Here is a 53,273-nt window from a genome sequence, read left to right on the forward strand (position 1 = left end):
GTGTATGTGTGTGTGTGTGTGTGTGTGTGTGTGTGTGTGTGTGTGTGTACGCTAGCAAATGGATGTGCCTGCAAGTCTAGAAGTTGATGTAGATGTCTTCCTTGTTCATTCCCACCTTATGTTTTGAAGCAGGGTTTTTTCACTTAAAACCAGAGCTTGCCCATTCAAGGTAGTATAGCTAGCCAGCTTTGTTCTAAGGATATTGTTTCCACATCCTGTGATTACAGGTAGGCTACCACATTCACCTGCATTATGTGGGTCCTAGAGATCCAAACTCTGGTCCTCAGGCTTATGTTGCAAGTACTTTATTCACTGAGCCATCTCCTCAGTGCCTGAAATTCTTTAATATCACTCTGTAATGTTTATTTTTATTTTATAAACTTTACTGTTGAAAACCCTTGCAAATAAATTAAAGCATCACAGACCAAAATTAATCAGATTCAAAGTCTATACAGCCGGACGGTGGTGGTGCACGCCTTTAATCCCAGCACTCGGGAGGCAGAGGCAGGTGGATCTCTGTGAGTTCGAGGCCAGCCAGGTCTATAGATCAAGTTCCAGAATAGCCAGGGCTACACAGTGAAACCCTGTCTAGAAAAATTAAAAATAATAAGAAAATAAAATGCACTCAGAAGGGAATTTGTGGAGCTTCACATTAAATTTTATGACTTCAGTACTGGATCTATTTTATGCATTTATCTACACGGCCCAAGTGGATGATGACTAAAGTTTCATGAAGGGGGAAGGAAAGGCTCTGAGTTTGCACTGTAATATGTGCTTGCCGCCTGCCACTCTTGTCCCTTCCTCACAAACGTTGATGGTGGTGGCTTGCAAAAGGCATTTGAGTTCACAGGTTTGGCCGCTGTTCAGTAATAGGGGTGGTTCCTGTGGTTGCCTCCTGTGTTCTACTCTACTTAAGGCCTACTACATGACAGATTCTACTTAGCTGCTAGGATCCCAGTGATGGACAGGTGTATTATCCTGTATACTTCACTTAGCCAGCAAATAAAAAATAAAGACAAAATATTGTGAACCATGATAATATCATAGTATTTGCCTTGTTCTGTTCTTTAAGACAGGATCTCATTATGTATTCTGGACCTTTTGATCTTCCTACCTCAACTTCCTAAGTGCTATGATTACAAGTATGTGCTACGTGTGCATGTGTGTGCATGTGCGTGTGCATGTGCGTGTGCGTGTGCGTGTGCGTGTGCGTGTGCGTGCGCGTGTGTGTGTGTGTGTGTGTGTGTATATTTCTAGAGATTGAACCTAGGGCCTTGGGCAAGCACTCCTACATTGGGCTACTTCCCCACCCAATATCTAGCTTTTATTGAGCATATACCACCATGTGCCAGACAAAGATCTTAGCATTTATAGGAAACTTCCTAATCTCAAGATAGTCCATCTCATGAATAAGATACTTTTGCATTTTACAGAAAGGAAGTTGGGGAAATAAAAAGTTGCCATCTATTCTGTAAGGCTTCATTAAACATTAGTCATTTTATTTTCTTCTGCAGTAGTGACATCATCAAGATGGTACCAGGTCCTGCCAACAGCAAAGAGTTTGGAGTTGGGCCACTGCAAAAACAGCATTCCCAAAGAATAGACTAAGGAGTCCCGAGGACCCTGGTCCTGTCTCAGTCTTTGGCAAAGCACCCACTTCTACCCCAGATGCCTGTGGCTGGAGTAGAGTACAGGTAGTGAACACAGGCCCTATCTCCATTGCTCAAGAGTAGTCAACCCTATATACCCATCTGTGAGAAAGGGATAAGGTGCAGGAATGGCAAGTGGCAGGTAGGTATTATAATGCAGACTCTGAGCACCAGCCTTTCCTTTCTACTCAGTGTGAGATCTTGGTCATCATCCACTTGGGCCATCTGATATGTTCCCATCAGTGTCATCTATATAGAGACTGCATCCAAGCAGCAATCTGGACCCAACTAGTCTCTGTGCAGCAAGCCAATGGTGGACTCACTTACACATAGTTTTCTGCCCTTGTTTCCTGTAGCTAGAGACCAAAATTTATAACCTTTCTATTTTCCTGTATCCTGACCCAGTGCCCAAACCTTGCAGATGCTGAAGCCTTCAAAATCTACCAAGCAGAGAAAGGCTGGTATTCTCTGACCTCATTCTTTTTACTTGAATGGCATTCACTCTGCCTGTGATAATTCATAGGAGAAGCTGAATTGCAAGTCGGCTGCTGGCCAGATCAAGCAGCCAGTGAAAGGCCACACTTCAGGGATCCTAACCTTAGCTTTCCAACATGTGCCATGGACCAAGGACAGGTCAGCAGCTGGAGCTTGACAGTGATGTAGCCAGCCTCATTAGGCACCTCAGAGGAGATAAGAAAGGGCTAGGTGTCTACCCTGAGGTCATAGCAAGCTGTCTGCACAGAGGCAGGGGGCTATCTGAGGACCAAGTCCTATAGTTCCTTTCCCCACACTGACTAGCATGTGTAGAGGTCAGAAGACAATTTCATAGAGTCAGTTCTCTCCATCCACCTTTATATGGGTTCCAAGGACTTAACTCAGGTTGCTAAGTTTGCAAGACAAGTAGCTTTACCTGCTGAACCATCTCACCAGATTGTATTTTTCTATTTTAAAGAAAGGATATCCCATTTTCCCTTTGGCAGCACATATACTGAAATTGGCATGATATCGAGATTAACATGGCCCCTACACAAGGATGCCATGCAAATTCATGAAGCATTCCATATTTACAAGAAAAAATAAAGAATATTCTAAAGCTGACACAGTAGTACATGCCTGGGACCTCTGCACTTGGGAGGCTGAAGCAGGAGGATCACTTAAGCCAAAGGTCTGAAGCCATCAGCCTGGATAGCCGAGTGAGACCTCATCTTGGATAGGAAAGAAGGAAGGTAGGGAAGGAAGGGAAATGGAGGGAAAGGGTGATGGAAGGGTGATATGGACATATACACACACATAGAGACAGACAGATGAAAGAGACTCACTTCAGACTCTACTACAGATGCTGATAGGTGAGGCTGAGAATGAGGTGGGATGATTAGGCAGGCCCAGAGCACAGCCAAGGGTGGCCAGCGAGATACTGAAGGTCTTATTGCCCAGCGGAGGATAATCAGCAGATGGTCCCCACTGAAGGCCCCTGCCAGCCACATTCATCCAAGTGAGGCAGCTAGCTTGGCCCAGTGTGGGAAATTCTCATGGTCCCTTTTCTTTCCTTTCCCAGGTGCTGACCCACAGACTACACCTTGGACCACAAACTGTTACCAGGAGGGGCCTATAGGGGGCGCTCCTTACTAGTAGAAAGTGGGCATAGCACTTCTACTGTGTTAACCTGTCCAACCTCAGAAGTCTGCACCTCCAAACTGCCTAGCCCTGAGACATCCAGAAAGGCCCCAGGTGGGACATGACCTTAGTCCCACTGGGCAGATTCAGAGAAGCTGTACATTCCCAGGACAGGACAACATAGGCTGTGAGGCTCAGTGACCACAAGCTACACACATCCCCTGTTTTCTGTGGGAAGTAGTCAAGGCAGAACAGGAGGTGGGACCTGGCTCTAACCTCCTTAATGGACCAATGTACTACAATTCCTGCTAGTCTCAGAACTTTTGCATATGCTGTGCAGGTGCTGAGGTTGGTCTTACTCAACTTCCACTTCCTGGGTTGCCAAGGGCAACAGCTGCTTCCTTGGTGAATGCATTTCTGCATTCTGACCTCCCACTGTGTACAGCACACACCAGGACCTATTTGATGAATACATAGATAATCCAATCCTGGAAACAGGCTAGAGCCACTCTCAGTAGAAGCCCTGGCAGCCCTGCTCTCCCCTGACTGTCCTCTACCTCCACTCCACTCTGGGACAGCACTCTGTCTATTGCCTGGACCCCTAGAGGTGGCACACTCATATCTAACCCATCTGTGTCCCCACTGAGTAACCACCATGCCCTGAATCAGGGCAGATAAATGGACAGTGTGCGTCCCAATTCCTGACCTTATCTCAGGTCTTTGCAAGGTGTATGACGCCTTCTTCCAAAGCTCCTTTGCATTTGGGTCCTGACAGTCCCTTCCTTCAGCCTGGTCTCTCTAGCCGTGGCCTGAACCACACAGGTGTTGCATGGCTTTTCCTGGGGAACATGAACAAACATCTGTTCACCCCAGATAGGGCATCAATGACAGACCAAAGAGAAAATCCCAAGTCTAGCTTGTGAACCAGTGAGTTTATTAGAATTACTGACAAAAGCATGGGTGTGATGGTTAATCTTAACTGTTAACTTGATGGGATTTCCAATCACCATGGAAACAAACCTTTGAGCATGTCTGTGAGGGAGTTTCTAGATTGGAACTGAGATGGGAAGACATCTCCTAAATGTGGACGGTACTATTTATTCCATGGGCTGTGTCCTTGAATAAACAAAAAAGGGCGGGGTGGGGTGGGGTGGGTGAGCTGAGCATTTCTCGTTCTGTTTCCTAACTGCACCTAGTAACACCAAGCTGCCTGCCGTTCCTGCTGCCATGATGTCCCATGACTGCACACTTCAAGTCCCTTCTGTCACGTAGTTTGTCATAACAATAAGAAAATCAACTATTAAAATGGATGAAGGGTGACCTACAAAAGTATAGGTGACTCAGGCAGCTGCATCGCCAAAGGCTCACATCAGCCTGGGTGACAAGTCATGGAAGCTGCATGACGTGGGTTCCCTGCTTGTAGGCAACTCTATTTGCGGTGGTATTGTGTTCCTGGAAATATTGTGCATGCTAATAAACTTATCTAGGGTCAGAGGACAGGACAGTCACAATATTAAACATAGAGGATAGGCAATGGTAGCACACACCTTTAATTCTAGCATTCCAGAGGCAGACATCCCTCTGGATCTCTGTGAGTTCAAGGGCACATTGGAAACAGCCAGATGTGCTACATCTACTGAAGCATCCCCCTGTCTTCAGAAAATGTTTTCTCTTTATATAACCTGGAGGGAGTTGGTAAATGTCATGTGAGTTCCTGTAACAGTGCTCTTGTATTCTTTGTTTTTTTTTTTTTTAATTTATTTGTTTATTATGGATACAATGTGCTGTCTGCATGCCAGAAGAGGGCTCTTAACCTCTGAGCCATCTCTCCAGCCCTTGGTTTTGATTTTTCAAGACAGAGTTTCTTTCTGGCTGTCCTGGAACTAGCTCTGTAGACCAGGTTGGCTTAGAACTCACAGAGGTCCACCTGCCTCTGCCCCCTGAGTGCTGGGATTAAAGGCGTGTGCCACTGCCACCGCCGCCGCCACCACCACCCCACCCCCAGAAACGCTCTTGTTTTCTTGAGAGATTGCTTGCTTCCTTTCCAGAGAGAATGTTTCATTAGAAGAAACAGCTAATGAGCATTGGAGATGCCCACACACTTGGTCAGGGCAGTCAGTCCAGGGTAAATCACAGAGCCTGAAGCTGTGAAGCAAGCCTGGTATGGGCAGAAGTCTCATCTTCCTGGTGTCACCTGGACTGGCTAATCCGCCTTATACCCACTTTTGCTGCTGTCATGTCAACTGCCCCACCTCTCTTTCATTATGCCTTACCCCTCTCCCTTATTGCCACTAAACCAGCACCCTACTGGATCGCTTCTTTCTGGTTTCCCATGCCTGGCTCAATGTTTGCATAGAGTAGGTCTCAACAAATCCAAGCAAAGGGTCTCAGCCAAAGCCTCCTTGAGACCTCGGGGACTCGAGAGCACTCCTTGGGTCCTACTAGTCTAGGTTCTTCCTGAACCCCCATGAAAGCAAGTCTAGCATCTTTGGTTAGAGGAGAAGCATGCTGCACAAAGCCCAGTCCCCATGGGGTCTGGCAGAAAACTGCCTGCAAAAGGAAGGGAGGCCAAGGTATGCTGACCAGCCCTTGAGCTCCAAGCACTCGATTCCCCCAAACACAAGACTCTGACCAATAGTGCAATAGTGCAGGACTCTGCCTGATCTAGCTACTAGAGACTGCCTCTGTTCTCTGCTCTCCCCGCCCCCAGACAACCTTAGCTTCCATCACTCTTCTCCAGGCAACAGAACACAGGCTGGGTCTAATGAACAGTGAGAACCAGGCTACTCCCTGTAGGGCCGCTTGGGGGCTCCAGACACCATCCAGTGCGCCAGAGATTGCGATGCAGGGACGCGTGCGCGCGGGGGGGGGGGGGGGGGGGCAGCTGCCCTTTGTGCTTACTTGAGTTAGACAGACCCACTCAGCCAAGAGTCAGAGTGAGGCATTTGGAAAACAAAGCCTGCCGGGACCGGCGCAAGCAGCGAACAGCAAGTAAGGGGAAAAGAACACTAGAAAGGCTAGGCTACGTGAGGCCACGTCCGAGGGGGTGGCACAGACTGAGGGCACAGGAACCACTTTTATCTGGGGCCAGGTGCTCCCAGTCTGGACAAAGAGGAAAAAGCAGCAGAGCTAGACTTTGCCTAGAGGTGGATTGCTGACGTTTGATCTAGGCGGTTTGAGCCAAGGTGGAACCTTCAGAACCCAAACATTGCAGAACATGGAGCAGATCTTCGCTCGGCTCGGGGTGGAGTCTAAAAGAGAGAAGGGCGGGACCTCATCGTGCTAGGGCGGATCTAATAGGGGTCAGAAGGGCTCAAAGATCTCAAGGATGGGGCCGCCGTGATGGAGGCGGGGCCTCGACCCTCGCTCCGCCCCACCGTGATGTCTGTTGCCAGCACGAGCCAACGAGTAAGTATGCGCGTGCGCATCGCGCGAGGTTCGTGGAGTTGCGGTCTCCGGTGGGTTATCCCTGCAAATGGGTTCTGCAGCGTAGTGTCCCACGCATTACCACCCGTGATCGTGCGCCGAGGTCCGCGAGGAGGGGTTGCCGCCGAGGTGAGGGCGGCGGTAGTAATGGAGGTGGAGGCCTCCGGTGGGGGAGGCGCGCGCCTTCTAGGGGCAGGGTGCGTACAAAGCGGCTTTGTCTCACCACACAGCCGGCCTAGGCTGGTTGGAACCACCCGGAAGCCCGGCGGCTGACAGGGCCGGAGGACTCGGAGTCCACTCGAGTGTGCAGTAACCAGGCCTACATTTTGCTCAGGTCTCCACCGCGCGCGGGTCCTGAAGTATGGCAGCCATCCCTTCTAGCGGCTCGCTCGTGGCTACCCATGACTACTATCGGCGTAAGTAGACCCTCGCCGGCCCCGCCCAGAGCTGGGCCAGGGCCCTGTGGCTGACCCGCCTCCCCTCCCCAGGACGCCTGGGCTCCTCGTCCAGCAACAGCTCTTGCGGAAGTGCAGAGTACCCTGGGGACGCCGTGCCCCACCCCCCGGGTGAGTGCAGAACCATCTAGCATAAGGGCAAAGTTCACATCCTGAGGTGGGGGAAGCGTGGAGAGGGACAGCACCCCCTTGGCATGGCAACATCCTGACCCTCCTTTGCTCCTCTCAGGTCTCCCCAAGGCCGACCCTGCCCACTGGTGGGCCAGCTTCTTTTTCGGGAAGTCTACCCTCCCATTCATGGCCACAGTGTTGGAGTCTCCTGAGCGCTCGGCAGAATACCCCCAGGCCTCCCGAAGCCCTATCACCCGTGGCCCGGCTCCTGAAACCGTGAAGCAGCAGCCAGTTGTCCATTCTGGCCAGCCCAACACGAGGGCCCCGTCCTGACCTAGCAGAACCACAGCAAACTCACTTCAGTAGTGCTAGGCCAGAGCCACCCACCCATCCACCCACCCACCCCACCGTGTAAACTAGGAAGTCTGCAGCAAGCAACAGACACCAGCAGGAGCTGGAGAGAGCCCCCCTCTTGGTTCACAGCACTGAGCTTTTCTAACCTCATAACTGTGCCTTGCACTAAGCAGAAAATAAACCCTCAGCAGCGGTCCTCCCCATGGTGTATTTGAGATATTACTGAATCCAGCCTTTCTTCTTGCTGGGTGCTTCACTGCTCCCAGGTCTTTCTGCCAGCTCCTTTGAGACCCTTCCCAGTCATATCCCCAGATGACCTCTCAAGTGGGCCTGGCCCAAGAAGCTGGGATACCTCTATTTCTGGAGAGCCAAGGGTAGCAGTTAGCCACTGGGTAGACAGTACAGGGGAGGCTGGGCCTCTGTCTTAGTTTGGGAGCTCTCAGCTATAGGGACCCTGTATCTACTCAGGAACCTGGTAGATGGCCTTGCTGCATGAATGGTTCCCAAAGGTTGGGGATACTAGCACAGACTGAGAGAGGATTCTAGCCACAAGTAGTCTAGCCTCAAGGTAAGAGGGCTTAGGGACCATGGAGGGCTGCTTAAGCCAGCAAGCAAAGGAGTCTTAGGTGTGGCACAGCAGTCCTTCTGCCATAAACAAAGCACTCTCCCTAGGGAACTGAGGCCTGTGCTTCTGACAGCTGAGCCTTCCTCCTGCCTGCTCTCAGGGTATCCAGGTGGCTTGTGGGATGCTGCCCTTACTCCTGAACAAGTTGTAGGAGGAGGAGGCTCTTCCCAGCTTTGATGGACTCAGAACAGGGAATGTGTCCTACTCAGGCTGAAATGTCCAGATAATGCCCACAGAGCTGCTGATTGTATCTGCTCGTTGTCAGAGCTGGAAGCCGGGGACAGCCAACAGCTCTGGACGGCATGTAGCATTGTTCTATCTTCCCATCTACTCTTCCCATAGTTCCCTCCCCATAGGCTTTTGGTCTTTGGACTGAAGTCACAAGGGTTTCCTATCTGTGAGGTTTGGTTTCTCAGAAGTCTTGCCATGTTATGCAGGTGCAGATGGCAGAGCTAAGAAAGGGCTTACTGACTTAAGAAGGGTTAGAAAACAGGTGGGGATACTGGATAAAAAGTGATTCTAAGAGAATAAAGGAAAGAATTTGGGATCCACTCTAGATCTTGGGTACTAAACCTCAGAACAGATAGGCCTGGTGCTGGGTACACTGTAGCTTCTGAAAAAAAACCTACAATTTCAGACAAAGTAGGGCAGATCTGTTTACCAGTGGTCTGTTGGTTTACACCATGCTGTAAAACAGAAAAACATTTGGAAACAGGGCAAATTAAAACTGTTTTTATGTGTTCTCCCTATCTAGTGACAGTTATATCCCTGAGAACTATATTTAAAAAAAAAATAGCTTGGCTTTACAGGAAGCAGTACAGAGAGTGTCATCTCTTGGACACAGAGAGGACATTTCCTCAAGGGAGGTTGGGGCATGTTCACCCATCTTGAGAGGTTGAGAGGTCAGTTTGAAAACTGGTGGTAGATATGTGCTGAGAGGGTTAAGCCCACTTCCAGTAAGGCAGCCTCCAGTAGATACTTTGGAGGTACTCTCACCCCATCAGAACTGGGGCCCTAATGTCCAAGTATATAAGGAGCTGACAGAGAGAGCAGGACTTCAGGGAGTCAAGCATGGGTTCAAGAACCCTGGAGACACATGGGGAAAGCAGCCTTGGACCAGAGCCATCTGGGAAGATTCAGGTCCCAACAGGAAGGGGAGAATGGAGGATGAGGCAGAGTGTGAGGTCAGTACTTTTCTAGAGTTCTGTCTCAGGAGCTTAGGACAGAAACAGCTGTCTCTGAAGGGAAAGGACCTGAAGATCCAAAACCTGTTCTGTGGCATAAGAGCCTGTAGAATTAAGGTGCCAAGGTTGTGTGTGTGTGTGTGTGTGTGTGTGTGTGTGTGTGTACAATTGAGAAGAGGAGTGACCAAGGACAGGTATGCTCTGAAAGTGATATGCTGTTAAGAATTCCACAGGCCTGTTGCTTAGACTCTTGGCTTCTCTGTCATATGAAGTCTTCACAGGAGAAGGGAAGAAGAAGCCAGGATGGCTGCCTGGATTTTGTGGAGTGCCTCCTGGAAGAGGGTAGATGGGAAGGTGGTATGGCACTCTCTTCACTCTTCTGGACAGCATGCAGTATCTGAGGTATGTTTGACATTTTTCCTATCCCCTCATCTCAGTACGCTGAAGTATGGTGCACACCTTCAATGAATGTCCAGGATAATCATGAAGCCTTTCTTCTGTGGGTCCTGGCCATGTCCAAGGAGCTCAGACCAGGTTCTCATACCTGGTGATGCCTGAGAGTTTGTCACACAGTTCTTTGAAGCAAGGTCTCTGCTTGGGATCCTGGCTCCAACAGCTGAGCATCAGCTTGTACATGTTGGGTGGGCATTCCAGGGGGCATGGCATGCGGTAGCCGGCATCTACCCTCAGGAAGGCCTCATGATTGGACATGCCTGTGGCCCATGGGAGAAGAGAAATGAGAGCTAAGAGGCTAATGTCCACCCTCCAATCCCTGTAAGCTGCCTTTGGTCCCTCCCTGGATGTTGTCTCCAACAAGAATGACCACCACCATGCTGTGGATATTTTCTAGCACACTGTCTATGGCTGTGTGTCAGACACTTCCCTGAGGACAGTGTCTCCAGGAAGTGATCTCAGCAGCGTGCTCCTGGATGCTCAAGGAGTGGAACAGGGATGGGGTCTGTTTGAGGCTCTGGAAAGTACCTCCTGTCATCTCTATCAGCCATCTAAAACCTGCCCCCACTCCACCTCACTGCCAATCCATAGTTGGGGACATTCTTGGGCCATGTACCTGGGTAGGGCATCTGCCCCCTGCTGAAAATTTCATGGAGGAGAACCCCAAAAGACCAGACGTCAGATTTGATGGAGTAATGCCCTCGGGAGAGTGCCTCGGGTGCTGTCCATTTGTAGGGGATGTTGTGGTCGTGGGAAAGGTAGATGTCCTCCTGTGATAAGATGGCTTAGGATGGGGCCCTGGCACTAGAGGGAGCTGCCCCTGTACCCTTCCTGTGTAGCATGGACAGGCTTAGATGCCAAAGTCCTAGTAGGCATGTGTAAACACACTGCCTTATTATCTGACCCACTGACACCACCCCACTGCTACCAGAGGTAACTGCCACCAATGTTACTATAATCATGGTTAGGCCCTGTGTATCAAAAGTGCCAATTCACCAGGATTCTGGCAGGGAGGAGGCATGACAAGGGGAGAGCTCCAATGTGTGAGGACAGGAAAAGCTCACTGTACGTGGCTGTGTACAAGGTACCCAGAGCTGCCCCAACGTGGTGTAAACAAGGCTGTGGCTGTATGAATGAAGCCATTCCTTGCCTGATAACACCACCCTATCAAGAGCTCATCTTGCCCATGGCTGGGTTCAGCTCAAGGCTTGGGAGATAAAACCCCATATCCTGCTTTTGGCTTCTACCTCCAAGGGTCCTACCTTGACGAGCCTGGCCAGCCCAAAGTCCCCCACTTTGCAGAGATTGTTCTCTGCAACGAGAACATTTCTAGCAGCCAGGTCACGGTGGATGTAATTCTGAGATTCCAGGTAGCACATGCCCTCAGCAACCTGTGATGCAAAGTCCACCAGCTCCGAAATAGGCAGGGCTTTCTCATCAGAGTCTGCAGGGTGATCAGAGGCCAGAGTCAGTTGGCCAGAGCTCAATCCTCATTTACTGGGACTGTGAAGGCTCCAGCAAAGGGCAGCTGGTCTGACTTATTTGGAAAGTGGACAGTCTTAGAGCTTCTGCAGTACCTAGAGACAAAGAGCACACATACTCTTTGCCCCACACCCCTTCTGGGAATTATAAAGCAATCTAAGGGCAGGGGTGTTGCTGCAAGATATTCTTGGTATAGTGAACTCTCTAGAGGTTGTACATCCAACAAGTGCTCCACCTACAGGGGGTGTGCATTTCGTCTCTGAAGCCTACTTCCTGCAGAAACTGCTTATGAAGCATGTAGACTATACAACTTTACTCTTCCAAATGCTGGTCATATGTTAATATGTATACCCCCAGGCATGACTGTCCTACACTGCCACATTCCCTTCCCTGTTGTATGAAGTTGGTGGCATCTTTGCACAGTTCTCAGCTGGTGGAGATGGTCTGGTTCTGTGTTGAAGAAAACAGACAGTGGTGTCCTCTTGTGGGTGAGATGAGTTGTGCCTACATATGTGAGGGTATGTCTATGCCATGTGTGAATGTCTGTATTTGTGTATGTCAGTGTTTTACATGTGTTTGGATATAAGTATGTATAGGTATGACTCAACATCAGGTCTCAGGAAGAGAGAGAAGCTGGTAGGCTGAAGCAGGTCACTAGCAGGCTACATAGAACCTATAGTGACCTCAGTTAACTATGGGTGTAGAAATTGTAGATGGGTGCTCTTCTCTGTACTTATCTGTACCTTTTCAAATTTTATCATCAGCAATTGGTAATTTGTCATATTTTAAGTCATTTGCTTTTTTCTTTGCTGTGTATGTATAATGCTTGTGTGTACATGTCCGTGGAGGTCAGAGGACAACCTTGGATGTTAGTCTTCACCATTGACATGTCAAGGAGGGTTTTTGTTGTTTGCTGCAGAGCCAGATAAAGGTTTTCCATTTCCTCCCATCTCACTGTTGGAGCCTTAGGATAACAGATGCATGCTTCTATGATTAGCTTTACATTAGTTATTTTGCCTGCATATATGCACCACATGCATGCCTGGTGCCTACAGAGGCCAGAAGAGAATGTCAGATCCCCTTAATTAGAGTTATGGATGGTTGTGAGCCACCATGTGGGTGCTGGGAACTGAACACTGGTCTTTTACAAGAACAATAAGTGACCTTAACTGTTGAGCCATCTCTCCAGCTCCCACCCCACCAACCACCACTTAAAAAAAAAAAAGAAAGTAACTTCTTAAACAAGAAAGCAACAAGCTCATCTGGGAACTCCTGGCTGTTTTGTGTGGGTCAGGCATGGACAACTAGGCTCTGCATATCTGTTGGCTCTTTTGTGTGTCTCCTGCTGCCTCCAACACTTCCACCTCAGGGAAAGGAGTATGGAGCTTGCCACTTACCCCGTAATAGCTGCAGCAGGCTCCCCTTGGGCATGAGCTCTGTGATGATGTAGACTGGGTCCCCTGCAGATGCCACAGCATACAGTGCCAGGATGCGTTTGTGCCGCAGCCTCTTCATGGCCTGGATCTCAGACTGGAAGGTGTGCTGGTGCAGGAGGTTATCTGAGAGACACCAGTGAATACAGCCCTTGACCTGTGCCCCAGGTAGGAGGCCCAGGCCTCCTGTAGCAGCTCAGGAAATATGGTCAGCCTAGGAAGACAAAGGCTAGCCCCCAACCTACAACACTAAAACCTCCACAAGCAAGCCTCAGTGCCCCAAGCCTGATGTGTCCATCTGCCCTCCTATGCCCTCCTGGGTCACAACTGCCAAAGTCAACATTTGCCAGCTAGATGTTTTCAAGGTCTTGGCTTACCTGATCCTTGAGGTATCAGGTATAAACCTGAGGGTGAGGCTGGGATTCTAGGTAAACTCAAATTTCCCGTGATTTGTTTCAATAAAAATGGGTACAAGTGAAAGAAATTACTCCCACCATAATGTTGTAGGTGCCCAGTAATATGTTGGGATACCACCAGTGGGAAGAGACCAGAAGTGTCCACTGGCAGGACTAATGGGAAATAGCATGTGACCAAGTTGAGTTGGGCCTGGGCCTGGGCCTGCTCACCTCTAGAGATTACCTTCACAGCCACACGGACCTGGCCTTTCCAGAGCCCTTCGAAGACCTCCCCAAAGTAGCCGGCCCCCAGCTTCTTACAGAGTGTGAACTCCTCCCTTGGCCTCTCCCAGTCATCCCAGTGGGGCAAGGGCTCAGTTTTGTGCTGGGGAGACAGAAAGGGCGATGGTGGTGGTAGCAGTTGGGTCACTAAGCTGATCTTCAGGAAGGGTTTGCTCTGAACCTGACAGGACGAGCCCTACTTAGCTTTAAATTTAGAGCTACATCCAGCATAGTAGTATCAGAGTGTCCTGCATAAAAATGCAGCTGTCTTCATCCACCAAGGTCAATAAGCCCCCTCAGGCAATTGGCCAGTGACCCTTGTCACCAGGCCTACCATGTGTCAGGACTTAGCAGGAGAACAACTAAGTTCTGGTGAGCCAGTGTAATAAGAGTGATAGCCAAGAGGAAAACCATCTTCTGAGCCCCTCCTGCCCCGACACTGTACTCCACCTGTCTGACCCCGAGCAACTTTGTCACAGAGGATCCAGTGGCCTACCTTCCAGCAGGGCATAGTCAGTTGCAGGCCATGGGACAGGCTCTGGATCTTGTGGTAGTTCACAAGCTCAGTAAGGCTGGGGAAGGACACTGCCTCATTCAGATGTAGCCGGCCCACATCGTCCATCCAGATCCTGTAATGTCGCACGGCCTGAGTGTCCCGCACTGAGGTGGGTGGCCGGCAGAAGGAGGCGTAAGCAGGCATCCCACCTTGCATGTCTCCCGCTGCCTGCCCCTGCTTCCATCATGGACACAGCTTGCACATGGCTACCTGGCACTCCTGTCATAAGCCATGACTGTTCTGTTTCCTAGGTTATTGGGGTGAATGCTGGAGATCAGAGAAGCAGAACAAGCCACAGCTTGCTCACCTCGCAATTCCTCAGCTGATCCTGTTTCCTCAGACTGTAAGCCTCTGTGTCCTCATCCAAATGGATCTCAGCTGAACTGCTGCTAAAAGCCTAAAAGTTTAACCAGCTCTAGTTTCTGGCCCTCACGCTTTATATACCTTTCTGCTTTCTGCCATCACTTCCTGGGATTAAAGGTGTGAGTCACCATGCCTGGCTGTTTCCAGTGTGGCTGTGAACTCACAGAGATCCAGATGGATCTCTGCCTCTGGAATGCTAGGATTAAAGGCGTGTGCTACCACTGCCTAACCTCTATGTTTAATATTATGGCTGTTCTGTTCTCTCACCCCAGATAAGTTTATTGGGGTGTACAATATATCAACTGCAGGTTATTGGGCCATGTGTACAGGGGGACACCTGTGGAATCTTGGCTTCCATGACACACATAGGACATGCCAGAAAGCACAGGGAAACAACCCAACCTGAAGAGTGCCTGGCTTTCTGCCTCTAAGGCTGAAAGTGGGTAGCTGGACCACAGGGAGGGGTCAGGGCTTCCAGGGGAAAAGGAGGATGTCCCAGACTTCACAATTGGAAGAAAGGCAGATCACCATGTGGTCAGGAAAGCCACAGAGCTAGCATAGGTTAGGGCAGGTCTGAGAAGAAGTACCAGAGAGAACATAGTCTGCTCCTGCCTTGTGGCTGACTCTGACCAGGAAGGCACCCTTTGAGTTGTCCTCAGCCTGCAGCCTGTGTGTGGCCTCTAAGCGGGAGATGTCACCAAAGAACCACCTGCAGGGGAGAAAGTCAGCCTCAGTATATTATCCCAGCCCCACATCCAACTTGTCTCTCAACTATCTAACCCTTCCCTTTTTATTTGGAGTCCTAACTACCCCTGACTCCTATCTCACACTCCCAACCCCAACCAAGCTGCCTCTCATGCCGCTTCCAACCCTGCAGAGGCCTCTCAGCCTATCATGGACCCTGAAAGTCCTAAATGGCTGGCTTTGGACACCAGGAAAAGTCCTAGTGGCCCAGAAGTGGGATGAGCAAGCACTGCCTACCATCCAGTGAATGATGACCACCTGTGGATCAGCCCTCCCCCACACCCCGCAAAGGCCTGCAGTTCCATCATGTGGATGTCTCAGCAGGTTATGGGACCAGAGCTATAGACATCAGCCTTCCCACCAGAAGTAGTGGGAGAGGGATCTCTACAGCAGCGTCCCAGTGCTTCTTCCTGGCTTATACTTTCATACACATGTTCACATAATCACATAGCCATTTGCACATGTGCACAGACACACATACCCATCCATGCACTCACATTTGCATACTTACACAAGTATGCACATATACTGATGAGCACACCCTTATGTACTTGCACAGACACAGTGGCACACATTCAAAAGCATTTGTACCTACTGGCTTCCAATAGGAGGGATGGACACTCCTGAACTGAACTACAGGTGAAAGTTCATGGAATTACATAGGTGATCTCTGCCCATGGAGTCTCCAACTCCCTCAAGAGCAGTTGGAACATGGGCTCCACATAGGAGCCTAACATTCAGCTCAAGCCCTTAAAGCCTACCTCCTCAAACCTGTAAAGCTAAAGAATCTCTCCCTCTAACCCCTGACTACTTCTCCTCTGACTTCATCTGTGTTAGATTTTCAGGGCCTTTGCTCTTGTTATATTGGCCACATGATCCCCACCCTTCCTACCTCTCTTTGTCTTACTCTCTATCTCTGTCTCTCTGTCTCTGTCTATCTCTGACAGGACCTGTCTATGTAGACCAGGCTGCTCTTGAATTTAGAGATCCATCTGACCTTACCTCCTAAGTGCTAAAAACATGCCACTACCTGACTCTTCTCAGTCTTTTATGTACACTACCCATGCCTACCTTGTTCCCATTATGAACCCCTATCTCTGGAACTGTCCTAGGTATCATTTATTACTCTTGTTTCTTGTCTCCTTGTGTGCTCATGGTCTTCCATTGAGCACAATTGCAGGGGGATGTTTTTTTGTACGCTGTGAATATATGTTGTTCCCATTGCTTAATAAATAAGCTGCTTTGGCCTGTGGCAAGGCAGCTTAGAGGCAGGTGGGAAATCCAAGAAGACAGACAGGAAAGAAAAAGCAGAGGTGGGAGAGACACCAGCTGCCACCAGGAGAAGCAAGATGTGAAAGTACCGGTAAGCCATGGCCCGTGGCAACTTTAGATAAATAGAAATGGGTTAAGTTGTAAGAGCTAACTAGCAAGAGGCCATACAGTTTGTAATTAATATTAAGCCTCTGAATGATTATTTTATAAGCAGCTGAGGGACTACTGGGCCAGGCGGGATGGAGAACCCTTCTGGCTACATACAATAGGTGCTCATTGTGAGACCGGTAGGGAGAGGGTCTGAGGAGCAAAACAAGAAATTCCTCCTGCTGGGTAAGAAATCTCTTCCCAGCCTTAGCCCAGAGCAACCTATATAGCTTGGGTCCTTGGGTGGTTGTGGACATGCCCACACCAAGCACTATTGTAGTTCCTCAAAGCCTCTAAGGGCTCAGGTATGTGGGTGACCAGGACAGTGGGTTAGGGTGCTTGAGGGGGCATGAAAATACATACCACTGTGTTTGCACCATGTACCCCCAACAGGTGATATAGATAGGTGTGCCCCAGCAGCCTTCTGTCTCCCTTAACTAGGTCGCACATCTGGTTCTGTCTGTTTGGAAAGTGAACAAACTTCACACCCCCAACAGCTCTTGAATTCCCACACAGATCTTGTCTGTCACACCATCCTAAAAATCCACAGTGGGCCCTTCTGTCCTGTCCTATCTGGGTCCTAGCAAAACAGTACTTATGACTGGGAAGTGGTCATGGGTGGGTTCCAAAGGAGAGGCCCCATTCCCCAGTGTCACACAGAGGCATGGCCTCATCAGCAACCCTTCATACCAGGATGTTAAGGATCAGAGTATGACCAACTGAATGTCTAGCTAGGATCTTACACCCTCTGGCTGCCCCAGTCCAGCCCAAGGCCCATCCCTTCCCCTGTGCCAGCTCTCCAGGGCCACTCACGGCTCAGACTCCACAGTTTCCTTCTTAGCCAGGTAATTGTAGGGCACATAGCCCTCAGCCAAGGCTTCGCCTGCCGAATCCAGCAAGGTGGCCCACCACCATTGTTCCTCCTTCCTGGTAACATGCAGGAGGTCTCCTGCCTGAAAGCTCAGCTCCTCATCTGTTCGTGCCTTGAAGTCCCAGAGGCCCATGTACTTAGGGCCCAGGTGGACCTTGTCCCACGACGACGACATGGCAGGCTCAATGGCAAAGCCAACTGTGAGCTGTGTATGGACACTTGCTGCTGGGAGGGGTAGGCAGGGCTTTTCCCAGTAAGCTACTCATACCTACTTCCTCCTGACAGTCAGGAGAGCAGCCACACCCAGCACCCATTGCACTATCCTGTCTCCACCCTTCTGTCCTCAGAATCAAACCATGGGAATGTTCACACTCATTTTCAGTGGAAGTCTGACATCTAAACCACCCTTTGACAAGACCCAGTCACAGTTACATGGAATATCCCACTAAATGGTGAGCATACAGGTATCAGCTGAACCCCCAGCCACTGCAGTGTGAGTCTTGGAGCCCAAGGATAGAGAGGGGAGCAGTGGAGGGAAGTTTCAAGGATGGTGGGCAGGTTGCTAGAACACACAAGGAACAGAGTAGAGAGCCAAGTGCTGCTTTTTCTACATAAAACTCTCCTAGAATGGCCAGTGCCTTCCGCCAGTGGAGGCTTCCCTCCTGCACACACTAACAAATACTGAGAATTATGCAGGACTTGACAGTCCTGACAGCCACCTCCCTGGGCAGGTGTCCACCTACCAGACACGGACAGAACTAGATCTAGGGATGGCATCAAGAGAATTAGGCAGGACCTGCATTGGAGACAAGAGTAGGAGGGGCCTGGGTGAGACCTGTGAACCAAGAGAGGGCATTCCCCAGCCTGAGCTTCTGCCACAAAACTCTGGTTCCTTGATGTGAGGACAGTATCTATCCTGCAGAAACCACCCAGGACAGCATGCTAGACCACAACCTGACAGCTGAAGAGACGGTGAGAGCCACAGGATATGAAAGCATAAAGACCCATGTGGGTTATGGGGCTGGTTTGGAGGGCTTCCTGGTATCTTCTGACATGCCTGCAGTTCTTCATAGACCTCAGCTCAAGAAGCAGGCACTGCCCTGTCTTCCCAGATAAGGACACAAGAGGGCAGCCACAAAAGGTAATAACTAGGAAGTGTCCACACCACCAGGGCCTCCGCAGCCCCACCGCCCTCCTTCCCAGGCTTCTCTTCTGCTCTGTGCTCCCCCCCCCCCACCCCAGGGCCCCTTTCAACTCACCTCCCATGCTACCCCAATTTCCTGCAGCTTGTGACTGTTCCAGACTTCCTGCCTGCCCCTCCTACCATTAAACCTTGAAAACTCCAAAGATTCCTCTCTCCAGAGCGGCCCAACCACCTCCTTATTCTGGCTGATCAGTTGTGTCCACTATGGGGTGCTCCTACACAGGGGTCTGGAGGACAGCCACAAAGAGGGGTGGGGAGGGCAGCCGATCAGTCTGTAAGGATGAGTGGCCTAGGAAATAACACTGTATGAGAATATTTTGCTTTTTTTCTTTTCTTTCGCTTTTTGTTTGTTTGGGTGTTTGTTTGTTTTTATATTTTCAAGACAGGGTTCCTCTGTGTAGCTTTGGAGCCTGTCCTGGAACTTGCTCTGTAGACCAGGCTGACCTCGAACTCACAGAAATCCACCCACCTCTGCCTCTCAAGAGCCACCACCGCCCTGCTATTTCTTTTCTTTTCTTTCTTTCTTTCTTTTTTCTTTTCTTTTCTTTTTTTCTTTTTCTTTTTTTTTTTTTTTTAAGGCAGGGGAGTGTGGTGCTGCTGCTGCTGCTTCATGCTGAGTATCAAATCCTGGTCCACATGCATGCAAGTAAATGTTCTACCAGTGAGAACTGTGCCAGGCCTTGAATTTTCTTTCATTGAAGAGATATAGCACTACTCACCTGCTTCCTATTAGGATTAAGAACAGCAACATGCATTATTTAGTAGCTTTACATCTACCCAGCCCAACTCAGTTCCCAACAAGGTGTGGGAAAAGGGCATCACAGGAAGAGGAAAGGAATAAGGATGGCAGAATTCAGCCTCAAGAACTCCATGGTGGCCTCCCATCTGCTCCAGAGCCCTCGAGTCTTGAGCCTCTGGGTCCAAGCTGTGTCCTGGACAGCCACATGTCCCTAGATGAGACCTGTGGGCAGCTCTATGGAAGATACATCAGGTAGCTCAAAAGTCCCTGGCCTCTCCCAGGAGGGCCAAACCTACTCATCTTTGGCTGAGTAATCACACAGGAATGTGCCACAACCCAGCCAAACCTGCTTCCATGGCTTGGCCACAGTCCCAGCACCATCTTTCTCCCTAGGCTGTGCCATCTATCTCCAGTGTCTCATCGTTTGGCTCATGGTAGCCCCTTAACATCAGAATGCTACTATCTTGTGCCACGTAAGCCCTTGCTCATACTGCTGTTCTGTGTGCTGGCAAAGCAGGGAGCCCACAGCAGTGAACTGTCAGGTCCAGATTCTTCTCCTCAAGAGGTCAAAGCTGCAGGCTGAGGCAGATGCAGGGCCATGGCTCAATCCAATCCCACTGCCCCTTCCATAGACAGAGACCAATGTTAGCATACTCTGTTGGCTTGGCCTCCACAGCTTCTAGAACCATTCTGTTCTGAACTGTAACCAGGTTAATTGGGTCCCGTAGTGATAAAGCCGCACTGCCTCCATCTTTGGTACAATCCATCCCCTCACTCCCCCTCATCAAGCCTCCCCATAAGAAAGCCCATGACTGGCTAAGCCCCAAACTCTTTGCTGTACCTAAGGGGTCACTTCATACATGAGGTCCAGATCCCAGCTCCCTCTTTTGTGTTTCCACCTGTTTTTCTTTTAATTGAATTTGCAATAAAGAAGGTAGTGAGGGGTGGAAAGGAGACATTTAGAGTCAGAACTCATATTAGACAGTGGGGAGAGAAAAATTAAATCAACAAGTGGAGAATTTGGAGAGAGCCCACCTTTAAAGATCAAATAAAGAAATCTGGGGGAAGCAAAGGAGAACTGGGCACCTGTCTTTAGTCCTCCAGGGTGGGGAATGACTGGACCAGCAGGCACCCCATCCTACGCAGACTGGTCACTCTTCCCATGGCCTCCTGAAGGAGGCCTTAGCCAACAGAGATAGGCAATGGACGTGACCCAGCTCCCTCTTTAGCCAACCCACAGATGAGATGTGGTTGGTGATCATGAGCAAATTGGCCTTGGTGGGTGCAGAGCTGGCCCCAAATTCCATCCCATTTAGGGTATTGCCAGCCTTTCTGCCTTACAGCCTTCTGGATACGGGAGAGTGAAATGGTCTTGGACCCCTGAGCAAAGGTCCCCTAGCCCCAGTATACTGCTCCTAGTGCCCTAAAGTGTTGAATGATCCAGGGCCCAACTTCTCAAGGTGTCACACTCAAACACAAAAGTGACCCACAGGGGCTTTGCCCCAGAAAGTAGGTTGTCTGGTTGTCAGCATCCTACCTATATCTGACTAATCCTGCCAACCAGAAAATTCTGCCTCCTAACCACTGCCCTTCCAAAGAAACTGTGTTGAAACTCCACCCTTCTGCATCTGGAAAAGGCTTGGGAGTGCTGACCACCAAACAACCAGCCCACCCTTTCTGAAACTGAAGAATTTTCTGGCTTCAACCCCAGGCCAGGGAGCTGGAAAGGGCTGTTCACTTGGCTCCAGCAGTCTCCACCATTAATGTCATGGGGGTCCACATTGTAATGCAACTCTGGCTCTGGGGTTATGTTTCAGCTCTTCCTCCCATCTTTCAGAGCCTCCAGCATTCCATTCTGGGAACTGATATGTGAATCCATTGGAGCATGTTTATTGAATCTGATTCTTTGTGCCTAGAGTTTGCCAGTACCTGTGGGGGCAATGGGTGTGGGCAGGGGATGCTACCGTCCCCTGTGAGTATACAGCATGTACTGGTGAGATATGCTTGGGAGCCCTAGCACTGGATACTTAACCAAATCCACAGTAAGACTTGAGAGAAATTGGGCTTCTTATTCTTGATCCTAGGAGGGAGCTGAGGAAGCCCAGAGTGAGGTGAGGGCAGAGAGGAAATTGTTGGCTCTGCTGGTACACTTCCTTACAGCTCCTCTTTTATCCTTTATCAACACTTTGGAGACACCAGGGATTCAAACTGTGCCAGGAGGAGGACACAGCCTTCACTTCTAAGTAATGCTCATGACCAGACCCAGTCTGCACGTGTCCATCTGGTGTTGTGCACATGTAAGTACCAGCCTATGTCAGTGGAGGAGCCCTCAGTGTGGGGTTCTCTGAGGCTGTTGGCATTCCCAGTTGTGCAGCATCTCCAATGTGTGTTGGCGACAGGTGTTTCCTTGGGAGACACCCTTCGGAAGCAGTTGCCATAACTGCTGCCTGTGGGGCTGGAGACCTGGTCACGTGAGGCTCAGATGGAGCCGCCTGTGTATGGCATTCATCTTCTCCCTCAGTGTGGCAAAGGTGGGACGCTCCTCAGGGCTGCCCTTCCAGCACTCCACCATAAGCACATAGACCTCTGCTGGGCAGGCAGCTGGGCGGGGCAGCCGGTACCCACGACTGATCTGCTGTAGTGTCTCATGGTTGGTCATTCCTGGTAAGAGGCCAGCAAGAGGGGCCAGGCAGCAGCTGCCTTGATTCTGCCTGGGTGTCACCAAGGAGATTCCCCCAACCCAGGCCTCTGCATGACCAGTCTGTGCTGGTACTCCAGCCCTATCCTGGTCCCTTTGGGGGTCAGTGACTTGCAGGGCAGTGTATATCTCTTCCCTGAGGGTGGACCCCAGGCTACCTCCCTCAGACTAAACTTTCTCTGATGAGTATGGTTTCCTCTCAGATGGCTCACCTTCATAGGGACATTGGCCATAAGTGAAGACCTCATATAGCAGGATGCCAAAGGACCAGACATCTGACTTTTGGGAGAAGACACGGTAATTAGCTGCCTCAGGTGCCGTCCACTTGACAGGGATCTTGGAACCACTGCTTGGGGAGTAGACATCATCCTGGGGATGAGGGTAATGGTGGGGAATTCAGAGTAATGCCTTTGCATTACTCTGCAGGGGTTAGGAGCCTAGAGCCCCACTGACCTTGAGCAGCCTGGCCAGGCCGAAATCAGCTACTTTGCAGGTGAGGTCATCACCCACCAGCACGTTCCTAGCAGCCAAGTCCCGGTGGACAACACGCCGTTCCTCCAGGTAGCTCATGCCCTCAGCTACTTGGCAGGCAAACCCCAGTAGATGAGGCAGGCTCAGGGCCTTTCCCTCAGGGCCTGCAGAGAGAGAGGCAGTACTCCTGAGGGCACAGGGTGATGACTAGCAAGGCAAGTGCATGTGCTTTCTCTGAGCCCTGGTTCCCCGTCTCTGAGGGAGTGAGAGCAGCAGGCCTACTAGACAATGAATGAAATGAAAAAGGAAGTCTTGCACTCACCACAGGCCTCAGTGCAAGCTGCTTCTTGGTACCTGCCTGGACCCCCAAGGAAGAGAGGACCCAACCTGGACTGGGTCCAAGGCAATATATCAGAGGTTAGTGACACAAACTTCAGCCCCAGCCTCAGAACCACCAGGTTTTGACTATCCTTCAGCTAAATCTAGGCCTGGCCCAGACCCTTGGCCTCAATACCTCTCCTGATCAGAGGCCCAGTAGGACCAGGTGTCTGCAACCTAGGCCACATGTATCCCTTCCAAAGGCCTAAGGATTCTTCTTTGTGGACCCAGAGCATGAATGTTATCATGAGGGTTGGCAGATATGGCTGCTACAGGGTGATGTCAGTGAGGGTATTCACTGCCCAAGTGGAGAGTACTCACTGCCCAGGTAGACCTGCAAATTGCCCTTGCCCATGAGTTCAGTAACGATGTACACAGGTTCACCCAGGGAGCATATGGCGTGCAGCCGAATCAGTCGCTCATGCCTCAAGTTCTTCAGTGCCTCAATCTCCTTGGTGAGGTCTGCCAGTTTCATGTCAGCTGTGGAGAGAATGCTGCTCTAGGGCCGTGCATGACCACCACTGCCCCAGGCACCAGGGTCAGAAGGCAGTGCTGCCCAAGCCTGGGTGCAAGGCCTCACCTGATTTGATAACCTTCACCGCCACAGGCATAGAGCCCAGCCACAGGCCTTCCCACACCTCCCCGAAGAAGCCTTCACCCAGCTTTCTCCGAAGGACAAATTCTGAGCGTGGCCGTTCCCACTCGTCCTGAGCCAGGGGCATCTGTGGGAAGGGACACTCAATGTGTTGCCTGAGACTCCCCTAGCAGAGTGGGCAGGAAGGCTGAGCTACTATTTGAACCTAGCCTCCCTGTGAGTCTCAGGAAGAGCCCCAAAATCAGGCCTCAGCCTCTCTCTCTGCAGCACACCCTTACTCCAGGCCCAGGCAAGGACAGAGGGGAGACCATAGATGACCTCCAGGAGGCCAAGCCCAGGGCTAGGAAGCTAATTGCTTTGGGGACTTATGTGGCCTCTTTACCAGAGCCGGACATCCGTCTACAAATACTCATTACAACCCCTGGCTAGGCTGTCATTACAGAACCAGAGGAACCAGATTGTTGCCCTGGACCCAGTAATACCAGATACTGGGGGAAACAATATCTCCTCTCTCAGCTTCTGCCCTCAGGACTTGGAGCACCCTTCCCACGCTAGCCTTGACTCCTCCTGGTGCCCTCCCTACAGAATTAAGAATCCTATATTCCTTAGGGGTCTCCAGTCTTCCAACAGCCTCAGAGGAGATAAAACTGGTAAAGTGGCCAACTCCATTAGAATAAAGAAGCCATTGGATACTGGATATTCCCTGACCAGGTTCTAGGGCAGGGCTTGCCAAGGCAAGGGTCCTTGGTGGTCCCCAGATACGGGGAATATCTCAGGTCCACCTGGGGTATGCAGGGCTGCAACAGAGGGTTCTGTATCAGCTTCCAGTTGGTCTTGTAGTAATCGAGCAATGCATCCAGGCTGGGGAAGAACCGGCCCTCCTGCAGGTAGAGGCTGCCACCAGGTGCCATGCAGATGCGGTAGTGGCAGACTTTGGTTTGGGCCCGAACTGGAGATAGAGATGGAAAACAGTGCCTTGGCTACACCTGCCTCAGACACCCATACCCCAGTGTCCCAAGTGGCTTCACTCAGATTGGCCGTGGGGTCATTGAGGTGGACAATACTCTGTACAAGAGGGGACATGAGCAGCTACAGGCCACAGGACAGCCTGGGAACCCTGGGGACAAAGAGTGTTAAATAGGTACTTGTTGAATGAAATATTAAGTCCACTAGGTGGTGAATGGAGGAAGTAGGGAGAAAGAGAAAAGGAAGGAAGGAAGGAAGGAAGGAAGGAAGGAAGGAAGGAAGGAAGGAGAGAGAGGGAGGGAACTTGATGACTAGCATGTCTGTATGAAGGGCTACCTGTATAGGGATCAACCACTCTAAGGTCAAGAAGGGTAGAGCTGAGCAAGATACCCCACCCAGATAGGAAGTCTTGAGGGGTTGTCTGAGTACCTGACAGAGAATATCCCCCGACGCTGCTTTCGCTGGGACGGATGAGGAAGGCCCCTGGTGCATTGGCGGGAGACAAGAGCAACTGCTGGGCCTGAGTCCTGCTGATCCCACTGAAGTACCAACTGTAAATCCAGGACACAATAGTCATCTTTCAGACCTAGCCATGTGACCCTGGCAAGGTATGAGGCCTCAACTGTCCTGCTGTCTCTCAGGGAGAAATGTACCCAGTGCCTGAAGCTGGGGTCCCAGGTCATCACCATCAGGTAACTAGAATCTCCTTCCACACTGGTATGACTGTCCACTAACCTGGGCTACTGGTTCTGTTACTCTAATATAACGCTCATGCTCTGCTCAGAATATGATCACCAGGCCTCACCAAGAACTAACAGCCCTGGACAAAAAACAAAATCCCAAACTTGAAAATTTGTTGAGTCCCTGTGGGGGTCCACTGGGAACGCAGGTACCCAGGGGGCTGCCCCAGAAACACCCACAGAACTGCTAGTATGACCAGAGAAAGAACCAGCGGTGTTATCTGTCTGAGAGATTGGCTCCATGGGATCTGGGGGTCCCAGAAGAAGCAGACTAAGGCAGGGTGAGCAGGATGTTAGCAGAAGCAGACAGTAGAAGTTTGGTGGGGGGGCTTACTCTGAAGAGCCATGCCTAGGTGGGCCAGCCTCTGACAGCTAAGTTAAATCAAGTATGGCTCCATTCACTTCTTTCTTTTCTTTTTTTTAAAGACAGGATCTCATTGTGTAGTCTTGGTTGGTTTGGAACTCACTATGTAGACAAGGCTGGCCTCAAAGATCCACCTGCCTCAGCCTCCAAGTGCTGGGATTAAAAACATATACCACCATGCCTAGCCACTCTCTTCCTTCTTAGAATCCAGAAACAACCTCAGAAAGATAAAGTCAATCCCAGATCTACTCCATTGCAGGCACCTCTGATCCCCAAGTCCCAGACAAGGTTCCATAGCTGGCTCAACTTCCCATCCAAGCTTTTCCATTTCTGAGAACTTCCAGAAACCCAGTGGGTTGAAGACCACAGCAATGCAAGTGAGCTTAGTCCTTCTGTTCCTTCAGATGGAGGCAAGGTCGTAGGGGACAATAGGTGTGACTCAAGTTAGTCCGCAAAAGAGCAGACAGGCCAGTCCCTCTCCTAGGAATATGTGGGAGAAGAACTGGTGTGGCCAGGGTGTGGGCCTGGGCTGGAGCAGTAGGGGTGAGCACAACTGTGACAGAAAGATATTAGCAAATAAGGAGACAGAGGCCAGGCCTGAGAAGCAGGAGTTTGTATTGGCAGGCTGAATGGATGTGAGGGACTGTCAAGGATACAGATGGAGCCTGGGCTGGGCAGCATGCTCAAGAAAGTCCACAAACTCATTTCAGAAGCTGGAAGTCTAGACCCTTGAGGCTTCCTGTGTCTCTACTAAGAGCCAGAACCCTTACTTATAGGATCTGTGGGCAGGAAACTGAGATCTTCTGGCAGGTGAAGAGCCCCTGGGGTGAGGTCCCTTCTCAGGACAACAGGCAACAAGACTGGAAGACCAGAAGTGTGAGTTTCTCCAACATAGCCCCAGCCTTTCCTTGAAGCCATGACAGGGTACAAACCACTACAGGATATAGCTGGGCTTCTGCGACAGCCTGAAGTGTGGAGGATATGCCTCAAGGGTCTCTCCCTGGATTATAGGGCCAGATGTCTGGGACTAATGACACTGTAAATGTGGTCAGCTCTTTGATCTCCAGGTCCAGGCAGTCATTAGCTCTCCTACTAGAAGCCCTGCCTCCAGGAACCCAGCCCTGCCTGTCATGCCAGCAGCCTACAGGATCTGTTCACAAGTTCTGTCTCCCACACCTGGGTGTCTGAGGGACCCCTCCACCAAAACAGCTACTTGACCTAGTCTATGCTCTACTGAGGGCCAGCAAGCAGGCATGGGGCAAGTGCCTGGATCCCTTTCTATGGCTCAATTTCACCTACCACACAAAACCTGCTAGGAGGCTGTGACTGCTGAAGGGTCCTCAGGAGGCTCGAGATGGATTTGAGCACTTCTAATGCCTGAGGTTGGTATGTGGATGACTCAGGCCAAGACCAGTTGAGTGCAAGACCAGAGACAGTTTCCTAGACAAGCTCTTGAGCTTTCAATGGATTCCTGCCATGACCCTGCTGCATCCTTGCTGGTATGCAAGAGTTGGACACCAAAACCAGCCAGTGACTGCCCAGCCTTGTGGGCAAAGAGTAGGCTGTCCCCCACACCCACTCACTGAAACAAATCAGGGCTATATCTGTCTCATATTTAGACTCCGTTTGTGGTGGTTGGTGAATATGAATAAATAAGATTAGCCCTGGCCTGGTTTGCAGTGCCTGGAAGTACTGGGGACCCTGCAGAGCCATCTGGAGGCTCAGATGTGGCCCCCACATTTCCAAGCAGTACAACACTATATCGCCTAGAAAGGCATCTCAGACCCAGTTCCTAGCCTGGAAGCAGCAACCACTCACTGCATTCTATTACAACCTCTATATGGAGGCAGGGTCCTGAAGTGAATATGCTGAGTACTTGGTCTATCCAGCAATTGGTTCCCTGGACTTGCTCACCACTGGGTTCCCCCTCAACAGTGCAGCTCTTCCTGTTTGTACTGCTATGCCACACTTGATTGCTCAGCCCAGTGCCAGCAGGCACTCAATAAGTCCTCACTGACTGTAAGCAGGTATTTCCTACTCTCAAAACCCTGACATACTCCACTGGGCATGGCAGCCTTTTAGCCCTATATCCCAAGCCCAGATACTTACGGTTGGTCTGAGGGCGTCTCAGGGGTGGCCTTGGCAAGGTAGGTGACTGGAACCAGTCCCATACTGGGTGGCCCAGAGAGCCTTTGGGCAAAGATGTAGTCGCCCTCCTCCTTGAGGGCGTAGAGTCTGTCTCCACGGCTGACGCTCAGTTCCTCTGCACACCGAGCAGTGAAGTCGTAGAGCGCGCGGAAGAGTCGCGAGCGTGGGGCGGGAAAGCTGCAAGGCTCAACGGCAGCGGGCAGCTCCAGCACTGGGTTGTCGTCAAGTCCCTGGATCCGGGGGATGTCTTCGTCCGACTCACCCGCTGGCCAGATCTTATCCCAGAAAAAGGACAAGAAAGTGAGCCGCTTCCGGAAGAAGGGCTCCATGCCTAGGGGGCCTGGTTGTGGACGAAGGCGCATGGAGCCCACTTGGGTCAGTACTCTTTCTCAGTGTGCCGCTAAGAAGGCTGAGCACTACAGCCATGCACCAAGGAGCCCACGTACGAGGGAGAAACCGGAAAGGCTGGTGGGACAGCCAAGCTACCCCGTACTTCCTGCCCACATCCCTATTTGCACGGGACAGGGAAGCGACAGGTGACACAGACCCTAACCCTAACCCCGGAGGTCATTACAGAGGGCTCCTCAGTCAGGCACACGGCACGTGTCGGGGTGACATCCGGCCCAGGGCCACTCAGACTGCTCCTCCTATCCTTCCACAGATGTATGGTCTGCTGAGTAGGATCTCGGCTAGGGTTCAAAGCAGCAGGGCTTGAGATTGTGCCCTCAGTAGGTTCCTAGGCTAGACGGAGTTGGGCGGAGCTTGTGGGAAGGGGCGGAGAGAGGAGGGCCTACTGAGACAAGCCGCCTTCTAACTCCCCACTCCCAGGTACACAGGGGCCTGCCTGCACTGCTCTGCTAGCCTGGCATGTGCAACCAGCAGCTGCCCTAGGGAGTGGGGTCTAAAGAAGGAGCAGCTCATCACCAGTGGCCATATGTCTTTGAAATACTATTTGGCTTTTTAAATGTTAGCTAATTCTTTAACATAACTGTCCCACCGCCCCATTCAGGGCCAGACAGCAATAGGTATGGGCAGCCTGTCCAACTTAGCAGTGGCCTCTGGAGCAAATGCTCAACACACAGTAAGCTCTTGGCATCCTGATTCCTGTATTTAAAAATGCTGGTAGCAATCGTAGGGGGATCAGTGAGGGGCCAGGTACATAGGAGGTGTGGATGGAGTATGATTTCTGAGCCACTTCATGGCCAGGAGATGCTTAATACCACTGCAGAGAGGAGGAGACTTAGATATCTAGGACTTTGGCTTGGGGATATGGTCGGCATGTAAGGAAAGGGCAGTGGATAAGCCTCAGACAGGCTCTCATCTAATCCTGAATTCTCTTTCTGAAGAATGAAGCAAGCTGCCTGCCACCCAATTTTTCACCAAGTCAGGAAGTGGGGACCAAGCCCCAGAAAGCTTAGTTCTTGAACATGTGCTTTTTTTAGTCTGAGGAGGGGGTCTCACCTGCAGGCTCTTTGCCCCTTTGCTGGCTTCTCTCTCCCAAGCACAGCACTTTTAGGACCTGAGTAGTTACCATTAAGCTTCCATATGTAATCGCTGCAGATCCTTCTCCCACTGTTTATACTTCCAACGTATCGAACAGGTTCCTTCTCCATCTACTCTAGAGAAGCAGAGACTTTCTTTCTGAAGTACCTCGGGCAATTTGTAAGTTCTGATGTACTAGAGATACCTATGAGCTCACTGGCTTTGGCCTTCCAGCATCCCAGATAGCAGAATCCCAATCCCCAGCTTGAGCAGCCAGGAAGGGACAGGAACCCTATGGCACAAGCTCCATGTCATAGAGATTCAGCCTGGTGGGTGTCCAGAAAAGGTAATTACAAATATAAAATTCAGGGAGTGCCAGAGGACCCTTGATGCTCATACCTGACTGCAAGGTATAAATGGAGATTTTCACACCCTAATCCTCAACATGAATGATGTACCTTCCTGGTAAGAAATTAAGCTTCCTATCTTCAGGCTGTGAAGCTACAGGGAGTTCCCCTCTGCATTGATCATGGTGAGGTCAGGCTCAGGGCACCTAGTGTAGATTCCTCCTGAACACTCCCTTGCCCCTAAAGTCACTGGGTCCTGGTCTCAGGGACTCAGCACATTCTATGTGTAGCTGGAGCCCAAAGACAGACTGATGGCAAGAATAGAAGACTCTGCTCTGTCCAATGACCTGTTCTCCGGTCCTGGTCCCCAGACCTTTTATCAACTCAAGGAAATGCCAAACGACAGGAGACTGAGAACTGTTGTTGGAAAAGCTTCAAGGTAGAGGAGTCTTCTTCCTCTTCCTATAGATGAGGAGAGTTCAGTGCCTCCCTAAGATCAGAGCAGGGAGAGAATTTGTAGGATCCAGCTCGAAAAGAAAGAGAGAGAGAGAGAGAGAGAGAGAGAGAGAGAGAGAGAGAGAGAAGAAGAAAGAAGAAGAAGAAGAAGGAAGGAAGGAAGGAAGAAAGGAAGGAAGGAAGGAAGAATTCCATCCATTTCCAGGAGCTAGAACAGACAAAATTGTATATTCTGTGCCATTGTATGTTGCATGTAATTTGCTTTTTGATTTTAATTTAATAGGGGCTTACAATTAAGAGACTGCCTTGAGTCCTTTGACTGATGTTTTGTTTTTCTGTTGTGTTTTTGTTTTTGTTTTTCATAGCTGAGGACCGAACCCAGGGCCTTGCACTTGCTAGGCAAATGCTTTACCACTGAGCTAAATCCCCAACCTTTGACTGACTTTTAAACTGTGTTAGACTCTAAAAAGACTATGAGGACTTTTGAAGCTGTACTAAATGCATTTTGCATTATATATGACCACAAGCCTATGGTGGTCAGGAAGTGGAATATGGTGGTTCAAATGAGAATGGCCCCCATAGGCTCACATATTTGACAGTTGGCCCTAGTTAGTTGGATTATTTGAGAAGGATTTGGTTTGCCTTGTGGAGGAGGTGTGCCATGGGGAGGTGGATGGGCTCTGAGGTTTCAAAAGCCCATATCATCCCGAGTTAGCTTTCTCTGCCTCTATCTTGCAGGTAAGAATGCAAGCTTTCAGCTATTGATCCAGTACCATGCCTGTCTGCTGCCTGCTGCCATGCTCCCTACCATAATGATCACGGATTCACCCTCTGAAATTGTAAGTCCCAATAAACTCTTCTATAAGTTGCCTTGGTCATGGTATCTTGTCACAGTAATAACAAGTAAGACAAGGGATGACTTGGAGACGGGCTGGCCCTGCTGGACTCCATGGGGTATCTCTGTAGCCACAGACCTACCCTGTGTCCTGGTATGAGCTGGTGCTTCAACTTTTCAAGAATTTGTGTCTGGGAAAATGGATGAAGGATAAGTGGGATTGTAGAATCATCATTCTTTACAACTTCTGTGAGCCAGGTGTGATGGTGCAAGCCTTTAACCCCAGAGTTTGGGAGAAAGAAGAAGGTGGATCTCTATGAATTTGAGCCCCTCCTGGTCTACAGAGTTTCAGGCCAGTGAGGGCTAATGTAGTGACACCCCATAAAAAGCAAACAAACAAAACACTGCAAAGCATGCATGTGACTCTGCACACCTCAAAATGAATTTTTAATTAAAAATAAGAGAGGCTGAAGAGATGGCTCAGAAGTTAAGAGAACTTGTTACTATCGCAGACTACCTGGGTTCAGTTACCAGCATCTACATGGTGGATTAAAAAAATCATCCCTAACTCCAGTTCTATGAAAACTAATGCCATCTTCTAACCTCTGTGTGGGCACCAGGCATGCACATGGTGCACATACATACATGCAGATAAAATGTTATATATATATATATAAAATAAATCTAAAAAATTAGGAGTGAGGTTGGGGATTTAGCTCAGTGGTAGAGCGCTCACCTAGCAAGTGCAAGGCCCTGGGTTCAATCCTCAGCTAAAAAATAAAAAAAATAAAAATAAAAAAATTAGGAGTGAAAACAAGAGATATAGTGGGACTGAGGAGCTTTCATAAGCCCAGAACAAGCCCAACCCCCAAGAAGAACAGGACAGTGAGCCTTACCCACCTCCTTCCTGAGGAAGAGCTGGGAGCTGGTATTCTTCCTGTGGTTTTTCATTCTCTTACCTCCCAGGGACCGGTTTCCCTTCTGGACCTTCAGATGGCATCCCTTTCACCAAAAAAATCTAGTTCTTGTCCCTGGGACTCCCAAAATGAGTCACCATGACTAGCCTAGATGAGCACAGAACCAGCACCAATCGCTTCACCCTCCTACAGGACCTCCAAGGCCTGTGGCCAATGCAGATTGACAGGTAGGAAAGCTATTCCCTGGCTTGTCAGATGCCACCAGGAGGGCTGGGAGTTCTGTGGAATGGCAGCCATTGTATGGAAATGAATCAGCCCCTTTCAAGTGTCTGAGCCCGAGACCCTTGCTAGGAGTAACCAGGGCTGGCTCTTAAAGAGGAAGGAAGTGGGTAGTAAGTCCAGGGGCCCAGAGCCCAGTTTGGAGTATGAGAGTGACTTATACTTGGGTATTCCTTTGAGGATCCCTGGAGCTATGGAAACCCCATTTATCTAGACTAGAGGGGACAGAACATGAGCTTCCAAAGGTCTGGGAAAGCCAGCACCCTTCACCAGAAGGCTACAGCTTGGTTTGGAATGTCAAGCAGGCGCCCCTTCCCTGCACTCCATTGGCACTTGCGGGCTTCTTGGGCCCCAGAAGCAAAAGCTGTCCCTGCTCAAAGACACCAGGAAACCCCACTTCAAGCCAGGCTGTCAACCCAGCCACCATAGTGACTCCTGAATGGCTGGGAGGCACGAAGCTGCTGAACAGTTCCACTAGCCCGTGGAATGGGCTAAGGTCGAGCTTGTTTCCAGTCCGTGGAGCCCTATACATAAATCGCTGCTACCGCATATCTGAGCTCAGCCCTTAAATCAAAGTTCCCTGCACCTGGGCCGGTGCACAGCGTCACAAGGGCCAGTGGTTCCCATGGCAACAAGTGGGCCTGAGACAGGGGCTGACCAGACAGTGCACCCTGCGGCTCCCGCTGGGCAGAGGAGGCGGGCGCCAGGCACTTGCAGAGGGGGCTGGGGGCTCACTGAGGTGATCCGGAAGAGAAGTGGTAGGTAGACGGTTTTGAGAAGTGTGCCCAGGGGATCGGGGTGAGTAGTCTTCACAGGGGAAATGTGAAGAACTTAAATGAGAAAAGTAGTTTTGGAGAGTTCCACAGAACTTTCTAGCTGCAAGAAACTGTGTTGGTTCAGAGTCTTGGGGTCCTGGTCTCAGCTTGCATTCAGCCAGGAACCATTCACTGTTGTCCCTGATGCCTGTTTTAGCCCTCCTGACCTACACAAGTCACTTTGAATCGGTCTTTGGGAAGTGTTTTTGTTTTTGTTTTTTTGTTTTTCTGTTTTTCAAGACAGGGTTTCCCTGTGTAGCTTTGCGCCTTTCCTGGAACTTGCTTTGTAGACCAAGCTGGCCTCAAACTCACAGAGATCCGCCTGGCTCTGCCTCCCGAGTACTGGGATTAAAGGCGTGCACCACCACCACCCGGGTCTTTGGGAAGTGAAGCCCACTTGAATCAACCGTACTAGTAGAGATCTGTATGGATGACCTTGAGCTAGTCATCCAGTCTCTTAGTTCTGTTTCTCATTCATCCAACCTCAGTTTCCACAACCTGAAATCTCCAAGTGAAACCACTGGCCCAGTGCCAAGGACAGCTGGCAGGACGTTGGTGCCTTTTCCAGGGAGCTCTGGCTGCTGGGCTTTGTGGCACATCAGCCTCTCCACAGACAGCCAGATTTGAGGACCAGGTATGGGGGACAAGGAAAGGAGGGCAGGCTCTGGGGGTTAATGATTCCAACTTTGGGATGAACTGGATACAATAATACACACTCCTGAAGTCTCAAGAGGGTATGATGAGAAGATGACTTGAGCATAGGAGTTGGATGGCAGTCTGGGCAACACAGTGAGATGCTATGTCAAAATCAAAAGCAACCATGGAGGAAGACCAACCTACCAAGCTTTAGTCTCAGACTCCCTGTCTGTGGGAAGGTAGGATGGGTCTGCTCTGTTCTTGGGTAAACAAAGCCCCTCTTCATGTGAGGATGATGTAGAGTCCTGTCTTTGGTTAGCCTTGTCCCCAAGCACTGTAGCAGTGCTGAGGTGTACCAGCTCTCTGGAGAGTATTGGGATGCATGGGCAATTCATCAGTGCCCCAAGGGTTACCCCAGGCCCCTCCACAGCCCCATAGGCACCATCTATTATCCATGGTATATGAGGAACCTGAGGTTTATGACCTGTTTCACAACTGGTTGATATTCCAGAGCTTCTTTCCAGGCCACTCTGACACTATCACCCACTCTCTCACCCTCGTTAGCCCATCACCACAAAAGACTATGGCCCCTTGATAGAACTTTCCAGGCCATCATCTACTTTTGTCTACTACCCAGACTACTATTCTGCCCCTCCAGGGGTCTCTGCTCAGAAGGCTGTGGTCCAGGAGAGAGCAAAGGCCATTATGGGGCAGAGGCTGATGTGAGGCAGAAGGCCTAGGTTGGGGGCAAAGCTAGTCTGATTATCACAGCTGATACCTAGTCCTTACCCTCAGCTCCTAGACAATGAACTTCCAGGTGACAGGACTGGCCCTGGACAAAATGAAGCTGGACAGTCCACATTCCTTCCTGGACTCAGAGGAGGTGGAAGAAGCAGAGGACCAGCAGCTGCTGGAGCCAGAGGCTTGGAGGACCTATATGGAGCGACGCAATGTGCTGCGTGAGTTTCTGACCGCAGACCTGAGTCCCCAGTTGCTCAAGCGCCATCATGCCCGCATGCAGCTGCTCAAAAAGTGTTCCTACTACATTGAGATCCTCCCTAAGCACCTGGCCCTGGGTGACCAGAACCCACTGGTGCTGCCTAACACCATGTTCCAGCTCATTGACCCCTGGAAGTTTCAACGCATGAAGAAGGTGGGCACAGCACAGACCAAGATCCAGCTCCTGCTGCTTGGGGACCTGCTGGAGCAGCTGGACCATGGCCGAGCAGCACTGGATGCCCTGCTTGAGGCCCCTGACCCACGGCCCTTCCTGGCTGGCTGGGGGCTTGTGGAGCAACAATTGGCAGACCTGTCAGTTGTCATGGATAACTTCCTGGCCATGATGGTACCAGGGCACCTGCATGTCAAGCACCGCCTGGTATCTGACATTGGAGCCACCAAAATCCCACACATTCGGCTTATGCTAAGTACGAAGATGCCAGTTATGTTCGACCGGAAGGAGTCAGTGGCCCATCAGGACTGGGTCAGCCTGCGCTGGTTTGTTACCATCCAATCAGCAGCACCAGAGCAGTATGAGCTGCGCTTCAAGCTGCTGGAGCCTCGGACACAACAGGAGTGTACACAGTGTGGCATAGTCCCTGTGGCTGCCTGCACCTTTGATGTCCACAACCTGTTGCCCAACCGTACCTACAAGTTCACTATCAAGAGGGCAGAAAGCTACACCCTGGTGTATGAGCCCTGGCGGGACAGCCTCACCTTGCAGACCACTCCAGGACCCCCTGAAGGGCCTGTCCCCAGTCGGCTGGGCAAGCCCAGCCTGCCCTTGACCACACCTTCTGAGAGATGATTTTCTAATATTTATCCACTAATAAAGAGGAATATACACACACCAAATTAAAGACACAACCCTACTTAGGCCTTAAGATAACACCAACCACATAGTGTTTCCCTGATGGCCCAGCATCCCACGAACCCCAGAACCCCTGCCTTCTGTCTTTTCCAGGAGAGCCCCAGGCTGGACATTTCAGGACCACTGTCCACTGGAGCAGGAAGTGCTGGCTGCTAGTACCTGGCTGCTACCTCCAATAATAAGAGCTGTCCCAAGAGAACTCAACTCTCTCAGCCTCAGCACCTTATATGCCCCTTACCCTCATAGCCATAACCAGATTTCTTTACCAGCCTCCTAGTTTGAGATCCCTGAGGAAGATGATGTTTTGGTCCTGTCTAGACACCACTGATGGCCGTCATAGCCTTGGTGTGAGCATCCCAGATGCCTTGGAACAGGGATGCCCAGGACCAAATGATGTCTTACTTTTAAAATAAAGGTCTTACATTCTTTCCAAGTAAGCTGAAGTTCATGGGCACCCCAAGTGTGTGAGGGTCCCAGGAAGGAAGCCTGGCTGGGAACTTTTCTAAGACATTCAATAGTGCCTAGTTTCTAAAGTGTGACCACCCTGCAGTACTTATTCTCCTTGCTAGTTAGTTGATGGTATTCAGCCCATATAGGTGACCACATTCCTCACTGCTGTCCAGGACACCTTGACATTAATGTCTTCCATCCAGATCAACATGTGTGCACACGTGCTCACATGTGCTCACACGTGCACACACACACACACACACACAGAGGTTGATGCAGGCTTGGTCACCTTTGGGTCCAGAATGACAACACTTTGTACCCTGGGCAAAGCAGCAGAGCTGATAAAAGGAATAAGAGCTGACACAGCACACTCTGATCCCAGCTTCCTCTCCACCACACATACCACGAGTGACAGTCATTCTGAGACTACCAGGCCTGGCAGGAACAGGTGGTCAAAGACAGGGAATCCTCCCCCCAGTGGCAAAGGGGTCGTATTCTGAGTGGGATTGGGGTGGGGAGTAATAATGATCCCCATTTCTCCCACTGGGGAAGTGCTCTGCCTATTGAGGCTCAGCCAGGGTAGCAAGCCAGGTATCTCCATTCACTGATGGATGATTCAGAATAGTCATTTTTTTGTGGCATCTTGTGGTCAAAGTGTCAATTGCTTATAGGTGTCTCACAGGATAGGGTCATCCTAGAGATCTAGGATGGACACACAGTGGTCTGTGTGTTATGGGTGAAGACTGTGTATTGGTTATGGCAATTCTACCAGAGAGGGGAGGCCTAGAATGAAGGCTGGCTATGAGAAGCATATGTAGGTCTAGTAGCCTGGCATGCTGACTAACAAGGACCAGAAGACTCCTGTCCCCAACTATGGCCCAGCCTTGTGCCCCATTAGTCCCAGAGAGATGTGGAGCTACTACAGGCACTAGGTGCTGGGGAGCTGGTTCACATAGCTCATTCCCCAGCCTGTGCACTGCCTGCTAGTGTCGATGCCTTCCCAAGGCTCATTGCTTCACTTCCACCATACTTTGCATCTTTATTCCTGATGGGATCTGGGTTTTCTTCTCTTCTTGAGCTCCAAAAACCTACTTAAAACCATTCCTCACTACTTCCCACAAAGTTCAAGGCCTCTTTAGGAAGCCCTCCCTGACTCATGGTGGGGGAGATCCTTCTGCATCTAGGAATGTCTTGCTTATTTTAGTACATATCCATCCCTGAACTCCACTATTTATTTATGGCTGCTCTTGAACTACTCTTTGAGCTCGAGGTAGCCCAACCTCTTGCTCATCTTCAACTATAACACTGCTAGCACTCCATCCCAAGCTGCCCCCAGGATCCCAGCCAGGACATTACATCCCTGCCAAACTCAACTGCAGACCTAAGTGGATGAGGGGCAGGTGGAGCTGGTGCCCTCTGCTGTTCCTCCCTAACTCTAGCAACAGACAGGCTGTGGGAACCTCTTTTCCTTACAGTGTCTCTAGAAATTCCCACCATCTTTTCCTGGCCCTATCATTCTTGTATCAGCTGTGCTAGGATAAGCTTGTTTGGCTACAAGCCAAAGGCAAAATGAATGCACGTCACAAGCTGACTTGGAGGGAGTGGTGGGGCCCAAAGTACTAGAGGACAACTTCAGACTGGATAAGTGGTCATTGAGGTCACAGTCATAAGGACTTTGGACCTGCTTCAGCCTGGGGACTATGAACAGTCAGCTAAACCTACAGCAGCAGACTTAGCTCTCCAGTTTCAGCCCATCTCTGCTAAATTACCCACTAGCTTCCTATGACTGTGCAGTTTTCTCAGTCACAAGATAGATGCCACTACCTTCTCTCCCCATTCTCCCAAGTTCTGTACTCATCTCTGACCACTTCAACGGCTGCAAGATGAAGGCCAGTCCTGTTTACTTTTGCCCATACAACAAAACACCCATGAGAACTTTCAGAGCAAATTTTATAATAAAATTATCCAGTTATATAAAAGTATACAGTTTTATATATATATATGAGAAAAGATTAAAAGATGGAATGTAGAAATTTAATTTGTAGAAGACACCAGATGTTATTCTCATAGGAGGTTCTGCAGCCAGGTCTTAGGAGCCTCACTTCTGGTGTACAGCTCACTTGTAGCATCTCTTCCCTCTGAGAGGGAAGTCACACTGAGAGGGAGCTGGCTCCAGCCTTGGAACTTCCAGGAGATGGGAGTATAAGAGGGAGACACAAAGGGAGAGATTTCACCTGTTCAGTCCTGCAGAAAAAGATTTAGATTTAGGTTGTCTTAAAGCCCTAATATAGGCATGAAAGCTTGGTGAAGAAGCATAGTCCCAGTGGTACTGGGGTACCTCATTCTCAGCTGCCTAACCACATCCCAGGATGCTACTTCACATCCCAGGAGGCAGGGTTGTGATCATCTAGCTTGGCTCTGCCCTCTGCTCCTATCCTAGCAGTCAGCCCTTCAGGATGTAAGGCAATAAGTAGTAAAAGATACAAGAAAAAGTTTCTTCCAGGAAGGCTTCCTTGCCCACTCTGAGTGGCCCAGTAAGGAGTGCTTACTTTAGGTCATTAAGACTAGAAAATATGACAAATGAACACATGGTGCCCAGTGCAATCATAGATGGATCTCAGTGTCAAAGTACAGCCTCAGAGGAGTCTCATTCCTGTTTAGGCTCTCTTGGGGTCCTTTGTGGCTACTAAGAAGTGTTCTAGCACCAAATGCACCAGGAAAAGCAACACAGTCAGGAGCAAGGGGCCCACCTCCAGCTCTTTCCCCTGCACTCAAGTCCAGGCACAAACAGGAAGGCCATCATTATTAAGCCTGCTTCCGGCCCAGGAAGAGGCCACTGCCCATAAGACTATCACTGCTACAAGACTGCAGCCAATACCAGGGCTTTTCCCAAGAAGATAGCAGAGGTGGTTGACTAATGTTCAGCTGGGACTGTGAGCTATGGCAATCCACTGCATACCCAGGGCCTTGGCAGAGAAAAATGAGGGACATACCCTCAGCTGCTGGCACATCAAAGGCTGGGGAGGTGAGAGCTCTTCAGGAAGAGAAAGCAGACTTTCTCTGGACCCGCACCTTCTCAGCAGGCACAAGGCTGTGCTGGGCCTCACAGAAGTCTAGGAGACGGTGCCAGAGTGGGCAGCAGCGCAGCAGTACGTGGTCCCCTGCAGGAGAGTCAAGGTGGCTCTTAGTTCTGCCCTGAGCAAGCTTGACACTGCCTTACCCTAGCCTTCCCCAGAAATGCAACCCCTCACCAATGAGACACAGCCCCTCCTGGGCCCGGGTGATGGCCACGTTTATTTGGTGGGGGTCCACAACAAAGCCCAGAAACTTCTTGAGCCAGCTCTTGGTTGGCCGCTGATCCACATCACTCCTAGGGCATGTTCTGACTGTGCTCACTAGCACATAGCGCCACTCACTCCCTGAGAGGCGGGGAGGGAATGGTAGATGAATTCACAGCTCTATGCCCACCAAACCCCCTTCTGACCCCCACACAAATATGGCCTCCTTAGAGCCAGGCTCACCCTGGCTCTTGGTTATAGAAGTCACAGTCACTCCAGTGACCCCTCTTTGCCTCAGGCCCTTGCTGATTGCTGCAGCCTGTGCATTGTAGGGTGTAAGGACAGCAATGTCCTTGGGATCCACCGTCCGGTCCAGAGTCAGCTGCTTGGTGATGCGGACCTAAATAGAGGAGAGGGCAGATGGGGCTGGATACCCAGGCCTTCTGTCCTGAGCACAGGGACCTCACTTGATCCCAGCCTTCCTGACCACTGAAGCTTTCCCTGACCCACCCAGGCACCAAGGAGAGTTGCTCTGACACTTACCACCTCTGTTACTTCCTCTGGATTGGCCCTGGAGTTCTCATTGCCATCCTCAGTGGACACCAGCAGCCTCTGCTCACTGCCCTGCACATAGCCAAAGATGACAGAGCAGCTCTCCTTGCCAGCATGGCCCAGGATGCTGGGTGGACGCTTCAGGTCAGACCAGGTCTTCAGCTTTCTCCCATAGAACTCCATGGAGGGAAAGGAGCAGATATCCTTATGCATACGGTACTGTGTGTCTAGCATGATGGCATCCCTGTGGTACCTCTCAAAGAGAGACCGGTCCATCCCCAGATTTCGAAGCTGTTCATTCTTGACCACAGGCTGCAACTGCTTGTGGTCTCCAAGCAGAACCACCTAGAAGCACAGCTAGATATGATCTTGACATCCTTGTAGCCAGAGGCATCCCAGCTTCTTGGCCATCTTCAACCAATAGCAAAGCTCACCTATCACACCCTTAGCACCCCAGCATAAGCTGCCCCCAGGAACCCAGGCAGTAGTTAACCCTTCCAACCTCACCTTCTCAATCTGTGAGAAGCGCACCAAGGGAATAAGGGTTTCTGGTTCAGTGGCCATGCCTGCCTCGTCGATAAGGATCTGTCGGACCTTCAGAGTTTTCAGGCTCCTTGATGCTGCACAGGAGCATGTGCACAGGATGACCGAGTGCCGGTCAAGCTCATATTTGCGTGCCTTCCCCAAGACTCTCTTGTACCTGTGTGAGGTAACACCTGTCATCCAGTGAGCTTGCCAATGGGCAGCTCCACCTCTGAGCCCACCACTTACATCATAAGATCTTCCCTTGAGAATATTTTTCCTTCCCGAAGTTGGGCATCAAATTTTCTAATCTCTGTTGCATGTGGATTGGGGGCCTGGCGGATCCTGTGGTGAAGGGTAATGCTCCTAGAAGGCAGAACCTTGGTGAAACCCTGCCCAGTGGAGGTCCCCTTGCCTCAGTCCCAGCACAGACCAATGTGTTGTACCTGAGGCTCTGATTTGGCCTCCCTTCCTGAGAGGTATTGCTGAATAGACTCCTGCTACTCACTCCTGGAACCGGGAACTCAGTGGCCTCTGCCTGCTCCCCATACACACGCAGGGGTCTCAACTCTGTCTTCCTACTCAGGAGCAGTCCTAGGGCAAGGGAAGGTGTGAGAGACTGTACCTCAATGCCCAGCACCCTCTGGCAGTCCCACACTTTATCTGTAACACACCTCCCAGGACATCTACAGACTTGTTAGAGGGGCCACAATATAAGACACATGGGCCCCTCAGCTGTTCCTCTCCATCAATGCTGCTGCCAGTTGGCACCTGCTCCTGGTTTGACCTATGAAACCAGTATACAATGTGGAGGCCCACAATGGTCTTCCCGGTGCCTGTGGACAGAGAACAATGTGAGTCCCTACGGCCACACCTGCCTGCCCAGGGCAGCCCCTGGCCCCTGCAAATGAACCCCACCTGGCGGGCCCTGAATGACTGTGAATTGCTTCTCCAGAGCACTCCTGATGGCTCTGTTCTGGCTAGGGTTCAGCTTATGACGTCCACCAGGGATGTTGTAGTTCTGCCGCTCCAAGAACCGGCTCGTGTGCTGCCACTTCAAGAACCGGCTGGTAGGTGCTGGGGTGGGAGTGGAGCAGAAGGCAAGGATCACTTGAGTACCATGCACTGGGAAGAGGTGGAAAGCTAAAGAGCAGACCTACCCCTGCAAAAAGAGTGTTGGTGAAGCCGGTGACGGGGCTCAGGGATGGGCCGGCCCAAGGCAATGTTGATGACCAGTGGGGATGCGTTTTTCAGTCCACGCACAGCTTCTTCCTTGCGGCTGGGATAAGGGATACCAGAAAGTGAACAGGATTCTCCTAGGGAGGGAGCCATGTCCTCCCAGGAGAGGGAAGCCCAAGGAGGTCCTGGTGCTGGACCTCAGCCCAGGGACCTTCTCCCTGGCCTCAGGTGATAGAAACCACTCACAGATCAGGAAGCTGCTTAGGTATCACTTCCACAGTGAACTGAGCACTGGGTTTCAGCACCTCTTCTGGAACTTTCTCCATGGCCATGTGGTGGATGAAGAAATGTACCTGCCTGGGAACATCCTGTCGATCCTCCACACTCTCCTGGTCCCAGTCACCAGCCAGCCCATGCTCCCAGTCACCAGCCAGCCCATGGGCCACCCAGGTATATGTGTCAGGGTCAATGCTCAGGAAGGGGCCAATGCAGCTGGGCCCAGGGAGTGGGCTGGCTGGTGGGAGAGGGAGCCCCTCAAGCCGAATACAGAGGTAGCAGCAGTCATAATGGATACTGATACATTTCTCCTGGAGAAAAGCAGCTTCCAGCTGGAAGGTGCCCTGCAGTTGTCCCTGTGATGTCCTATCTGTGTCCCAAGAAATGTGCACATTCTGTAGCACAATAGAGTCATTTTCTGTAACAGCACTGGTAAGTGACTCCAGGGCACAGAGTGGTTCCCACACACGTGAGTACTCGCTTACTTTTTGGTAGTGGTCCTGCAGAGCCTGGTGCACGTGGCCTGAAAAGCAGTCACCTGGCCGTTCCATGTGCTCCAGACAGAGGCTGAAGCCAGGTACCACAGTCCACAGCTGCAAGGTTGGTGCCAGAAAGCCCCGCTGCAAGCTGGCACCAAGCTGTACTTGGAGAGTATCTCCTCTGCCCAGCTCACAAGCCACCTCTACAAAGTGTCCACAGCGACTCTGTGTTATCTGTACCTGCTCCCTTCCATGAGGGAGCTTCTTATCTTGCTCCTTGATGAGGGCAGCTACCTCAGGCCAACGCTGCTTCTTCACCAGCACCAGTAGTTGAGTCCACAGAGCTGCATCTATAGTCTGGGTGTGTGGATCAAAACATGTGCCTAGCAGTGGTAAAGGTGGCGTGGACACCTGCACTGAGTAGATACGGCGGCGCCATACAAGCCGCAGGCCTGTCTGGCTCACTAGCTCCTGGGGGTGCTCAGCCAACTGCAGGGAGTGGTAGTGGACAGGGCAGGGGTCAGGCAGAGTTTCTCGATTGACAGGGAAAAGCAACTTGAAGCAGCGGGCACCCATCTCGACATCCACCACAAAGCCCAGCTTGTCTCGAGGCTGGGCCTTGAGCTGGATGGCCAGGTGCAGGCTGTAAGCCCGCCGTTGGTAGCTCTGAGCACATGCATACTGACGACTAAAGTCCTGGCAGAGCCCATCAATGTCCCTGGTAGAATAGGTAAAGTCCCTGTGGCCCAGCGCCATCAGGATCAGCCGCTGAAGCACCACATCTAGATACCTACGGATGGGTGAGGTGGCCCATGTGTACCAATTCACTTGCAGTGAGTAGTGGCCAGCAGGTTGCTGCTCACCCTGGCTGGAGCGACCAAAAACAGAGCGGCCTAGAGCCTTTCGGAAGTCCAGGCATGCAGGAGCCAGTGAAGGGTGCATGTCATCGGCAGCAATAAGGTCCACCATCTGGCTGTAGTCCTGAGTACCAGCTGCAAGCTGCACCTGTTTCCAGAGTGAAGTCAGGACATACAGCTGCTTGCTGGGGGTGTAGTCGGTGTTCAAATGGTGGCACAGGTGCAGCGACAGGGACACCAGTCCTCTGTGCTTCTTAAAAACACTGTCAAGCTGGTGCCCACTGGGTGTGGGCTGCCACCTTAGTGGTGTCAGTGTTTGTGTATGCTTATTGCCCACAAGAAATTCAGCGACATGACTGTTAAACTGGATCATGTACTCTTGGACCATGATGTGGGCTGTGCGAAAGCCCAGCACACTGTCCTCATCTGGTGGTTCATAGTAGCAGGCGGCCGGCAGGCGCTGACGGCGCAGCACCCAAGAGAAGTAGCAGGCAGCCACAACACAGGCTTCCACAGAGTCCAGGTGGGCTGGCAGCTCCAGGCCAGCCCCAGGGTGCCCCTTGATCAGCTCTTCAGCTTCCTCATACGACAGCTGGCAGTCAGAGCAGACTATGGAGGGTGCAAATCGCAGACTCTTGATCTGGCCACTGCCCTTCTCCATGATGAGGAAGAGAGAGATGGTAAGGCGATCCTGGCCTGGCAGAAGGCTGAGTGCATCCTGGCACAAGCTGGCTGGCAGCATGAGTACTGGCTCCCGGCTCGGGGCATAGAACACAGAGCCCTGCTGGCGGGCTTCCACATCCAGTGCTCCATCCTTGGGCACCAAGCTGGCCACATCAGCAATGTGCACAGCCACCTCATACACTGGGCCTAGGTCCCGGACACTGAGAGCATCATCAAGATTGCAGGCACCCTGGGGATCCACAGTGAAGGTCAAGAAGTGGCGGCAGTCCTCTCGGGGACCAGTGGCCATGTTTAGCTCTGAGTGGTATCTCTGCAAAGCCTTGGAAACAGAGGCTGGGTCCGGTGTGTGGGCCTTTAGGCCATACTCTAGGGAAAGAATATGAAGGCCCTGCTCCCAGGTGATGGCCTTGGGCAGCACTTCCAGGACAATGCCTAGTGGGTAATAGAAACGTTCCCGCCAAAGGACAATACGGACCCAGAAAAGCCGGGTGCTCCGGTCCTCAGGCATGAGACTCTCATGCCCTACACGCTGCACTTGGCCTTGAACAAGGCGGTGGATGGGAACTTGCTGTGGGTCCTTCATCTCTGCCACAAAAATCTTGGTCACAGAACCATTGATGGGGATCATGATTCGGGGGTCCCACTCATCCATTCGACATACAAAGGCCAGTTCACGTCTCCTTCTCTTCAGCACACCCATCACACGACCCTGCAGGCTTCCTGAAATGCCCCTGTCATCAGCTGCTGGGTTCAGAACCTGTACTAGCACCTCATCCCCTGTGAAGGCCATCCCACAGTTCAGGCGACCCCTGACCTGGATAGGGCTAGAGGCCATGTCATCCAGTGGTGTGGCCAATGCTCTCTCAAAGGTCTCCTGTAGGAAGCTACAGCGGCGGTATTGTTTGGGGTTGGAGCGCAGGAACTTACGCAGCATAGCTGAGGGTAGGTTTGTATACTGTCGGGCTTGCTGTGGGGATGCAGGCCAAACCATGGTGTCCAGAAGCCCATCCTCCCGAACAGTCACAGTCACTTGCCGGCTTTCATCGAGGAGTTCCTTCAGGATGGCATCATCGGCGTTGAGCTCCCAGTCAGAGGGCCAGAAGTCAGACTCAGAATCCTCAGGTTCTTCAGACATCCCACCCTCCAGGGTGGACACTCCTGCCACTGCATCTCTAGAGGCTGAGTCTCCTTTTGTAGCGTCCCCTGCTGCTGCTGCCTCTGTCTGTGCTGTGGCCACTGTCCTGGCTCCAGTCTCTGTCTTCACTGTGACTCTGGTCCCTTCAGCTATGGGCCTTTGCAGGTCCTGTGCCAGAGCTGTGTGATTTTCATCCGGGCACCCAGCTCTGAGCATCAAAGCAGCCCAGTGCTGTCTCTGGGCCACACCCTGCTCGATCTGCCCCAGAGACAGGTCCTCAGGGAAGACGCTATGATGTTCTATGCACTCACGGATGAAGCTTTTCCAGAGCTTTCTGCAGGCTCCAGAGGAACAGAGAGCCACGGCATCTCCCACAGCCACCAGCTGTGACTGGGCACGGGTCATGACTGTGTTCAGCACACGAGGCTCAGTGAAGAATTCTGAAGTTGGTGCTCCAGGGCTGAGCAGACTATTGCGGTTGTGAACAGAACTCAGTATCACCACCCGGAACTCACGCCCTGTAGGAGACATGGATCAGATGGCCAGGTAAGACCAGCAGAGTGTATAACCCAGTCCCACCCTACATATGCAAGTCTGAGGAATGGGCTGGAAGCTGCCTCCCTATTAGGCCAGCCCCTGGCCCACATTTCTATCACCTACCTGGCAGAATCTCAAAGCTGCCCACAGACACCTCACCCAGGTTCCTCCTTCTTAGCTCCTGCCTCAGCGCACTGACCTGCAGACAAGTCCAGGATTCTGAGAGCCTGTCACCCAGTTAAGGAACACGTCTTCTTGCTAATCCCTATACATCCTTACCCCAGCATGGCCACATGGATCATATTGGAAAAGGAACAAAGCTTCACAGGTAAAGAAAGTAAAGCTGTGGAAGCCAGAGGAGACAGCTCACCTGAGCACCATGGGAGACGGCACAGATGTGTCTCTGCTCCCGGGGTCCCCAGCAGTGAGGCCAGGTGTTGTAGATCTCTTGCACCTTCTCCACTACCTGGGTGACCTCAGCTGAGTTAAGCCAGGATGTCATGGACATGTCCTGCTCAGGGCTGCCTGCCACATGGCAGAACATGAGAGGGTAGTTTTGGGGGTGACATGGGACTTTGCCACTGGCCTGGATGGGGTTGCCCTTGGCTACATAGAAATGATGGGAGACGAAGTTGATGATGGCTGCAGTTGAACGGTAGTTCTCATGGAAGATAATGCGGCTCTGCTGAGCGATCTTGTGTACCTCCTGCTGATAGTACAGGAAAAGGCGGTACAGCAGTGTGTGCTCAGCTGCCTTGGTTCTGGGCACACTGAAGAGTCTAGGTGTGATCTGCATGTGGTCCCCTGCCAGTACTACACGGGTTAATGACAAAGCATAGGCCAGTGGGATGAGAGCCTCACACTCCAGCATTTGGGCTGCCTCATCAATGAAAATGTGGGAGAAGAAGCCGGCTGGCACCTGGAGCTCCCGAGCCTGGGAAGTGGTGGTAACCACCAATCGGTGATGTACCAATTCTGCTCCTGTGGGTGGGCGAAAGGCCTGGCGGTCCTCAGTTAAGCAGCAGTACTGCAATGTGGTTGAGTCTGTCTGTCTTGGAGGACGATCTGTGTACATTACCCTGAGTGGAGCTACCTCTGGATGGCCACTGTTGACATAGCCATGGAAATACTCCCGGATATAGATATCTGCAGCACTGTAGGGAGAGTGAGGTGCTGTGAGATGCTGCTTCAGGCTGCTGGCTAAAACATGCATTCAGCTTGCCTGGATGCCAGAACCACTCATAAGGCAGACAAACAGGGCCTTGCCTAGGGACTCAAATGCCCTCAGAACAAAAAGCAAAGACACAGGGAAGGTCAGAGCCTGTGTGGTCAGGGATAGCTTAGAGAAGGTGGTCTCTAAGTTGAGGCCAAGGGGAGAGCCAGCTGTGGCCTGAGACAGTCCATGGTGGCTGAGGGCTGGCACTGATCCTGAACACAGCTCCTGGGTGCTGCAAGCTTTGTCAATAAGAACTGGTGCCCAGCCCTGAGGAGTAGAGCCTGAGAGTTGAGAGGCCAAGGAGGTGCTGTTTAGGATCTTCCAAGTAAACAACAGCCTTGCCCCTCAGATCTCCAGCTCAGCCTAGAATTGGCTCAGGCCACATGGCCATTGTTCTGGGCTCCTCCTTCTACCCGCTTCTCTGGGATAAAGAAGGACTCTATGCCTGTAATAATATGTGGTAATAGGGAACTTAAAAAACCACATTAGTCAAAGAGGAACTTCTTGGTTGAATAGCCCGTTTCTATTAAATAAAGAAATGGTGCGGGGGTGGGGGGAGTGAGAGGAAGGATGAGAGGGGATCTGTGGTTGGCATGTAAAATGAACAGTAAATAAGTAAGTAAGTAAATAAATAAATAAATGAATAAATAAATAAAGAGCCTTGCCCAGGAAACATGGGGCAGACTAAAACACAACACCACTACAACTCCCTCCTTGGTCCAGGGTTTATGGAAAGGCACCCACATCTATCTCCTCACCCACACAGTATATCCATTGCAATATTCAGGGCACCCCAGTTGGCTTTGAAAAATGCAACCAGCCCCAGCAGCATCTTCATAAGAATCAGAAAGCTGGACATTCTGGGAGCCAGGGCAGTGGTAAACAACCTGAAAGCAGCTCTGGGCTCACCTGTTGGTATGTGTACAGATGAGCACCTTGGTGTGGGGCTGCTGGACAACCTCAAGGGCAGCCATGGCCAGTGTATAGGTCTTGCCAGTGCCAAAGGGGCCATAGATGAGTAGTGGTGGAATGGGCTTTGTGCCCTCAGGTCTTCTGCCTGCAATGAGCCCTACAGCCAGCTTCTGTTTGTGATTGCCACGAAATGAGAGTGGGATGGGCCAAGGGTGGGGCAGGGAGCAGGTGGGCAAGTCAGGAACCACCAGGCGCTCTTCAGGCAGTGCATCTACTGCCTGATGCCAGAACCGGAAGGTCAGAGGGTCAATCTGGAATTGCACCTCTAAGATGGGGCTGTCTTGTGGTTGCAGCCCCAAAGCCATACAGCACCGTGCTGGCAACAGCAGCCATAGTGCATGCTCTGAGCTGGCGCGTGTTTCCAGCCGTACTTGGTATACTGTTTTGTCAGGTGCAGGCACAGGAGCCACAAGGGCTGTGCTGACTGCTCGGCCCAGCAGGAAGCCTTGGTCAGTGTCTGGCAACAGAGAAGAGGGGAAGGGAACCTCGGCATAGAGGGCTCCTGGTGGTGCAAAGAGCATGCCAAGTGCTGGTGTCTGCAGTGCCGTCTTCAGGGATACCTGGCCCTTCATGGCCAGCCTGGTGGAAAGTTATAGGTCAGCTCTCTATGCCACAGTCAAAGACCCAACTCCAACTCCAGACTTGGGTCACTCCTGCTAGCCCACTGCCCCACTTACTTGGCTACTAGCTGCTGCTGAGCTGCTTCTTCCTCATAGAGAAACTTGTGCATCCTCTGCCGGTAGTTTGTACGAGAGATGGGGCCCCAGACCAGACCACTGTGACTGAACTCCAGGGCCAGGGAGGGTACCTTGTACTTGGCCATCAGGGCTTCCTGCTCAGGTGTCCAATCTACCTCAAGCACCACATGGCGGTTGCCTGTGTGCCAGCAGTCCAGCTCCTGGGGGTGCCTGGGTGCTGGCTTCCCATCAAGCTCCAGGCTGTGTGCCTGGCCCAGCTGCAACTTCAGCTTCTGGAGCAGCACTGGCCTGTGACCGAAGTCAAAGACCACCCATTGCTCAAAGCTGCCAAAGGAGGCAGCCTGTACATGCACCCCTACCTGGAATTGGGCCGGGGAGTTGGGCACACAGAAGTGCTTTCCCTGTGCATAGAGCTGGTCTGGTGGGAGACTGGGAGCCACCAGTGAGAAGGCTGCTCCAGGCTCTTGCTTGAGCAGAGCCACATGTAGCAAGGGATCCTGGAGAAGGAGATAGGTCATGAAATGTTGAATGGGCCCTCAGACTCTTTCAGGGCCCATGGTGACTCCTTCAACCTGGTCAACCCAATCCTCCTGAGAAAGGCAGCTTGCTACTTTCTGAGTGTGGGACCCTCAGATTGTTCAGTCTGCCCTGGTTTCTATCTCTGCTCATGGACCTTGACTAAGGCCCAGCAGACATTAAAAAAGAGATGAGCATCTGGGATTTTCAGGGTCCTGTAATTACAAGTCACATTCAGTCTCCAGGTGCCAGACACTGGCACACTTGTTTCTTATATTAATTAATTTACTCCATTGAGTGACCCCCATAGGGTGAGGATGCCATGATCAGTTATTACTGTAGGAAGAAACTGAGGCAGAGAGGCTACAGGGTTTATCCTAGGTCACATAGATACAGAAGTACAGCCACTGGCAGCATCAGCTCCAAATCACAGGCTTTCTATATCTGTCCACCTGTAGTCCTTAACATCTTGGGAATCCTACCACCCAAGGCTGGGTCTACACATATGGTCTGAGAGCTGTTGAACCTTCACCTCAGAGTGGACAGTGAACATCCAGTTGTGCTGGGTCTTCTTCTCCTGGGCCTGATGCACCAGTGGCTGGTGGCATGTGACAGATACTCCATTGACAGTCTCAGCCATCTGCACAAAGAAGCTTGGCTTTCAGTAGGGCAGCCCTGGACCCACCCTCTCATTCTCACAAGCCTCTACTTACCACCAACACCTCTTTGCTGCTGCACTGGTACTCAGCTAGCAGTCGTGCCTGGTAAGACACCAGTCCATCCTGCCAGGCAGCCTGTTCTCGCAGCTCCATGGCCTGTGCCCGCTGAACCCACTCCTCCAACTCCTGTTTTGAGTGTGCCTTGATGCAGACATCTCCATACTCACAGAGGTCAGGCCTGGAGAGATAAGGAGGTCAGCAGGACCTCATGGAGGTACAGCCTCAGGAGCAAACCCTCTCAGCCCAACACTGGCCTGTATGGCGAGCAGGAATGAATTCGGGGTGGTGGTGGCATATAGGGATTTCATTTGCTATACACCAGGGCAAGGGCTGGTACAAGGAACCATCTTTAGAGGCCACTGCAATACTAGCCTGACAATGTAGAGGTCACAGGCAGGTCTCAGGCTTGGTGGGCCTCACGATCCCTAGTGCTCACCTGAGGTGGGGGGTTCTTCTCCTACCCTAGGCTCCCACATAATTCCCCTTACCTAGGACAGAGCTCAAATTTGGAGAGCCCCATTGGTGGAGCACGGTGCTTCCAGGGCACAGCCTGGTCAAAGGCCACCATCTGTGCATGTTCCAGGGAGGAGCAGTGGTTCTCAAATGCCTCCTGAGAACTACAGGTGACCAAGCAGGCATGGCAGTACAGTTGGACCTCAGGGGGCAGACCACGGCTGGTCTTCCATTTGTCCTCTCCAAGGAGAGGACATGTGAGCAGATCTCCTCTCTGGAGCCCATCCAGCTGCTCAGCCTTCCACACAGCCATCTCCACAGCGCTGTGTGCATACTCACAGCGTGAGGCCCCATGGCGGCATGGTGCTCCACGGCCCACAAACATGCAATAGTTTAAAGGATGTTTTTTTTGTGGCTGTGGCCGCACCTCCACAAATTGCCGCTTTCGGCCCTCAGTTATAACATGGATGAGGAGTGTGGGACAGGTTTGATGCTTAGGGCAGTGGCCCCTGGGATCCACAGGGCGGAGGCATGAGGGACGGCACTTGAAGCAGAGGGCACAGAGCAGTTGGAAATGGCCACCAAACTCTGCTCGGATGGTGTCAGCTGGGGTTTGCGGCCTATCTGGGGCTCTGGTGCCCTGCACAGCAGCTTTCAATTTCAGGCGGGGAAGGTTGTACTTGCGCTCAAATGTCCAGACCAGTGCCTCCTCAGAGCTGCTGGCAAAGGTGCATCTGTTCTGGTGGCGCCTACAGCCCAATCCTGGGCTATAGTAGCGACAGACTTCATAACGCATAGGTCTTGGGAAGCTAGGCCGGCGGCCTACCTTACGCCAGACCTTGCCTTTGGCACCTTGCTTGTATCGGACCAGCAAGATCTCCTGGAGGCAGTCATGCTCCACTTCATGAAGGATGTACGTACTCTCATTGAGGCACTGGGCGCAGCGGGAACAGCCCAGGTGAAGGTCTACCTGAGCATAGAGTCCTGCCAAGGATAGCCCTTTGGTGGCCGACGTGCTAGCAGACCACAGACTGCACCCCAAAGATGCCATCTCAGATGAAGGCCAGGTCCTTCAGGGTAGTGGACAAGGCTTCTGAGCAGCTGTTCTTCTGGAACCGTTAGCCCTGAAGAGATGATAGGGGAAGAGAAGCAAGTCAGCCCAAGGCCAAGAAGGATCCATATATCCTCTGCCAGGTGAAGGACAGAAACTTCTGTCCAACCTTGTTGGGGAGTTCCATCTGAACCCCAGCTCAACCTCTCCTCCTGAAAGGCCTCCAAGTCCTGCCCATAAGGAACTCAAGTGGCAGCTAGTAGAAGAAAGGAGCTGGGAAGCCAAAGAATCCTCCATCTGGTACTTCTGGGGCTCCTTCACCCCTCAAGTTTCATATCTTCTGGATCTCTAAAAATAGTACCCCCTTTCTTGAGAGCTGTTAGTCAGCTCCTGAGACTACCATAGCCTCAGGAGGGAAGGGCACAGCCTTGTCCTGCTCTACCCAGGTTGGATAGTCCTCAGAGTTCTCACAGAGATGCTAGGAGGAAAGGTAATGTCCAGAGCCCAGAGTCTGAGTTAGTGCCATCCCAGAAAACACCTAGGTCAGGTGTAAGGGGAATTTTCCTTTTTTTTTTTTTCTTTCTTTTTTTTTTTTTCTTTTTCAGTGTTGAGGATGAAATCCAGGCTTCTTACACAGGCCAGGCAAATACTCTACTACTGACCTAGAACCCAGCACTCTAAAAAGAACTTTATAGGGAAATGTTAAGGTAAAGAGTGTATTTTAAAAGGAAAGAATGAGCAACAGGCAAAGCCTGTGGTCCCCCTCTCTGCACTCCTGTGGAGGTTTCTAAATCGTCAGAGCTAGAACCCCATACCGGGCAGCTGGAGAAGTAAGAGGAGGGGGCCATAGGGCTGTCCGCTACTGGAGTCTGTCTGGGGCAGCTGGTCCTGCCCATTTGCAGGCAAGGGGATGATCCTCACACCTTTCCGGGTAGCCCCTCCAGTCCCCAGCCACCACCCCATACTTACCCAGTGCACCAGCATCGACTTGGAGCAGCGATCAGTTTCGATTCTGCCCCTGGGGCGACTCAGTCCTCTGACGACAGAGCACGGAAATTACCTCACTGCCCCCCCTGCCCCGCCCCCGCCCCGCCCTCAAGTGATAGCCTTCCTCCCAGACCTGGCGGAGCTCCCTGGACCTAGTAAGATTTCCCCCCACTCCCCACCCCCACAGTTTCCCTGGGGTCAGTACTGCAGAGTTTGACCTGGCCCTTTCCCTGTCCCTCCCCTCTACTCACAGTTGGATGTCTGTAGCCTCTTGTGTAGGGACGGTAAGATGAGCCCCTGGGGAGACGGCTTTAGAGTCAAAAGATGCCTATCAGGAATGAGAGGTCCCTTGCCTATAGAGTCCTGACAACTTACTCTGTGCAATATGGCCAAGGGCTAGGGTCCCTGGGAGCAGGGCCAGAACAGGCTAGAAAACGAGAACTATGTGCTGGGGCAGGACCTGTTCCTAGAGGCTCTAATGATTATAGTCAACCCCTTAAGATACACAGAGATGTTGGGATTATGCCAGAACTCAGAGAATTAGAAAACTTCTGGCCCCAAACCAAAGAGCAGAAAGAGCTGGGTGCAAGGAACATTCTCATTTGAGTTGCCTGACTTCCTGAGCTCAGTGAGGAAATGCTGCCAACCAGTCTCAAAGTACTTTGGTCACCCTAAAGGCTGAGTAGCCCACTGTGCTAGGATACTATGGCTTGGGAATCCTGGCCTCACAGGCTGCAAAGGGTAGACAAGAGTACCCAGAAGAAATGACCAAATATTAAAAAAGACTCAGCTTCCTCCTTGTGGTTTGGGTCATTCACAACAGGAGTGGAGGGTGGGAATACTGAATGATAGCTCCTCCTCTGTGGGGGGTGGGGCTTGTGGGGGAGGAGCTGAAGCTGCTAACCCAAGCTAGCAAAAAGAAATTCAACCCTCACTGCTCCCAACTGAGAAGTTGTGATGAGCACAAATGTGTTAGAAATAAGTTAGGGGCTGGGTGTGATGGCACACGGCTTTAAAAAACAGAGGCAAGCAGATCCCTGAGTTCCAGAGTTTCTAGGGACTACACAGAGAGATCGGTCTGGAAGAATCAAAAAGAGAGAGAGAGAGAGAGAGAGAGAGAGAGAGAGAGAGAGAGAGAGAGAGAGAGAGAGAGAGCACGCATATTTAGAAGAGGAAACACACAGTGACAGGAAATACATTTTGTTTTCGTTCTAATTCAGGTGGTGACTGTGTCTTTTCTCATTGGCTAGGGGTCTGACCTTAGTCTTATTCGATTGGCTAGTCTGAAAAGAATTGGTGCACAGAAAATGATGGGGGAGGGAGATAAGGAATTGTTACTGCTCCATCCAGGTCATC

General features: G+C 51.3%; 5 protein-coding genes and 1 pseudogene across 10 annotated transcripts; 3 read left to right on the forward strand and 3 right to left on the reverse strand.

The window, feature by feature from the left end:
* Positions 1-2,616: 2,616 nt before the first annotated feature.
* On the forward strand, positions 2,617-2,717 carry LOC118583257 (annotated as a pseudogene).
* A 3,435-nt stretch (positions 2,718-6,152) lies between these two features.
* On the forward strand, positions 6,153-7,810 carry Ppdpf (pancreatic progenitor cell differentiation and proliferation factor). Of its 5 annotated transcripts, none has more exons than XM_036184085.1 (4): positions 6,153-6,254; positions 7,024-7,105; positions 7,178-7,255; positions 7,374-7,810. In XM_036184085.1, the coding sequence occupies exons 2-4, from the start codon at positions 7,051-7,053 to the stop codon at positions 7,586-7,588; spliced, it is 348 nt and encodes a 115-aa protein (XP_036039978.1). In that variant the 5' UTR covers positions 6,153-6,254; positions 7,024-7,050; the 3' UTR covers positions 7,589-7,810. The 5 variants fall into 5 exon arrangements, with proteins under 5 accessions (XP_036039978.1, XP_036039976.1, XP_036039977.1 ...); XM_036184083.1 differs by lacking the exon at positions 6,153-6,254 and adding an exon at positions 6,267-6,671 and having other exon boundaries at positions 6,920-7,105; XM_036184084.1 differs by lacking the exon at positions 6,153-6,254 and adding an exon at positions 6,267-6,671.
* Positions 7,811-9,943: 2,133 nt separating this feature from the next.
* Ptk6 (protein tyrosine kinase 6) lies at positions 9,944-17,591 on the reverse strand. The gene is made up of 8 exons (XM_036184341.1): positions 17,359-17,591; positions 14,970-15,091; positions 13,960-14,123; positions 13,413-13,566; positions 12,751-12,912; positions 11,134-11,315; positions 10,488-10,641; positions 9,944-10,131 (listed from the first exon to the last, which is right to left on the reverse strand). The coding sequence occupies exons 1-8, from the start codon at positions 17,589-17,591 to the stop codon at positions 9,944-9,946; spliced, it is 1,359 nt and encodes a 452-aa protein (XP_036040234.1).
* Positions 17,592-21,432: 3,841 nt separating this feature from the next.
* On the reverse strand, positions 21,433-28,464 carry Srms (src-related kinase lacking C-terminal regulatory tyrosine and N-terminal myristylation sites). Its single transcript, XM_036183206.1, has 8 exons — positions 27,681-28,464; positions 24,897-25,018; positions 24,284-24,450; positions 23,487-23,628; positions 23,228-23,386; positions 22,511-22,692; positions 22,270-22,426; positions 21,433-22,020 (listed from the first exon to the last, which is right to left on the reverse strand). The coding sequence occupies exons 1-8, from the start codon at positions 28,079-28,081 to the stop codon at positions 21,827-21,829; spliced, it is 1,524 nt and encodes a 507-aa protein (XP_036039099.1). The 5' UTR covers positions 28,082-28,464; the 3' UTR covers positions 21,433-21,826.
* Positions 28,465-30,821: 2,357 nt separating this feature from the next.
* Positions 30,822-35,678, forward strand: Fndc11 (fibronectin type III domain containing 11). Its single transcript, XM_036183205.1, has 3 exons — positions 30,822-30,843; positions 33,339-33,484; positions 34,282-35,678. Exon 3 carries the CDS (start codon positions 34,292-34,294, stop codon positions 35,291-35,293), a length of 1,002 nt encoding a protein of 333 aa, XP_036039098.1. The 5' UTR covers positions 30,822-30,843; positions 33,339-33,484; positions 34,282-34,291; the 3' UTR covers positions 35,294-35,678.
* A 2,098-nt stretch (positions 35,679-37,776) lies between these two features.
* On the reverse strand, positions 37,777-52,215 carry Helz2 (helicase with zinc finger 2). Of its 2 annotated transcripts, XM_036185508.1 has the most exons (21): positions 52,169-52,215; positions 51,900-51,966; positions 49,915-51,003; positions 49,421-49,604; positions 49,240-49,347; positions 48,171-48,688; positions 47,431-48,072; positions 45,676-46,459; positions 45,429-45,504; positions 41,584-45,286; positions 41,319-41,437; positions 41,077-41,235; positions 40,833-40,994; positions 40,605-40,752; positions 40,408-40,524; positions 40,144-40,336; positions 39,628-39,981; positions 39,328-39,484; positions 39,058-39,225; positions 38,800-38,967; positions 37,777-38,050 (listed from the first exon to the last, which is right to left on the reverse strand). In XM_036185508.1, the coding sequence occupies exons 3-20, from the start codon at positions 50,928-50,930 to the stop codon at positions 38,843-38,845; spliced, it is 8,733 nt and encodes a 2,910-aa protein (XP_036041401.1). In that variant the 5' UTR covers positions 50,931-51,003; positions 51,900-51,966; positions 52,169-52,215; the 3' UTR covers positions 37,777-38,050; positions 38,800-38,842. The 2 variants fall into 2 exon arrangements, with proteins under 2 accessions (XP_036041401.1, XP_036041402.1); XM_036185509.1 differs by lacking the exon at positions 39,058-39,225.
* Positions 52,216-53,273: the final 1,058 nt, after the last annotated feature.

This window comes from Onychomys torridus, chromosome 4 (genome assembly GCF_903995425.1).
Source record: "Onychomys torridus chromosome 4, mOncTor1.1, whole genome shotgun sequence".
NCBI classification, from domain to species: domain Eukaryota; kingdom Metazoa; phylum Chordata; class Mammalia; order Rodentia; family Cricetidae; genus Onychomys; species Onychomys torridus.

Coding starts and splice junctions, on each gene's coding strand:
- Ppdpf (XM_036184085.1), top strand. CDS start 7,051: ATGGCAGCCATCCCTTCTAGCGGCTCGCTCGTGGCTACCCATGACTAC. Junction 7,106..7,177: donor TACCCATGACTACTATCGGC/GTAAGTAGACCC, acceptor TCCCCTCCCCAG/GACGCCTGGGCTCCTCGTCC. Junction 7,256..7,373: donor CGCCGTGCCCCACCCCCCGG/GTGAGTGCAGAA, acceptor TGCTCCTCTCAG/GTCTCCCCAAGGCCGACCCT.
- Ptk6 (XM_036184341.1), bottom strand. CDS start 17,591: ATGTCGTCGTCGTGGGACAAGGTCCACCTGGGCCCTAAGTACATGGGC. Junction 15,092..17,358: donor GAAACTGTGGAGTCTGAGCC/GTGAGTGGCCCT, acceptor TCTCCCCTGCAG/GTGGTTCTTTGGTGACATCT. Junction 14,124..14,969: donor AGCAGACTATGTTCTCTCTG/GTACTTCTTCTC, acceptor CACCCACCTCAG/TGCGGGACACTCAGGCCGTG.
- Srms (XM_036183206.1), bottom strand. CDS start 28,081: ATGCGCCTTCGTCCACAACCAGGCCCCCTAGGCATGGAGCCCTTCTTC. Junction 24,451..24,896: donor CGGGGGATATTCTCTGTCAG/GTACTCAGACAA, acceptor CTCTATCTCCAG/TTCGGGCCCAAACCAAAGTC. Junction 23,629..24,283: donor TGCAGCCCTGCATACCCCAG/GTGGACCTGAGA, acceptor CCCTTCCCACAG/ATGCCCCTGGCTCAGGACGA.
- Fndc11 (XM_036183205.1), top strand. CDS start 34,292: ATGAACTTCCAGGTGACAGGACTGGCCCTGGACAAAATGAAGCTGGAC.
- Helz2 (XM_036185508.1), bottom strand. CDS start 50,930: ATGGCATCTTTGGGGTGCAGTCTGTGGTCTGCTAGCACGTCGGCCACC. Junction 46,460..47,430: donor ATCTGTACACATACCAACAG/GTGAGCCCAGAG, acceptor CTCTCCCTACAG/TGCTGCAGATATCTATATCC. Junction 39,226..39,327: donor TTCTATAACCAAGAGCCAGG/GTGAGCCTGGCT, acceptor CCCGCCTCTCAG/GGAGTGAGTGGCGCTATGTG.